We start from the raw sequence: 72,089 nt of genomic DNA on the forward strand, positions 1-72,089 counted from the left end.
GGCAGTACCTGTGTCCCTATGAGCCTATCACCTGCCATGTGACACTTCCACATTTCAAGTTCTTATTGGACTCTAAGAGTCTTATTTAGTCTCCTTGTCTTTTTTGCACTGGGACTGCCAGACAATTTGTTCTCTTGGCAACTCATCATTCCTTGTTTATTCCTTTGCTATGCAATTTCTAGAAGTAGTCACATCCTAAAACTCTCCTCAGTTGAATAATCTTGGGTAATATTGTTTCCATGCAAGTCCACAAGTGATACGTAGACATTCTTTTCCCTAGCTGTGGGATTTCACTCAGTACTATAGAAAAACGTACTGAATTATAGATTGTTGACATCTAATCTTATATTTTTAGACCAGAATTATCCCCTGAGTTCTAGGCATGCTATTTCTGCATAGAGTTCAAGTAAATATCTAAAATTTAATACATGGCAAAGAGAGCTCTTAATATGCTCTATGGTACATTATTAATTGTGTGGTATGTACAGAATGTACCACAAGGACAACATGAGTTTGATTCCAATTGATTTCAAAATGCAATGGGCCTTGAAAGGAAAGGAGAGGAGTAGCTGTTGAGTGGCACTTATCTTGTGTGCAATAGGTGGTCAGCCTCAGAAACCAAAAGAGGTGTCTGAGTGTATGCAGGGCTCAGCTCAAATTTATGGCTGAATTCTAACTACAGTGAATAGGCTGAGCTGAAAGCTAACATAAACAGCTCTTCTCAAAGTACAATAAAACTAATTCAAAATACAATAAAATTAATTTTAGAACCATATCAATAGGAATCACTTTATTTTTAATTTAACAAACTTTTCCAGCATTCACAAAAACTTGCAGAAGTTATTTGCATTTTCAGTGACATATACAATCAAGAAGAAATATATTTTCCATCATAAAGTTATTTTTATATGGGCAGTAATTTCCAAATATATCATATTAAAATGTATAGCTATTTCAGAGTTTTCGGTAAGCCATTTAGAGGTCACTTATGTCTTTAAAACTGTATAAAATTCTAAAATTAAAACTTTAGGTCATTAAGATCATACAAGGGTAAGCAATTGCAAACTTTAGTAGATATGTTAAATTAATGACAATCTGAATAAATATAAATATTTCCCTTAGTTTAGAGCTTTACATTTATAAATTATACCATTTTCTCAGTCAAGCAGGTCATCCAACATCTTATATCCTAAGCAAAACAGATGATTAATTGATGAATTTATTCTTGTAAATAAAGGGACTGGAAAACAATATAATGATCTCATTTTCAGAGTAAATATTTCTTCCTTTCTCACAGAAAAACTATACTTTTGATTACATATATGGTGATAAGAGAGATTATGAATAGTAGTGATTTTTAAATCTAATGTCAACACTTAACTCTAAGTTTTTCAATTGTATTGTTGATTAAAAGATTCAAAAAATCAGTAAAATATTTTTATATGTTTTTATAGTTTTTTCTCCCAAAATGATATGTTCACCTTTAAAAAAATTGATAATATTCTATCCTTGAGAAAAATTAATGACATTCATTCCCTCTATTGTTTGAAAGCAGTGCCAAGAACTGTCCATTGCATACAGAGGGCAGACGAGAACATTTGTTGTCTATAGGCAGAAACTTAGGCCATGATATTCGAGAAGAGCTTTATTGAAATATCAAGAATCTTTCCTAGTGTGATGCCCTGTCACATTGATTATCAATCTATACTCTAATCCCAGTAGAATGTGGCAAGCAGAAAGGCTTGTTTTAATTGAAAAAAATTATTAATTTTCTCATAGCAAACTAAAGTTCTATGATGTGTCCCTGATTTGGGTGGTGTAAGAGAACTTGTGAATTTTACTCTTCTGAGTTCCCTGCATCCACTGAATTTAGCTCACAGGTTGTGCCCCCTAATGGTCAGCATATTGCTAGTTGGTATATCACTTAAGGTTAAAAAATGAAGATATTGATTTTAGAACATATTAGATGTTCTAATAGAATATATTATCATTATTAGTACCCCTGTGTCAAGACAGTGGAAAGAAGATGGTAAAGTATCCTGGAAAAGACAAAGGAAGAATGGGACACACTCACTACTTAATGTCAAGGTCTTGGCCTTGCCACTAGGCTAAAGTAGTGGAACAGGAATTGGAAAAGAAGGAGGCAAAAAGTTCTCAATAAGCTTGTTGTGACTAGAATAAGTAGGTTTGCTCCACTTAGGCATCTGCTGAAATGGAAGGATCTAGTCCCTCTTTCTCTTCTTTCCATTTTTACCAAATTTTTGATAAGAGAACACACAGCATTTTGTGACCAAGAATATAGCAGTTGCCACACAGGCCAGCAGGAACCCAATGACATCCAGAGAGTGGTACTGGAACCAGGTGAGGTCGTGCGCAGCTGGCCTGAGGTGCTTCGCTCCTTTGTGGCGCATAACAAACTCGATCCAGAAGACTGCTCGGTCCAGGGGCTTCACAGGCTGGTCATGGTGGATCCTTGATAACCTCATAGCATTCTCTTTATAACTGGAAGGCAAATACACACAGAGAAATGAAGGTCTTTTTTTTTCCATTAAAGTTATGTATGTGGTATATGTTATAGAAGTTATTAAAGACATAGGCTACAGAAATATTGAGAAAAAGATTAGTTCTTGCTCTCATGTGTACTTTGCTTGTTGCATTGGTTTTTACCTCATGCAAAGGGGGAGAAGGGGAAGAAATATATTCTTAACAGAGTGTAGGAAGTTGCAGGCAGAAAAAAATGGAATAAGTTGTTTTAGAATGTGTAGCCTAATTTTTTGAAAAAGAACTTGTGACAGTTTTCCAACACCAGAATGGTTACAGACTCAAGAGTGTGAAGAAAGATCAATTAAAAAGTCGATAATCATACCCTGTAATGTCTGGCTAGTTGATGACGGCTGGCAAAAGAAATCGCCCATCAATATTAGTGAGTCATTTTCTCAGTCTCTGAGATTCTGGCTCTGAGATAGTACTTCATTTGTATTCAAAGGATACTTGTGATTGAAAGGATAGTTTGCCTCTTTTGACTGTGCTAACATAGGATGCAGATAAAAATCTAATTTAAGAGGATGCATATCTGAGTGCATGGATTTTGAGTTTTGAAATTAAGTAGACATGTCTTGCTAGAATGAGGTCCTCTAATAACAATGGGGAATCACAGGAGCAATAGTGATACAGTTAATATCACTAACGGTTTCTCAACATTGGGCAGATGTCTGTGTATTTGAAAGGCAAGCCACACTTTCTCTTGAAGTTTTTTGGTAACTGACCCAAAATTAGTAGGTTCTACTCTGGTTTGGGTGGGAAGTAAAAGTTCTACCCTAAAGACATGAAGAATAGGGAAGAGAAGTGTTTCCCTATTAGAGTGTGTAAGATTCCTATTTGGAATGATGGAAGTGCTTTGGTAATGGATGGTGGTGATGGCAGCACAACATTTTGAATATAGTTAACAGCACTGAAATATGCATCTGAATGTGATTAAAAGGGGAAATGTTAGATTGTATATATAGTAATTGAATAAAAAATATTTAAAAATCCATGTATCTACACTGCACAGTGAACTCTAAGTTAAATCATGGACTATAGTAGTTAATAGTACAGTTATTAAAATATGCTATCATCAGTTGTAATAAATGCTCCAACCAATGCAAGGTGTGAATAATAGGGTGGTACATGGGAGTCCTGTATTTTATGCATGATTGTTCTGTAAATCCACAACTTCTCTAATAAAGAAAAATAAATTAATAAAGAGCATTCTATAGAATAAAGTGAAGTGAAAAAGATCACACAACTTACAGTGCTAATGTTTTATAAAATAAATAAAGCCATCAGCATCTAACAATGCAAGGAATAGAAATAGCTTAATATATTAGAGATCGATACCAACATTTCTAAGAAACAAAAGATCATAGTAAGACTTAAGACTTTTCCAACTCTTTAATTAATGATTTCTAAAGTTATGACATATATCTATATAGTAATATGTGTCAAATGAGTGGAATGCAGGGTGAGAGAAATGAACAAACAGGACTGACTCTTCATGATGAATCCAAGTCAAGTGTTAGGGAAGTCTGCCTTGTTGGAAAGAATGCAATGACTCCTTGACCTCATAAGGGCATTTAACAGATGTTTTTTCTGGTTCCACTCATAAAAGCTTCACAAAATTCCAGCTGAGCTCACCTTCTCCCCTACCTCTTGAATTTCAGCATTCTGAAAGTATATGGAATATTATATAATCCCTTCAACTTTTGACTTTGAATAAAAATAATTGATTGTGAGATAATGTGGAAAGAAGTTTAAATATAATGCACCCCTCAGAGAAACTACTTAGAGAGCAAGATAAAAAAGCAGCCTGGAAGCCACATCCACATTAGCACAGGAAAAAAAAAAATAATAATGACAGATAAAGAATGCAGTTAGCTATAATATATCACCGAAAAGAAGAGAAAAATTGAAGTATAATATGTATGTATGGTTAATAAAATAAGAAATGAAAAATCCTTTTATAAAATAAATAGGAGATGGTAAAGGAGAACTGGTGAGCTATTGAAATAAATGAGTAAAAATAACACTTTGCAGATTTAAAAGAGAAATTAGAAAGAGCAAGCCCTGCTCATAGTGGGAAAAAAGTCAATTTATTAAATTTGAGGAATTATTTGACACAATTGCAGTGAATTAGGAAGAGTAGAAACTGATTAGAGTAATTAAAGATATAATAATAGTGTGGCAACCCATGGCCTGAGCAAAACAGGCCTGCAGATCTTTGGTGCATGGCAGTCTGTGTGACCTAGGCAGCTAAATGTTTAACCTATTGTCTTCCTAAGCCAGTAAAGAGAAAAAGGGTCAACTGACCCTTAAAATGTAACTTTATAGGAAGCAGGCAGGAAGTGAGAGGCTCTTAATGTCACAAAAAGAGCAATTGTTCAAGTGTTATTCTAATCCTTCCTATACCACGCCTCAGGTCAGAGTGACCTGTTCCTGCATCCATGCTCCCCCCACCCTTAGGAATGTCTTTGTCTTAAACCCTTATAAAAGGCTTTCTGTCCTCTTTGCATCATGCTGTCACTTCCTTGCGAATGTGATGCCCACCTGACCTGAGAGAGCTGTCATGATCTCTTCACAACTTGTCCCTGAGAGAGCCGTCATGATCTCTCCACGACTTCTCACCCTGTAAGTAAGCCCTGAATAAAAGTTCATGTATTAATGCTCATTGTCTTCTTTGGCCTTTGGACTGGCATGGCCCTCTTGGGCTGTGACAAATAGAGAAGTAAAACAAACCAAAATATCTCAAAGGGTAAACTGAAGCCTGAGGATCCCAATGTAGAGATAAAAAAAAAATGGGAGAAAAAGGACATTCTTATACATAACAACTAAAAATAAGTACTGGAAAGAAAAGCTAAATTTTTATCCTGGATTTATAGTATTGTAAGGATATACTATAAACAAGGGGGAAATAAATAAAATAATTGATATAAGAACATATCATAATTAATATTCTGAATTAAAGAACAAAGATACTTTCCATCTGAAAAAAAAAAAACTTTTAAAAAATAAAACAACCAGACAGTCCTCAGAAATTCTACCACAACATTGCAAGCCAGAAGTCTATAAGCATTATTAAACTTTAGATATATATATTTATACTCAAGTTTTTCTCTAAAATATTTCACTAAAATAGCTAATATGGTATATTTACTAAGTACTGAAGGAAAGAAAGTGAGACCTAAGTGCATCATACTCAGACAGTGGTCATTTCCACATAAAGGCAATGAGCAAAAATTGTTAAACATCATCACAGGAGTTTAATACTCATGAATCTTTATTGAAAAAAATTGAATATACTATAATCAGCCAAGAAATTAATCCAAAAACACTTTGGAATAAAAGAATCTCTGCTTGAAAAGACTGATGGTGAACATGGAATCCCTTCAAATATAGAAAAAAAAAGACTTTAGAAAGGTGAAGATAATAAATTTTTTAATATTGATAAAAGTATCATATACGTAATAAAAATTGGGAATATTACTTCTACAGCAGCAATTTAAATGATAAAGACTAAATTTAAAACATATAGGAAAGAATAGTGAACCAAAACTTTGTATATGTGTGTATATGTGTGTGTGTGTGGGTGTGTGTGTGTGGGTGGGTGTATACACATATACCATATTAGCTATTTTAGTGAAATATTTCAGAGAAAAAAATGAGTATAAATATATATGTCTAAAGTTTAATAAGGCTTATAGTTTCATTTCAAACTATTTCAACTAAATTAAAATATACTAAAATTTTATTTTAGAAATCCACACATAGTGCCAATAATATTTATAAAATTATTAACTACTCAGCATCTCTCTTCTCTGTGTGTATGCATATACTGATTAATGGTATACACTGAGTGTTGTTGATAATATCTGAATATTAAGATTGGATGAATTATCACCCTTATTTCTGTCCTTACTGAATGGCTTATAATTTGTAACTGTGTGTTTGTGTATACATACATATATATATAATGTTTACAAAACTAAGAAGGTCATCCAGAAAAAAACTATGAGAATTTATATATCTATTAAGTTTGAAAAATATTTTGATATTCTATTTGAAGTCATCATGTTTTATTTCAATTTCAGTAAAGCACTTAATCAGTTTGGGAAAGTTATTTTTATAATTGTCATGTTTTGGTGGTTATTTGGAAAAAAACAATTCAAAAGACATGACATTGGACATTTTCTATTCTGATGGATATCACACCCATGGTGACCCTTTAGAAAGCAGTAGCACTTACGAGGGTTCGTTAATGACTGTTCTCAAAGCTCTGAGCAAATCTTCACTTGTCATTGTGTTCATGTTCACGTCCACAGCTGCTCCTTTGGCCTTCATGTGTGCGATGTTATCAGGCTGATCAGCAAACATGGGAACTCCCACCATAGGGACCCCATGATAAATAGCTTCATAGATCCCATTCGTTCCACCATGAGTGATAAAAGCTTTTGTTTTGGGGTGACCTGGTTTAGGGGGGTGGGTGAGAAGTAGTGGAAAATTTCTTTACAGTATGTTAGCACAATTTCAGAGACAGATGGGGGGAAAGCAGGATTAATCATTCAGGACGGAAGCATTTTCTATACAAGCTAAGCACATGGAGCATTCCTAGCAAAGAAAATTGCAACCTGACGAATGGTTGAATTGACATGCTTTGCATTCTCTGGGAGGGCATTACTGGAGAGATGCTATCTGAACTGATCCTAAATTTAAAGAGTAATGAGAGTTTGTACTGAAGATAGTCTTAAGTCAACCATTACAAGCATGATTCTATAAAATTAGTGACAATTATTTAATTATGTCTGCATTAAAACATGAAGCAAAACGTGAAATTTAACAAGTATTAGTTGTGTCTTGAATTTCTTGACTGCTAAACAGTTACTCAACTTGTCCCTCTTGCAACTCTGTAGCTTCTCCTTCCCACAGCCTTACCAAGAAGATCATTCTGGGGTATCCAGTCATAGAGTCGAGTATTGGCTCCTAATGTAGCTGGTTCTTTGCCTTTGTATCTCCATAAAACCTGTGGGAGAAAACGCAATTATTTCACAAGTAAGAACACAGAATGATGTCTCTAAAACTACAGAATTGTTTGGAAATCACATATCCTATCCTTCTTAAGCTGATGCAAGGTATATAAGAGGAAATTTGCAAATGATGCAAGTAGAAATCTTTAAAACACCCTTTTTGTACAGGCTTGTACAAATAGTCTATTAATTATAATATTATCATTTTGATAGTTGCCACTTAAGAGATTTGGGTAAGGAGATTGTAAGAGAAAAGTCAGAAAAGAAACATTTAATCAATCAAAGTTGGGAGTTAAAATCTTTGACTGACAATATAACTTCTGTGTAAATTTAAGTCACTTGGACATTCTAACTCTCCTGTTTCAAATTTAATGTTTTTCATAAATATAATTTGCTGTAGATTTTGTGAGTTTCTTGTTGGATGATTGGCTTCCTTTTGTCCTCCCTTCTTTATTTTCTCTTTTCCTTCCTTCCTTCCTTCCTTTCTTTTTCCTTCCTTTTCTTCCTTCCTTCTTTCATTCTTTTTTAATGTTTAAAATTTTTCTTCAGATTAAATGAGAGAACAGGTTTGCTTATAGTCCATTGTTCAATGAAGTAGCTCATTAGGATTTGAACCTTTTATATATATTTGTCTGTAAGACAAATTTTAGATAAAATAATAAAGGGTGGCATAAATGTTCCATACCATTTAACTAAGAAGTTTAAAAACAAAAATCCAAGTTTTAACATATTCAATTAACTTACTTACTTTCATGGAATTTTATGGACTTAAACAAAATATAGAAATACTTGGATATTTCATGAATAGGAGTACGTATAGAGTTGAAATGTAGTGACAACAAAGTTAAAATTAATTCAGTATCATAAATTAGAATATGCACATTGCTAACAATACTCTTAGGAATTTCAGTTATTTTTAAACTGCAGAAAATTCTATGTAGATGATTAAATGAATATAGGCTTCTATTTCTAACCCAACTATGCTTGGGTAGAGTCCTAAGTACACCTACAGACATGGAATATATTCTTGACTATAATTCCTCTCCATTCCTTGTCATTTCAGCCTTCCCCTTTTGGGATTTTGGAGCTAAAACACTTCAGAACTTTGGGGTAATAGTCCGAGCAGGACTTAAACTTTTAAATAGCAAAAGGTCAATGAGGAGAGCTTATGCTTCCATTTCAATTTCATTAAAAGCAAATGACTACAGAGAGATATTTCTACAGTAATGCAAGGTTGAATAGAAAAATGATCAAACGTAAATAAACTATTTTAATGTTTTATTACTTTTTCCTTAATGCTACGGCAGTTATACTAATTCTACAAGTTTTCAATTTCATCTTGAAGGAGACCTAGTAGCCACATTCTTTTGCAATTGATAAAGTAGGTGCAGATGGGATAAGAGGTTGTACTGACCTTCTGTGGAATCTGGCTAAGGGCTAACGCGATGAGATTGGCCTTTTCTTCTGTGAGGTTTTTGACCATTGACCCCAGAGAAAACACCACAATGCCATCTTCACCTGAGCTCTGGACAAATTCTTCCATTTCCTGCAAAAAAAAAAAAAAAAAAAAAAAAAAAAAAAAAAAAAAATTTGTTGTATGGTGAAGATACAATATCTCAGGTAAAAAAGAAAAGTTTGCCTACATTTCTTAATTTTGAATATTCAGGCACAGTGTAAAAGTGATTGTTAGACTGACTTTGTATATAACAAGAAATAGTTAATCAGTTTAGGAGAAAATATTTGTCTGAAACCTGTAGTTTAATATATAATCAGTGATTTCTAGGTAAGGCATTAAATCAAACATATAAAAAGAATAAATGGTAAGGTGTCAGTTCTTTTCTTAATTGATGGACACTATTATTCCCAGATTTAATTTTACCAAACAACTGAGTAGTTTGCAAACTTGTAAAAGTATTCCTTGGAAGGAAGAGTCCTGAATTAGGCTTCTGTAATTAATAGCAAGCTAGTTTTCATCCAATAAGTTATTATTGATCTAACTTCCTTTTAGACAAGGATTTCAGGAAATTTCCCTATATTTATACCTTCCCTGCTAAATTGTGCTAAGAAAATCTTTGCCAGAAATTGGATATTTAGCAACATAATTTAAAAGGAGATATCATGATTAAAGTGCTGCTATAATCATAAATCACATTCATGAGATAGTGCTTCTCTGTCATCTCCCCAAAGACATGGTAATTGAATGAAATACACACAATATACTTGCATGTGTGCACACATATATATAAAAACACGCACACATACGACTTTGATTTGGGGTCTTTATTTGACTCTCTCTCATTGTTGTATTTTTTTTTTTACTCTGCATATCCAATGACTGAGATAATTCATTCAGAAGAGTTATAAACCATAATTGGTAGTCATATTGCCCAAACTTATGTATCAATAGGTAAGTTGAATTTGGAAGGGAACAATTTTCTCCTTCTTGTGTCACTTATCTGAGATGTTTTGCTGAAGTCATGAGATTTTATGTGGTGTTTTTGTCTGTGGGGGGAAGGAGGTGGGTGGGTGGAGAATGGAGATGGAAGGACAAGCATGGTAGTATGTAATGAAAGATTATCTAGCGAGCTATGGATAATAATGTCACATCTCCTTCTCTATCCTAGTTAGAAATTGGTTCATGATCTCCTACAATACCAACTCTCAATAGAGCTTCATTTGCAGCTATAACTTCACTAGTAAGAAAAGTTAATTCAGAATCCTGAAATGAAATTTAATATGTCAATACACCTATGATCATAAAAAGAAATCAAGACCTCTCCTGGGAACAGCATTTACCCTGATACATTCCTAAAGTTGTTTGGCTCATTTTCCCACAACTCAAGTAAATGTAATTTTCACTCTCTATTTAAAAGTTAAATACAGCCTCTTGTGCTTCTCTATTACTCTCTTTTGAGCTTCAATACTGTTACCTTCCAACATTCCTGGCACTCTACATTTATGCTTTGGTATATGATACAAAATTTTCTTTTTCACTACAAAAAAGTTGCACTGATAAAGAACCAATCCTACATTTGAGTCTCTCATTTCTGTGAATTTTACTTTATGCTGATGAATCTCAATGTATTTCTATTGCTGTCTGCTGAGACTGATATCTTGTACTACCCAAATGATTCCTAGAAAACTCCACCTGAGTATCCCATTGTCTCCTCATAGTGATTACGTCCATATTTGAAGTCTTCATTTCTCATCTCAAAGAAGTTTTTCTTCTAAGTGTTTCAAAACTCAGTAAAACTTGCCAGTATCAAAATAAACCTCCACAATGGAAAACCAGGAGTCCCCCTTGAATCCATCTTTTTTTTTCAATATTTACTTTTTCATACACATCAAAGATTCTGGAGTTTATCACAAAGTTCTTATGAAAGCCACTTTACCTTTTGCTTATCAAAGTAAATACCCTTGTTTAGATTTCCATCATGCTTGTTAGGATTAATAAGTAGCCTTCTCAGTGATCTAAGAGACTCCAGATTCTCTCCCCACCAATCCACTATATAAATGATAGCCAAAATGCCATTTTTAAAGTGTGACTTCAATCATGTCATTCTTCTGCTTAAAATTTCAATATAAAGTCCCAAAGACTTAATATTATTCATTAGGACACCCATGACTTAGGAAATAGATCTGGAGTAGTAAATCGAATATATCTAGCATATGTGGCTTTTATTGAGGTTGTTATCTTTAAAGGAAATCAGGACCAGGTATCATGTCGTAAGATATGTAAAATCCTACAATTTAATAGACCTACCTTAGGTAAAGGTTTGGCAGGCTTACAGTGCAATCCTCCAACAAATTCAAAATTAGGTAAGTATGGACGAGGAAATTCAAAGTCCCAATATGTTCGCATTAGCCAAATTTCAGCTTTCCCCATAGTCTCACATAATGTAGTGGGTCTTCCTGGAGGAAAAGAAGAAAGGTAGGTGGAGGGAATTAGCATATATATATTTAACGGGAAAACTGTGCCATTAATTTTCCAAAAATCTATGAAAAGAAAAATAGATTTATGCCCTCCAGAATAGTTATGAGTTCTAGAAGTTAAAAGGAAAGGAGTACTAAAGTAATAGAAAGGAAGGAAGGGAGGAAGGGAGGAAGGGAAGAAGGAAGGAAGGAAGGAAGGAAGGAAGGAAGAAAAGGGAGGACGGAGAGAGGGAGAGAGGAAGGAAGGAAGGAAAAGAAGGAAGGAGAGGGAAGAGTGGAGCATGGTAAGAGAGGAGACAGGGAGAGAGGAAGTTTGGGTAGAGAAAGAATAGTTATACATAAGTATAGTGTCACCACAATAAATTCCTCCAAAAATTAACCACAACACCAAACGATTTATTACTCATTATTTCTCTCCTATTAAATTACAGAGGATAGGTTGGCCATACCATATCTATAACAACTCTTTCTTTCCATGGCTTTCCAGTCTCTAATCAGGAATGTATTCCTGCCTATAGCTTGTTACAGACTCCAGTTCACTCATATAGGTCAGTGATCCAACCAATATTGGTCTATCTTATCCTCCTAAGTCAAATCCCATTTCTCTTGATGAACCTCCATTTTCTTAGTAAGCAGTTCTCAAAAAATTCACACCCATGGCCACCTCCTTTGGGGATGTAATGTATACACATGCATATCATATTTACTTTAGTTTTGCCTTTATGATTTTTTTTATGGGAGACCAATTCTGTACATTAATCTTGGGATTTTGTTAAAAAAAAAAAAAAAAAAAAAAAAACTATTTGCAAATGTCCAGGCAAACCATTTCAATAAACAGAAACATGTTTTTCAACTGAACTAAAAAAAAAAAAAAAAAAAAACTCAGGGGTCTTAAAAACTCTAGATAGATCACCCCTTTTAGAGTCTTCAGGTTTTATTGTTTGAAGTTATGTGTAAGGTTGTATAACCAATGCCTTAATTTGGTAACGAAGATGCTTTGCCCAAGGAAACTAAGCTTGAAATTGTCAGACATTGGATGAGAATCCCACCTCCCAGTTTCAGGGTCAATGTGTTTTTTGTCCTCTAGATGTCTTCATCCCTGTATCTGACATTCTGTCTTGAGATCAAACCCCTAGTTGATCTTGATATGCATGATGATTAGACTGCGTTTTAAGAAAGACTGGGCTTCAAGTATTTTCAAAAGTTCTATATTTAAAGCAGCAATTCACAATATCAAATATACAGAGGTTCAAAAAAGAGAAAAGAAACTGAACACAATATAATAATTATTTATAAGTATTTCATAAGACATTTGAAAAGGGACACATGAGTAATTATGGAACAAAACTACTTAATTAAAATTGATCAGAAAACCTTTTCCCATAATTATATTATTCATGTAAAATTTAATTATGAAAGCAATAGATAATTATATAAATAATATATAATTTATCAATAGGTAATTAAATTTGAGTTCTCACATAAATAATGAATCTATTGGGTGAAACTATTGCTTTAAACATATCTTCTGAGTCAAAAGAGATGGCTTTTAATTGAAAAAAAAAAAAAGCCTTTAATGCAGCCTTAATGCATGGCCAAATGGATGAGGCAGTGAGTGATAATGACCCCTCTTAAAAGTAAGCCATGTCATCTTGTTGGATACAGAGAGATATAATCTTGGGGTCTCTAGATTGATAAGATCTTGCCAAAGGCATGTAATGAGACTAATATGTACAATTTCTGGTTTACATCTTTCAAAAGGGATGGTGGTGTTCTTCTTGCAGGGTAGAATACAGGTGTCCTTGCCCAGTTATATATAACTATATGGAACAGGAAAGTGTCAAGAATAATCAGTAGTTGCTTCAGAAAAGAGATTCCAGAAAGGTGGGTAATTTCCTATTAGAAAATGAGAATTTATGAAAAGAAATAGTTAAGTTACTGAATAAATGCAAATCCACACATATAATGAAATTTCTAAATTACAAAACAAGTATTTATAGGTAAATAGGAAAAGGACTCTTCAATAAATAGTAATTGGAGAATTCCTTATCCCAGCATAAAGGAAAGAAGGAAGAAGGGGAGAAAGGCAAAGATGTAGGAAAGAAGGAAGACAGGAAAGGGCGGGAAGAAAACAGAAAAGAAAAGAAATTGTCCCTACCCTACAATTAAAAAAAAAAAATTCAAGTACAATAAAATCTTCAAATTCAAAGCAAAACCATAGCTTTTTGAGGACAATATAAAAAGAATTCTTTATGATTGGAGTTAGGAAAGGATTTCTTTAGGAACATAAAGGAAAAACCAAAAGGGAAATGATATATTAATTCAACAAAATTACATTTAAAATTGCATTTCAACTTGTGATATCAGAGAGTGAGAAGACATCATAAACTGGGAGCAAGTATCTGTAATACATAAAACAAAGAATTATCTTAAATATATAAAGATTTATATAACTCTTACATTTTATACATTCTTTGAAGGTATAATATTTTTCAAAATCTGAAATGTATAACATTTAAAAGATGTTTAAAATATTTTAAGTGTGTATCAATTTTTTAAACATTCAAAAGTTAACTGACAGATTGGAAAAAATATTTGTAATGCACATCAAGAAAAAAGGCTTATATTCCTTAAAATGCCAGAGTAATTATAGTTCAATAGGATAAACAGCCCAACAGAAACCTGAACAAATGAATCCCACCCTTCATAAAGGTCTGAGGATAAATCACAAATGGTTCAACAATTTTGGAAGGCAACATGGCGGGGATATACATAAAGGTTCAAGGCAATATTTTATGTAAAAACAGAGTTGGATAAACCAAGCAGCTCCTAGAACCAGACTAGTTCATTGATTTTTTGTATCCATACAAGGGGATATTGAGTCAATAAAAATGATGATGCAGATGTTTAAATGTTAATGCAGAAAGATTTTCAAATCTATACTAGGTTAAAAAAAAGGGGTAGAAATATTTAGTCATTGCTCCTATTAGGTAAGAAATAAAATACATAAATACACTTACCAAGGTTTAATAATTCACAGAACATACCTTGATGTGGAAACATGAAAAGTAAATAGTGCAAACTTACAGGAAAAGGAGATGAAATTATCTTTTCATTTTATATATACCTTTGGTTCATTTTAATTTTTTAACCCTGTATTTTAACTTCCTAGCTAAAACAAATACCATACAATGGGTTGGCTTAACAACAGAAATTTATGCTTCCTTCTCAGGTAGATATCTTCTAGCTGGCCGGTAATCCTTGGGCTTCCTTGGCTTCTCCACCACATGGCAATGCCCTTGGTCCTGTATTCTCCTTTCTCTTCTGGGTTCCAGTGACTTCCAGCTTCTGGCTGCCCCCTGTGGCTCTTTTCTTTCAGTGTCCAATTTCCTTTGCTTAATAGGACTTCAGCCATATTGAATTAAGGCCCACCCTCATTCAGTTAGCGCACACCTTAACTAATAACATCTTCAAAGGTCCTATTTACAAATAGGTTCACACCCACAGGACCAGGTATTGGGATATGAATATGCCTTTCTGGGGGGCTATAATTCAATCCCCCAAAATCATGTATATTTATTTGTTTGTTTGTTTTATGATATAAAGGGTGAAATTATACTTGTAGGGCATTCAGATTTGCCTAATGAAGAAGGTGAGAAAAAAAAAAAAAAGAATGAAAACAAGTGAGATTACTTGCAGCAAAAGAAAATCTGCTAAAGATGATAGAGTTAAAAAAAATTTCCAGAAAGCCTCAGGACTACATTTAGCCCACAGTATTTATACAAAAGCCTACACATTTCTTCTATATATGCATAAAATGACAAATCCATTCAGTCCTTTGTCCTAGTAAGCTATTTTTTGGAGCCAGAGAAGTAGCTCTAATTTTCTAAATAAAGAGAAAATAGCTATTTTAGAAAAGATATACTGTTTCTTTAAACTTTCTATTCTTTGGTGATCTTAACACCTATTATAAAGCCAATCACTATAGCAATAGCACAACAAATCTCAATCTTTCTTATTTGCTTAATATTTTTCATAACAATGATATCACATTCTTTGATTATCAATGAATCGAGAGCCATGGGTATGTCAAAGAGCAAACTTCAGTTCTAAAAATTAAGCCAGAAAGCTTAAAAATGGATTGATATACCAAGGCCAGAATTACATATACAATTTTGAGCAAGATGCACTGAGTTCCTGCCCATGTTGCATTAAAGAGGCCCACCACGGAATCAATGGCAATTGTATAGTCATGACAAAAACCTTGGTCAAAAACATGCCATTCTATGAGTCCACCATGGAAACTTTAAATCCAACTAATACAGCATGTTTGGGATCCTTAATTTGACTTATGAAATCTATAAAGAAAAAAATCACCCCACATATTTTGGTGTGTAGAAATAGGTAGGGCACAAGAAGAAAGAAACTGTTTGGAATTCAATTAATGAACAAAGAAAAACTGTTTTCTAAGAGGTGTGGCATTGTTTCCATTAAAGATCACCTAATAGAAATCAAAGTAGATGAAGAAGAAAAAATCCCTGAAAGTTTTCAAGTTTTTAAAATATGCTTTCTGCCACTAAAATATGGATCTCCTTTTTAATGGAGCAGCTTGATGTCTTCTTAGATATATAAAAATATTCCTGGTATTTCCTTTGAGGCAGTGGCTACAGAGGCCTCAATTTCATACGCCGGAAATTTATTGTGCAATGGAACCCAGGTAAAAGAAAGAATGCCCCACAACATAGGTGACAGAGGTCAATAGGGAATAAAGGACCATTATAAAACCTGATGTGTGTAGTCCAAAGATGTTTAGAAACAGGTTTGCTTTCTATTTTATTTTAAAGTATTCTCTGTTCCCTACTTTGATGTAATAAAGTATCATTTATTACCTGTGAATTAAAGATGTCTTTAGATCTTAGAGACATTAGCAATGAGGTTCTGTAGTTTTTATAGAAAGAATAATATATTACCTCAGTCTAATTAAAAGTGAAGGATTAGGTAGAAGAAGAAAGATAAAAATTAGGAAACCAGAAGTAGCAAATAAAGGGTATTAAAGATATGAGACTGATTGGAGACCATGGTGAAAAGATAGGGTCAGTAAGTGGCCTTAAGCCAGTAATACTGCATTACTGAGGAAATGAAGCCACCCCCATCTTTTCATCAGCCAATATGGCCAATCTTTGTAATAATAACAGAGTCCTGGCAACACAAGGATGGCTGTCACTGTCAATACACACTTTTGCTTATTGATAGATGCCTTTTCCTCAATCTTCCCTTCTGATAATGTTTGTTTCCTCTTGCAATAAACTTACGGCCTCCTAGAGGGCTTTATTCATAACCCTGTTACACCAAAGGATTCATAGTGATAAATTTATAATTCTGTCTCTTCCATTTATCTCTGAGGATAGAGTTGAGTACAAGATCCCTGCCTTATTTACCTTAAATCCTAGATCCTAATATATTATCCAAAGGCAGGTAGTATGTACTGAATGTTAAATTATTTACTGTGAAATCAGTGCAGCGTAAATTCAACTCATGTCTAAAACTAAGGATTTTTAAAGTGGGTTCCTTTGAACATTAGTTCCGTGAAATTATATCTTTTGGAAAATCAAGTTAAATTAGTTAGTATTTTTAGTGTCTAATATGATCCTTTGCTTGATAGCTCATGTCTCTGCATAATTCCCAAAGTTAGGGTGGAAGCTTACCTGAGTTGATAGATTCAGATGACAAGGGGTATATGAAAATTCCAAAGCAAAACCAATCTTTAGTATAAATGACTTGCAATTAAAAATAGGTAAAATCACTGTAAATCACTGAAGTAAAACATCTATCTTTTAGCAACTCAAGACACAAAGTTATTTAGAGTTGTCTATTTAATTTTTCCAGTTCCTATGTAGCACTCACCCAAGAAGTATAAAAACATTTAGGGAATTTTCAGTATGACCCGCCAAAATGAGACAATGCACATACGACTGAAATTTCATCCCAAATTTATGATAGGATTTAGAATGTAGATAACTTGGTCTAAGAGAAATGGGTTCAAAATTGTGAGTAATTATAAGTAGTTCTCAAAATTTTGTGGAGCAAAGTTTGGGCAAAGTAAAGAATGCACCATATCAGATTTCATTGTTAGTTTGATCACATTTCAGTTTATTACTGGTGCCAGACAGGGAGGTTATCTTACTCTCACAGCAAACAATACAATCTCTTTACAAATAAGAAGTAGAACCTTACTCAATATATAAACTCAGTGTCACAGTTTGTTCACAATTACCTACATTTGACAAACAAAACTACTTTCATTGGATTCAAATTTATTTGCTTGTTTTACATTTTGTTTTGTTTTGATAAATTGTTAAGTATTAAGGTCTCTTACAGAAATTGTTAAATGACTGTAAAGAAGGAGTAAACATGGCAAAGGATTTCTTGCCTCCCTGCCCCTTTAGTTATTGACAATCAGTTAAGTGATATCGCCTGTAGAGGTATATCTGGAGGACATACTTTTAAAAATATATTCTTTTCATTTACTTCACTTCATAGACTTCACTTGAATCATTCTAAGTTTCTTTTTTGATAACTAGTTTAGAATGAAGCAGAGGCTCCTACTAATGCTTCATTAAAATTGGTCCCAAAAACTGCAAGTCATAGTGCTGGAGCCAGAAGTCAAAGAAAAATGCAAACATATTTTTTACCCTTTCCACAAAGGTCTTCCAGTCTGTTAGCCTCCCTATGTGAACAGGGACTTAGGAAGATGTGACTGGAGGTTTCCTGCAGTATTTCTCCATTGTGTCATCCATAGAAGACCTCCGTAGGTGCACAAAAGGGACTGCAAGCAATTTAGCTGTCCGCTCTTCACAGGGCATCACAGGGTCCGTCATCATTGCATTGTAGATAAGTGATTATACACTATGCAGTCACACAGAAGTTTCATGTAGACTGTTGTTTGAAGAAAGATTTCTTGCAGTTTTATTGTTGATTGTTAGGATAAGTTTGGCATGACATTGACAATTAAATCCAATAATTCATAAACCATCTTCTCAGGAGTCTCTCTGTCAAGTGGCCCAGGTACAAACTCGAAGTTCAGTGTGCAAAGTTTGCTGTGGTCAATGAGGAAAGTGTAGGAAGGGGCCAGCACTGTCCTCTACTCCATGAGTTCCTCCAGAATGATTTTTACGTTGAGCCAATGACTCATGTCACAGGGCCACACCAGGACCTTCCAACACAATCCACAGTCAACACAACAAGCTACAGAGCAGAAGAGCTTTGGCTCTCAGTCACCATAACAGTTCCCTCACACACCCCTCTGGAGGGGTTTCACTACTGCTGAGTAAACGGATGTGATATGGAAGTTAATCAAAGAATAAGTTAAATATTAAATTCTAGATATAGGAAAGGGCATTTATACACACAGAAGTTTGTTCAGTATTGTTGACTTGGCACAGCACAGTATGACATTTGTTCCAAAGGGGAGAGGAAATATTTTTAAATTAGGAGGGAAAAGGTTCTAGCATTCTATGATTTGTGGTTTAAATATTTTAAAATACAGAAGTGGTGTTCAATCTGATAATTTTTAAATACAATAGGAGAACCCATTTGGGTTAAATGAGTATGTTAAATAGTGTGGTTTATCTTATGCAACATGATGATTGATAATTTGAAGAAACATAAAAATATAGGTCTTGCCATCGGTTTGGACATAGGTAAGTATGTGGAGAAGACATACAATTCACGTAAGAGGATGAATATGTCAAATATTATAGATGGTGTACACTGCTTCAGAATCCTAGAGTAGGAAGCTGTCATTCCTATATGAAGAGAATCAGAAAAAGTTTCTTGAATGGAAGAGGCAGTTGAACTTAGCATAAAAGCAAAGGTAGCAGTAGGTGGGTACTTAAGGTGAATGGAAGACCAGGGGAAGAAGAGTCATGAGATGCAAATCATAGTCACATAAGTAGACAGTTATGAGTTCAGTAAGCATGGAGCAGAGAGTGAAACAAAACACTATAGAAAAAGAAAATATTAGTTAAAATGGGAGATTTTGGAGAGCCTTGAATGTTATGCTCTGGGTTTAATTTTAATCTCCATAGAAAGATGCTCACTCAAGTTTTCAAACGAGTTTCAGGAAACGGTAATACTTGTCCTTTAATAAAACTATTCTGGCATTTAAATAGGATTTCAGTTGCAGAGAAAATAGAATAAAGCTAGGGTTATGGGTTAAAATATGTATAAAATATAGAGTTTTTGTCAATAAAATTAATTTTAAAAATCTGGTAGGAGAAAAAAAGGATATAGAGCCAAGAATTTTCTATTTAGATTGCTTCCACAGTCAAAGGTCCACTTCAAACCTATATTGTCATTAAACAAATTAATTTTACAGTGAGGCATGACTAGTGCAGACTCACCATTATCTCTGTAGGCTGGTATTTTATTTACAAGTTGCATACAGTTTAGAGGTGAATAGTATGAACTATGCAGTCAGACAGACCTGGACCCAAGTTTGAGTCACAGATAAATGGCAAGGATCTTAGTCACTTTTATCTTCGATTTATCAAACTATGCAATAGGCCTCAGAGAGGTATTGGGAAGCATAAATAAACCAATCTGTATACAAATGTTTAATGGAGTGCCTGACACCCAATAGGTGCTTGACACAAATTAACTATGATGATTCATTCATTCCTTCATTTATTCATGCTTTCAACAAATATCAGTGCTAAGAATACAGAGTGAAGACAAGAGGTAAAAATCCTTATTTTTATAAGCTTCAAATCTAGTAGTAAACATAATAAAAACCATTTATAAATAAAATACGTGACATATTTCTGAAATGGTAGGAAGAAAACATAAATCTGGGAAGGAGGATTGAAAGGTGTTGCAGTGGTAGTGATTATCTTTTTAAATTGTTGATCAGAGAAGGATTCATTATGAAGGCAATGACCGCAACTAATCATTACAACATTTCAAATTCCCTTTTTCTAACTGAGATTGTATATAAAAATTAAAAATTCATAGTGTATATATGTACATATAAGTATGTCTATATATATAGATATAGTTACAGATACATACTTATTTCAACAAGATTTGATGAAAGGGTCAGCTAGTATATAATGTCAGTTTGTGAATGGAAAGCATAGAATGAGAGCTCTTTTAACTGATTAGATTTGAAAGATGAGAAATAATTAAAAAAAAAAAGGGAAGTTCTTTGGTATCTAATTTGAAAACCAAAGTATGATAATGACTCTAAAAAAGACATGAAACACAAAATAAGAAGTAGCTAAGGGAAGATTTTTTTTGTCCTATAGTATGTGATTGGGCATGTATGTGGAGATAAATATTTATTTGGCCCATGAACACTTGAATCTTCGGGTGGGAATAAGATTTAGAAATATAGATTTGGTGTCCAGTCATCCATCCATTTTTCAATCCAATTCAAATTCCTTTCTAAACCTTTACTGCTTCACACCTTTAACAAACAAGTTTTAGCACTTACTATATGACAGTTTCTATACCAGTCACAGGACATAAAGAGACAATTAAGACAAAAGTCCAATTCAAAATGAGTTCCCAGGTTATGGCAGAAAATAAGACAGTTAACCAACTCTTATTCTCCAAACAAGGGAGACTGTCTCAGAAAATAGGGAAGAATTGAGGGGAAGAAAAGTCTATGAAGTAGGTTGCTTCGTGGAGGAAGGAAATGATGAAATAATGATTTAAGTAAGTCTTTAAAAATAGGTATTTTAGCACGTTGAAAGTATCATTTGAAAGTTAAAGAGATTATTGAGGATTCATGTTGACATATCAAGGATTATATTCGGTCACAAATTTGGTAAAAGAAACATACTATTGAAATTTCAAATCCCTTGACAGTTTTTGTTTTGCTAAAAGGACTCATAGTATATTTGTTTAGAAGGAACATAGAGAAATCTAGGGTCAAGGATTGGTAAGCAATAATATATTGCATCATTAGACTGTATAATTTCTGGCAGTAACTCATAGAAAGCAGGGGCATAGTAAAAAAAGTCAGGAACAGGAAGTTAGGACAGGGCTATAAAAACACTAGAAGAAATAAAAATAAAGTTATACTCTTAGAGTTTAAATGAGTTTTTATACAGGATAAATAACCCAGAAGTTATAAGGAAAAAGACTGATAAATTTCCTTGCAGATTGCTACAAGTTTCATGACATGGTGTAAAAGTCTTTAAACAAACCAAAGGTCAAAAGACAGATTACAAAAATACAGTTGCAACACATATGACAGAACAAGGAATAATTTGCTTTATTTTCATTGACCACATAAAAGTTTACAAAGCTTACAATTTATTAAATTCAATTCAAAACAAGATATTTTCTGCCTATCCAAGTAGCAAAACTTACAGCTAGAATGAATGTGTATTAACAGGTACTGATGAACAATGTTGGTTTTGTAGTATTCTCCAAAATAAAAGATACCCTTTTTAAAGAAAACTCTTTGAAAAAACTATTTGAAAATACACTCCATCCAAATAAGGGAGAAAACCCACAAAGAAAAGTCATTTGACCGAGGAGACCAAGGAAATTGAGGGATCTATTAAAGAGAGTGACAAAGTTTAAATCACACATTGAATTTCTGTTTCAGCTTTAGGTAGCACAACCTCAAAACAGAGCAGATATTTGGAGGCATCAAAAAAGAAAGTCTTGGGAAAATAAGATTTGATGGAATAGATATGCTTTAGCATTTTGGAAAAAATAAATATATTTAGTGTGTGTAATAGACATACAAATACATACATATATTTATATATATATATGTAAGTGTTTGTATTTGTGTGTGTATATATATGTTTGATTATACACACATACACACACACAAGTATGATTAGTGTGATTTGAATAGTCTCCAAGTATATCCCTACAAGAAAATTATTAATTAAAAAGATGAAAAGAGTAACTTTATACTGGAGAAATCTGGCAGACATCACCTTAACCAAGTGATTAAAGTTAATGTCTTAGTAATAAGCTATCTATGTCATATCATATATCTCCTGATATGCTGTATTGAGGACTCAAGATCTCTTCTGTATTATTTGTACAAAAATGCATAATCTCAGTCTAATTATAAGAAAATAACAGAGAAATCTAAGAGCACACTGGTTGGGAAACCAAATAAGCTCTCAGTTTTATAAAGCTTTCTCTTTTTGACTGGTTTTAATTGGTACAAATTATTTGGTACTCTCCAAATTTTTTTAATTGGTACAAATTATTTGGTACTCTCCGAATTTTTTTTCCCTATATTTATTGTCTTCCTTCTAAATGTAGGAAAATATGTTAGTCTAAGACACCACTATGCATTAGAGTGTTCCAGGCTTGTGTTTTATAAATAAAATTTAATATATTAAGATGCTTCAAAAAATCACAAATACATTTATGCAGATGACATCAATTATTGACATCAAGAAAGAAAATATAACTGACTTAGAACTGCCATTTCAAAGCACAGGAAACACAATTGCTCCAAGGGTGTTTATTTGTACGAGTGTTAGCAAGTGGACCTTGGACCCAGTCATTTGAAATCAGGACTCTGACTTCCAAAACCTTCAGTCCTTTAGTTTTTTGACCCTTATGCTGAAGAGCTGCCATCTTCAAAAAACTCTTTTTCTTTTCTTTTTTTTTAAAAAACTCTACGCATGCATAGGTAAGTGTGCACAACATAAATGGAGAATTATCTCTGACACGGGACTCATTTTAGATTATCATCTGTCTCAGAAATAGCAATGTGAATGACATCTAATTTAAAACGGACTGCCTTTGTGTATACAAGGTTTGAAAACTATGAAAAGTTTGAAACATACCGTGGAGAAAACATAGTAGTTAACAAACTTGAATAGTGCTTAAAGAATTATTTTAAGCCATTTGATTCTCAACAGGAATCTGCCAGTACCCTTGAGGGTGAGGTAAACAAGTCAAGGAAATAAGACCGATTCTAGAATGAGTTAAATCCAGAGCTGCCTGGGGACACAGAAGTATAGAGTAGAAGAATGAGGGCACAGCTCAGCCTTTCAATACTTTTAAAGTGTTCTAAAAGATGAGGAAGAAATGGAAGAGGAAGGGGTAAAAAAGTTTCCCTGTCATGAAGTAGGATAAAATGTCAACAGAAATGAATATTGTCATGTCATAAAATCATATCATAAAATACAGCCATTTATTTCATGGAATTGCTTTAATTTTTTTCCTTTTTGTTTTTATGTGTGTGTAGTTCCTTCTTTGACTGTATTATAGTTTCTTTTTTATTTAAGATAATTGTATTGATAATTGGATATGTCTTCCAGAATATTACTTTTGAACAACAAATTATTTTACTATTTGGAACACTTAATTTAATTCTATAATTTCCTTCTCTTCATTTTATCAAAATTATTGTTAATACCTACAAAATTTTATTTACAGATATATTCACTGATATATTTATGAAGTATGAAAAAATAGCTAATAAAGCAACAATGAGAATAAATGACCTCATTATTTCTACCATTGTTTGGGAGTATTCTAATTCATAGCATGGAGAAATTACTGCTTAAATATTAGATGTGATCCACAATAAAGTAAATAAAGTGTGTTCATCATCACCTTCTTAATGTTGAGAGTTGACTGCTTATTTTTTTGTTTGTTTTCTTATCCATAGAATTTTCCAACATCTTCCTGATGTTGCTGATTACAGAGTTGTGGATTTTGCTTACTTGCTGCTTCCTCTCTCACTTCTTTTAACTTGCATCTTGGTCCTTTCTTTCACGGAATTTACCAGACACACAACTAAGGCCTAGTTTATGTTCACCATTCTAAGTCTCCATTAAATACAAAATCCTTAAATCGCCATATATCCAGCATCAGCAAACCACTTCTCCTATCTGCCAGTTTTTATCCTAGTTGTTCTTTATACATCTTTATTGCTTACTCTCCTTTTAATCAATTCCTGGAAATTATGTATGTTTGACAAGAAAATTGTATCTTCAACAAATAAGTAATGTTTTTGTTTCCTAGGGTTTCGTCACTTTCAGCTTCTTGCTTCCATGGCTTTCTCTCTCTCTTTCTCTGTATTCATTCTGTTTATAAAGGATTCCAGTAAGAGGACTAAAACCCATTCTGAATGAGGTGGGTCACACTTTAACTGAAGTAGCCTCATCAAAAAGTACTACTTATAATGGGTCCAAACCCACAGGAATGGATTAGATTTAAGAACATATTTTTCTGGGGTGCATACAACCTCAAACCACCAAAAGTAATAAGAAATAAATTTAAACTTACCTAAGTTTTGTATATATGAGTATGAGATAATAGATGCAAACTGCCTAGAAAGAAATAAGTCTTTAATAATGTCAATCTGTTTTTCTTGTATCATTAATATATGAATATGGTGTCTTTTAGAGGAATACTAGAATTTTTTTTTTTTTTTTTTTTTTTTTTTTACTTTTTCAAAGTAAAATCTGCTAGGAAAGCACACTAGTAGTAAAATGAAATTATTTTAGTGATACTTAAATATCAGGAATAAGCATTACTTGGTGAAAAAGATCTCACTTTTTTTTTATGGAGCCACAATTTGAGACTAAATATACTCTGTTATTATAAGTACATTGTGGCAAATGAAATACTCTTCACAGGCAGCAAGAAATTAACAAACATACAAATACATTTCATTTAGGAAAGTGCCATATCAAAAGCTGTTACTTGTTTTTTTTTTTTTGCTTGTTTGTTTGTTTGCTCGTTTCTTTTGCAATAATGCAAAAGTATCACTACTGTTGAATTTACCTCCTTGGCTTTATAAAACATAATTTCCACAAAGTGAAAAGTTTCTGTTCATCCAGAATATAAATGAGGCAAAATAAAAATTTTGGAGATTTACCTAAAATTTTACTGTAGTATTAATTCCAAATTCACCTGTAGGAATGAACTATATATTCTTGCAGAGCATAAGAATGATATTTGTAAACTTTTTACCAAATGTCATATGGTCAGTGACTCTAACAAGGCTGCAGGTATGTTGGAGGCAGGTCCTGGGATTTTCTCACCATATTTTTCCATAGTTAAAGCTAGAGAGAACCTCAAGTGTACAAAATATAATTCCTAATGCAGAGCATCTAGGGCACAACCAAATACTCCTAGGTCTGCTACCAGCACTTTGAAACCATCTTTCTGAAATCTTGACATCAAATCTGGGTTATTTAATAATGCTTTTGATATTCTTTTTTCTTCAGGGCAGTAAGGACTACCACAGAGTTCACACATAATTCAGGAAAGGAGTCAATGGATACATTTGCTGATGGAACCAGAACTGTTGCACTGTAATTTCTTTCAATCAATTCTTTCAACATGCTTTTCATATTTAACCAGTGCCTAACTTCTGCAGGCCAAACTAGTACATTCCTTCTGTACACATTGGGTATAAATGTTTTAGCAGCTTCTCCCATCTCCAGATAAAGCTATGACGTTGACTGTGTTCTACTGCATGTAACCCATATATTGTGTGGGATGGTTGGGCTTATGTGTTAACTTGGCCTGATAATGGTGCTCAGTTGTGTAGTCAAGCAAACACTGGCCTAACTGTCACTGTGAGAACATTTCGTGGACTTAAATAATCAGTAAGTTGATTGTATCTATGGTTGATTACATTTAAAATCAACTGAGAAGATTCAGCAGTGAGAGATGTTTCATTCAATCAGTTGAAGGTTTTAAAAGAAGATATGATGACTTCAGCAGTCAGAAGAGAGAATTTTCATCTCTACTTCACCTGGCCAGCTTCTCGTGGGGAATTTGGTGAAAACCTTCACCAGAGTTCCCAGCTTACAGCCTGCCTGCAAAATTTGGGCTCATTAATCTCCACAGTTGCATGAGATGATTTTATAAAACCTCACAATATTTCCAGTTATCTTCTGCAAGTTCTCTTTCCCTAGAGAACCTGGCTAATATAGAATGAATTGTTTTTCTTAGCCTTCCATAAAAATATAAAAGGTATTTCTCATATTACTGATTACTGACTGATTGAATTTTGCCTTCCTGATATCTCTTATCTCATGCATATCTTAATATTTTATTTTGCCTATTTTCACATATGACCCTATTCTACGTTTGAAAATTTAGATTTGTATTTTCCTTCCACTGTCATTCACAATAATAGTAATATCACCAAAGCTCAACCTCTAGTTTACTATCAGCTTTATTGACCTTTTTTATACTCAACTTTTTCAAAACATTCACAGAACAGCAATTAATTCAAAAGGTGAAATTGAAGTGCTATTTTCACATCTGTAGAAATTTGTAAGTTCCCAAACTTTGTATAAGGAATGTATGATAATATACAAACTGCATGGTACTGATTCTAGAAAATTGTTAATCATTATTATAACCATCTTCCCTATTATTGTACCCCATGAGGAACTACAGTATTCGTATTCTTTTTTTCCAAATGTGACATGATGATAATCCATAGTTGTAGTCAAATGAAATTATTTGAATACTATGAAAACTTCAGCATTAACTTTAGCTGTTAATAACCTGGTTCCTACCTCTTTTTCCAAAGCTGCTATGCCAGGCTAATTAGTCTTTCCCTAAAATGGGTGTTGAGAAAATAAAACTGAATGGTTTATAGCTATTACAGAAGAAACACTAAACAGATTAGCTCAATGCAAAATCCTACAGAACCTCATAGAAGAAAAAAAGTAATGAATAACTATTGAGAATGTGTCAAAATAATGGAATGAACAGAGGTATATGAAGCAAATTAAAAAAATAAAGAAAATGGGATGATGACTTTAATATCTGATAAGGTGTCATTCAGGTAAAAAAGCATTAAATGAGCAAATAGCACACACTTTAAAATAGTAAAGACACAATTTATAATGAACTTATATCAAATATTAATATTTGTATCCCAAATGACATTGTAACAACTTTCACATAATGGAAACTACAGGAGATGAGAGCAACCAGAGATATACAATAAAAGTCATTAATTTTAACAAATGTTTTCATATCAATATAATCTGAATGCATACAAATTAGCAAAGAAATTAACATCTAAGCAATGTAATTGATAGAATAGACCTTAAAATATATCAGAACTAGCATATCAAAATGGAAAATACACTTTATTTAAAAGTGAATACGAGAGAGTGGGACGTTTGGCTTCCCGGGGGACCTCTGTGTCATGCACAATGAAACAGCAAATTCAAAATGGGTGATGTTGAGAGGGGCAAGAAGATTTTTGTTCAGATGTGTGCCCAGTACCACACTGCGGAAAAGGGAGATAAACACAAGACTGGGCCAAATCTGCATGTTCTGTTAGGGCAGAAGACAGGTCAGGCCCCTGGATTCTCTTATACAGATGCCAACAAGAACAAAGGAATCACTTGGGACAACAAGACATGATGGAGTATTTGGAGAATCCCAAGAAGTCCATCCCTGGAACAAAAATTATCTTTGCTGGCATTAAGAAAACAGAAGGGGAAGACTTGATAGCTTATCTCAAAAAAGCTACTAATGAGTAATAGTTGGCCACTGTATTATTTATTACAAAACAGAAATGTCTTGTGACTTTTCTACAGGTACCGTATTTAAACTGATCTCATACACCAAAATTCAGATCATGAATGGCATCATTTTTGTTGGACAGTCCTAAGTTAAATAAGATTAGCTTATAGTTAAATGAATATTATCAAGCTTTTCAAATTTTGATAGTATCAAATTTTGATAGTAATCAAAATTGATAGCAAGGGCTGTCACTATTTTCCCCTTCTAAAAGTTTAGTTGGATTTGAGGCTAGGTTGAATTAGTAATGTTCACCTTTTCACAAAGATGGTGAAAGTCAACTCACAACCTATAGGAGATTGGTTTTATATTTAGATTTATAGAACTGGTTTTATGAATATATTTAAATACTAAGGAAATCCCTTCACTGTCTCATAGAACAGAGCAAGACTCACTTGGTTTCAGCTAGTGTTCATTAGCCTGTTTAAAGGCAGGTGATGAAAATAAGCTAGCTAATGTCCACTTTATCTTTCTGGTTTTAACTGTGTAAATCTAATTAAAATTTCCTGTATCTGAAATGTTGCCTTTTAATTAACAAAAGACATTTTGGTGGGGTTTATGTATAATACCAAATAAAGAATGCTGAACACTTATATTTTATAGATAATCTATAAGACTGGATGTTTTTCAAAAGTCAGTGTGACAAGAAATATTTTGCTTTTAAATTCTTTACTACTTGGTCAGACTAAGAAGTAATTCAGGGTTCTCTTTAAACTGCTATTCAAAACCACATAAAATTGTAGAACTACTGAATTATGTGTGTTTGGTCATGATGCTTTTGCCAACCCATAAGGATTTAGGTGGATGAGAGAGATCATCAGCACAAGTTTGTAAATTTTTTTTATCATAAGGCTTAAGATGATTGAAAAACACAGACCATGAAAAAAAAAGTGAATATGAAACATTCAAAAATGTTTTCATGTTTTCAGTCACAAAGCCTCTAGAAAAATTTCAAATTAAAAAAATTAACAAAAATATTACTCTCTGAGTACAAGTGAATAAAATTAGAAATTATTGTTTAAAAAAAAGGTCCATTCCTTGGAAAATTTTTAAACTTTCCTTTAACAGCACTTACATACAAGGGGTTATATGAAAGGAAACTGAAATATTTAAACAAAATAAAATTAATAAAAATATGACATATCAGAACCTATATTATAGAGCTTGAGTAATGCTGAAAGAACAGTTCTACTATTAAAAATAGATACTAAAAAAAGAAAAAAATTAAAATAAATGAAGTGAACTCAAATTCATAAAGCTAGAAAAAAAGCAATGAAATAAGCACTAGCACACAGAAAGGAAAATAATCATAAAAAAAGCATAAATTTGAACAGCAAACTGAAAAAGAGTAGAAAAAAAATTCAATTCAAAAAGCTAACTTTTAAAAAAATTAGCACATTAGCTAGTCGAACAAACTTCAAAAAGAGGAGTGGGTGAAAGTATATTATTCACATTAAAGCCTAAAAAGGCAACAGAAAAATAGTTATCTAAAAGGAGTACATATAGAAGCACTCAAAAGGCTATTTTCCATTTTTAGGAAAATATATTTGTAAACCTAGATAAAAATGGATAACATATTTGGAAACCTAGATAAAAAATGGATAACAGATCCCTGGTGTAGATTTATCATTTAACCAAAACTGGCACAAGTAGGTGGAGAATCTTCTAATATTTTGGAATAAAAAATTATCAAGAGCTCCCCTGCAATGAATTTCCAACCCTAAAATGAATCATAGGAAATTATACCAAAGAAAGCTCCTTAAACTATTCAAAGCATGGGAAAAAGATGGAAAATTTCACACTACTTTTCATGAAATAGTTATAAAAGGAGTCCAAAAACTTACAGAGATTGCACAAAAATAGAATATTGAACACTAATTCTACCTATACCAAAGAACATATATCCAGTGAAATATCAGCAATATATTTTTAAAACATGGCAAAAATATACCAAAGTTAAGTGGAGTACATTTTAGAAACTATGCAATGATAGGAAATCCATTTGTACAATTAATTTATTAAGACCTAATGAAAAGATCCATAATTACCACCATAGATGGCAAGAAAGCAGTTGACAGAGTTTAACAATTCTGATTTACAAAAGAAAATGCTTAGGAAAAAAGAAAATAGTTGTTATTTTCTTAACATGGCTCATAAACCAACAGGTTAATTTATGAAGAAACTTTAGTTATTTCCAGTGAGTCAAAAATTAAGAAATAAAATCTATTATCTTCATTACTATTAAACATGTCTTTGGATATATCAAAACTAAAATTAGGCAAGTGACAATAACTAGAGACATAAGAATTGAAAAACAAGAATAAACTACCCCTAGTTGTAGTTCATATGAAGGTGTGTCTGGAAAACTGCAAAGCACAAAAGAATATTAAAAAAACCAACAGGATGTAAAGTTAAAATTGAGAGATAAGATGTTATATATATAAACTATAATCAGTATATAATACCAACAAAATGGATAAAATAACTAAGAATAAATTTAATGAGATACATGCAAAACCAAAAAGAAAAAAAATTGTAAACACTCCAGAAAGACAAAAAAAGATGATATTTAAAATAGAAAAAAAAAAAATTCTTTGAAAGGGGGATTCAACATACATGTCACTGTGAAAAATTAATATTTGGTTACCAAGAAAAATGACAATAGCTATTTTCCTCTTCTGCAGTTTAAGATTATTTCAAAATAGTTGTGACAAAATAAGCAGGAATAGCCAAGGAGCATCAGAAAAGGAGCTGCCCTGTAGTGTGGGAAACTGAGTCTTCCATGTTGCCTGAGGCATATCTAGGGTGCTGACTTGGAATGCTGAGCCGCAGGCCTGCATAGAATGCCATGCAGGCCTGCCCTGTAAAGAGGTGTGTCTTGTGACTACCATTATCTTAAACCTAGATTGGATACACCTGATGGGCTCTCCCCCACCTGAGCACCTTTAGCATATACACCTAATCTTCTGAAATAAATAGCTGGAGCAAGGCTGCATTGTTGTCCACTTAGCACGAGATGCAAGTGGGCCCCCTGCTCCCTTAATTCTTAGCTTTGTGTCCGTGTCTCATTCCTGCATTGCCCTGTCAGCAATACTGTAGGCCACCCCCCAGGATGTGGCTGTGTACAGGGCAGAGCCAAATTACACACACCCCAGGACCATGCTTTCCTCTGTGACATGTGCGACAAAACAGGCTGTGCTAGCACCAACTATTCAAAGATCTTTCACCTGCAAAAAAAAACTAACTTTGTTAAATTAAATTTTTGTTACATTCTGTCTTCAGGCAAGTTGGGCAAGAGGATGTTCATAGGAAACACCAGGATCACCAGACAAAGATGGGAGCTGGGAGATTTGACACTGGGGAAAATGAATCATAAAGCACCAGGAAAGGGGGGACAGAACAGACCCATTTCCATTTCAAACAAAGATGCAGTAAATTTAAGCCACTAAACCCAGTTTCCTCAGAGAAAATTAAACAGGCCTGTTTTTATCGAGGGTTACCAGGATATCAAGTGTGGGCAAATCAAAGAGGAGTTATTGAGAGAGATCAAGATTTAGGGTTTGGGGATGAGGTTTAGCCTCCAAAGGATGAGCTGGTGGGAACACAGACAAAACAGAACACAAAGAGCCATCACGGTTGCGCCACATCGAGACAGGTTTTTTACTGTTCCATCTCCATTGCTTATATGCATAACATATAAAATTAGTGTAGATTATTACTCACAAATGTCTAGAAGTCAGGATATTTTGTCTATATTCATACTTAACAACTAAAATCCTTTAACCATATGGGAATCCATGCAGTGTGATATTTCTGTGCTAAAAGGAAGAATATAGCAGATTCTGACAACCAGGAGCTGACCAGGTCCTATCAGCTTGGCCTGATGCTCACAGCTAGACTATAGTATTCACCTGTGGAATAAGGGCATTCCCCAGTAACTTCAAACGCTCCTGGGAGAATACACCAGTAATAAAATGAAATTATTTTAGATACACTTTAAATTTCAGAAATAAATTAGACATTCTTAATATAGTGCCATTTTTTTTAATGGAATTGCAATATCAGGCTAAGTATACTAAGTCCTCTATAAATAGTTGAGTGCAAATAAAATGCACACTAAACCGGAAACAAAGAATAAACAATCAAACACACAATTTCCATTAAAGCAAGCATAATATAAAAAGCAATACCAGAGTGTCAGCATTTTTTTGCTGGTTCCTTGAGTCCCAATTCCCACTGATTGTTGCAAAAAGACCCAGGTGATACCCGTATATGACAATGGGTTGTGCTACAGGACAGGAACCCTGAGCTTAGGGAACCTAACTCATTTATAATGGGCAAAAGCATGCCTGTTCTTTGCTCCAGAGGAAATCACTCTCTCTATCTTACAACAAGATCTTATACACAAGCATCCTTGAAAAGATTTTCCAGAACAAATGAAGTCAGTGCCTCCACTCACAAGATGTACAGAAATATGAAAGACTCATGGAAAATTGTGTCCCAACAAACAGTACACTGAATTTAAAATACATATATAAATGTGACTGTCTATATAGCAACTATGCTAGAAGTGCTCTTTTCTTTACCCCCCATATGCTTACCAGAACTACCAACCGCTAGCACCCACCAGAATAAAGTGAACCCACATACCAAGTCAAGGAAAAAAAAAAAAGCAATGCTACTATTTTCTTCTTGCGTTAACCTAAAAATTTGTCTCTTGAATTTAGTACCTCAGCTTTACGAAAAGCACTCCCATAGATTGAAAAATTCCCATTCATCCAGAATATCAATGTAAAGAAATAAAAATTTAGGGGTTTATCTAGAGCTTTGCTGTAGTAAGGATTCCATTCTTCTCGATAGGAATGAAGCACAAGTCTTGAAATAGATAAGATGAGGTATTTTTTAACCTTTTCAAACCAAAGTTCGTATGGTCAGTGAGCTCAGACAAGGCTGCTAGTACCTAAGAGGCGGGTTCTGAGATTTTCTGCAGATGACCCTCCAAGGCTGAGCCTGGAGAGAACCTCAAAACGTACAAAAATGGAATCCCTCATTTCAGAACATCCAAGGCACTGAGAATGTTATTGAGCCTGATAACTATGCTTAAAAAACATCTCTCTGAAATCCTGCCACAAATCTGGATTGTTAAAATTTGATTGCAAATGTTCATATTAAATCTAAAGTTTTTCCATTAACTTTCCATAGTTCCTTGTATCTTGTCCCTATTGTGAAAATATGTGGTCTGTGCTTCTTCTGCAATATTATCAAATCATTCATTGAGGATTCTATACCTTTCATCATATTGGCAATAGGTCTTACCACAGAACTCACACTTATTTCAGAAGAGGAGTCTAGGAATAAATTTGCTGATGGAACTGGTACAACTACATTTAATTTCTTTCAATCAGTTCTTTCAGCATGCTCTTCATATTTAACCAACGACTACCTTCTAAAGGCCAAATTATCACATTGCCATTAAGAACAATTCCTATGAGTATCCAATTTAAAACCAGTATCAGGACAAACTTCCTTAACATGATGGTATTCAGTAACAAAACTTTATTATTCTAAATATTTTAAGATTAGAAACAAGACTTTTGAATAATATCAGATCTATTTCCATTTTGCACAAGAAAAATGTTTCTGAGAGTTAAAACTTATTCCTCAAAATTATTAGATCTCCTCACTAATTTAAAAATAAAAGTGCAAGTTTCTATACGCATTTATAATTTCAACAATTAATTTTGGTCCTTGGTAAAGAAAATATAAGCTCTAATAAATCATTGGCATGGAATCTCTATATTCCATACTGCAACTAATTTTCAGAATACCTCCTTTCATTGTAATGCATATTTTCCAAAAATTAATTTTATAAAGAAATTTAAATTCATTACTGACAAAAAAATTAAAATTTGAGGACTAAATTTACAAAGCCTCTCACATACCTGGTCTCATTGAATCCTTTCAATAGTATCTGTGGGAAGATATTTTTTCCATTTTATAGATCTTGAACCTAATCATCATGTCAGATGTTTTACCAAAGAATATTTGACTAAATAGCAGATTTAATAATATTACCTAAATGCTATTAAAAACTCCCTTCTGTTCTTCTGGGGAAGAATAACCTCTCTTAACATAGGGAAATCTGTTGATTCACAAATGAACATTGATGTCCCTTCTCTTTCAGTCACATTTGAGAAATTACATAAATGAACAAAATAACAAGGTCACTTAAGAGTAGGGATGAACATATCTCTAAGCATAAGACAAAATAATGATATTTTCCTCTTCTTAAAAACTGAGTGTTACCCACCTCATTATTGAATGATTTCCTTCCTTTGCCTTTGACCTTCTGTTGAAGAAGGGAGAAAGGTTTATCTAGCTAGAATCACAGGGATCACTATAAGGTGTGTAATGAAATTAGTTAAGTGGACTTCAAAGCCAAATGGACCTATGTTCATATCTTGTTCAAAAGAACTTATGTAATTCAGAAAGTTATGTACGTTTTCTGTGATTTTATGTTTTTTTTTCTATAAAAGTATTGCTCAGAAAGAAAGTGGGCTATCTACAGAATGTGTGACTAGACATTTATATATATATAGAAATAGACTAGAGACCCTACAGTTCCCAAAACTGAACAACAGTGAGAAGGTGATTATGGTATTTTGAAATTTAACATGATAGTGGGCTTTTAAAAAGTGGAAGACTAAACAAATACAGCACACATGATGGAAATTTGGAATTAGAGAAAAAAATAATGTTATTTATTTAACTGGCTGAGTTTGAAAAACTAAGGAGTAAAAATGTGAAGAATGTGTAGAGTTTAGAGAATGAAATAAATAGCAAATGATTTGTAAAAGTAACAATTCTCACTATCCAATGAGTGTTAGAATTTGCACTAGAGAAACTGTTTCATTGTGATTAGCAATGCCTTGAAGAGTAAGAAATATAGTCAATGCTAAAAAACACTATTAAGTTAATATTAATAGTTAATATTCTGTGAATGAAAATAATACTATCCATTTCCTATGGTTGTCTGAAAAATAAAATTTATGACAATAGGGATAGAATACCTAGCATGCCACCTGACACACACTAGGGTCTCAATAACTGGTGTGGAAAGGCTAGTTGAGTGAGCTCTAGAGAGTATGATGCCCATCATAAAACAATGCTACCAGGCATGGGTGGAAGCCTCCTGACAAATGCACAAAATCTCATGATTCAAGGGAGCATGACCTCTACAGATTGGTGTGTGTTCCAACCCATCAATGCAGAAGAGTGTAGGATGAGTACTGATGAATGTCCTATAAGATATTAGATACTTTGAGTCTGTAAATGAGGACAAGTGTAGAACTGGAACTCCAAGATTGGTTGAGGGATCTGAGTGTTGTCATGCTGCTAGGATACACTTGTGTTGGGATATCATAATTGGACTAATCGAATTCCTAATATAAGAAAAATGGTTCATATTATCTTCAGTGGGCAACTTTATTGGGAAAAGAGATAACGCCAAAAAACAGTAACTTCAAAATATGATTGTTAAAAGGACAACTTGCTTGCTAAGATGGTGGCATAGAGAGGAGTGAAAGCTAAGTAGTCCCCCTGGAATGACTAAGAAAAAAACAGAAAGAACTAGTAAATAATCTGAAATAACTGCAGGGGGACAAACGTGACCATACACTTATCATACACCAATCTGAATTGGGAGGAATGCCCAAGATCACAGCATAAAATCTGTAGGTAAAAACTGTGGATCCAAATCAGGAGACCCCCCACCCCCAGCCTGAGCTGCAAAGCCTCATGGTGCCAGAGAGAAGCTTTCTCCCAGCAAGCAAATATAGCTCAGCTGAGCTCCAACTGGGATTTTAATTAGCGAGTGTGAACTGCTCACTATGAGGTATGAATCCCCAAGAAGCAGGCAGAGGCTTTGGGTGACGACTGACCTTGGAGAGCCAGAGGGTTGCCTCAGACTAGCTCTGAAGAGGACTCTCTGTTCCTTTTTCAGCTCAGTGGAGAAAGCCTCAGCCATTTCAGTTCCCAGTTCTGTGACCCAGACAAGGGTATAGCACAGGCAGAGAGAGACCATTGAAATGCTAATGACTTCCGTGTAGGGGGTCTATCTTCTCTAAGAGGAAAGGGGTGGGGTTCAGCTCTACTAACTGCCTTCCATTCAGAACTTACACCAGCCAAGAATTACAGGTTAACAGGTGCCACTGGGCAGAAAAGCACAGTGACCAGAGGCATCAGACGGTGTACCAATTTTCCAAGACACACCCTCAGGGAAACCAGATACTGAATATTTCTTTCTTCTGGGACCTTAGCCCATTCTGGTCTGGGGAGGCCTGATTGAGGTAACCAAGGAAACCATGCCTAGACAACAGAAAACTACAACCTACACCAAGAAAAATGAGGTTATGGCCTGGTCTTGGGAAGAAACTTGCACTTCAGCTGTGATACAGAAATTGAAACAGCTAATAATAAGTCAATTCAGAAAGTTTAGGGAAGATATGGCAAAACAGCTGAACCGTATAATGAAAACACAGGACGTATATAAGGTAGAAATTGAAAGTTCAAAAAATCAACTAGTGGACTCTATGGAAATGAAAGACACAACACAAGAGATGAAAGACACACTGGAAACATACTATAGCAGATCTCAAGAGGGAGAAGAAAACACTCAGGAATGGGAGAACAAGGCAACTGAAAGCCTATACACAAAAGAACAGATAGAGAAAAGAATGGAAAAATACTAGCAATGTCTCTGGGAACTTAAGGACAAAACAAAAAGCAAGAATTTACATGTCATTGGTGTCCCAGAAGGAGAAGAGAAGAGAAAAGGGGCAGAAGCAGTAGTAGAGGAAATAATCAATGAAAATTTCCCATCTCTTATGAAAGACATAAAAATTACGGATCCAATAAGCGCAGCGTACCCCAAACAGAATAGATCTGAATAGGCCTACTCCAAGAAACTTAATAATCAGATTATCAAAAGTCAAAGATAAAGAGAGAATCCTGAAAGCAGCAAGAGAAAAGTGATTTATCACATACAAAGGAAGCTTGATAAGACTACATGTGGATTTCTCAATAGAAACCATGGAGGCAAGAAGGAAGTGGGGTGATATATTTAAGATACTGAAAGAGAAAAGCCACCAACCAAGAATCCTATATCCAGCAAAACTATTCTTCAGATATGAGGGAAAGCTTAAAATATTCTCTGACAAACAGACAATGACCGAGTTTGTGAACAAGATACCTGCTCTACAGGGAACACTAAAGGAAGCACTGCAGACAGAAAGGAAAAGACAGGAGTGAGAGGTTTGGAAAACAATTTTGGGAGGTAGTAGCACAGCAATGTAAGTACACTGAACAAAGATGACTGTGAATATGGTTGAAAGAGGAAGGTTGGGATCATGTGGGACACCAGATCAAAAGATGAATGATAGAGACTGGGACTGTGTAACTCAGGGAAACCTAGGGTGCTCAACAATTGTAATAAAAGGTACAAATATGTTTTTACATGAGGTAGAACAAATGAATGTCAACATTGCAAGGTATTAAAAATAGGGTAGGATTGGGGGGAGAATACAATCAATGCAAACTAGAGGCTAGAATTAACAGAAACATTGTATTATGCTTCCTTTAATGTGACAAAAGCAATATACCAAAGCTAAATGCATATGGGCGGGGTGGGGAATAAGGGAAGGGTATGGGACTCCTGGCATTGGTGATGTTATCTGACTCTATTCTACTTTAGGTTAATGCTATCTTTCCTTTTGTCGCTTTCCAGCTATCAAGTTTTTTTGTTTGTTTGTTTTTCTCTCCTTCTCTTGCCTTTTTCTTTTGCCTCTCTGCCTTCTTTGACTCTTCCTCCATCTTTGTGGAAGAAATGTCCATATATAAAGAGTGGCAATGGTGCTCAATACATATTTATGTATTTACGTGACTATAAGGGTCACGTAAATTTTGTTTGCTTAGGACAGAATATATAGTGTTTGAACAAAACCATCTTAAAAGAAATGGGTTGATGAAGAAACCTTGAGAGCACTATATTGAGTGAAATAAGACAGACACATAAAGGCAAATATTGCAGGGTCTCACTGATATGAACTAATTATAATATGTAAACTCATAGACATGAAATATAAGTTACCAGGATACAGAATGAGGCTAAAGAATGGGGAGCGGTTGCTTATTATGAGCAGAATGTTCAACTACGGTGAACTTAAAAGTTTGGAAATGGACAGTAGTGATGGTAGCATGTAATGAGAATAACTGACAGTGCTAAAAGGTATGTGAATGTGGTGGAAAGGGTAAATTCAGAGTCACATATGTCACCAGAAGGAAAGTTGGAGGTTAAAAGATGGGAATGTATAAAGCAGTGAATCTTGTGGTGGACAATGTCCATGATTAATTATACAAATATTAGAAATCTCTCTCACGAACTAGAACAAATGTATATCAATATAACTAGAGGTTAATAATAGAGAGGCAGATAGGGAAAAAATATATACGTATTGCCAAGTGTACACTACAGTTAGTAGTATTTTAGCATTCTTTCATCAACAGTAACAAACGTACTATACCAAAACTATGAATCAATAATGGAGGGGGTGGTTAGGGGTATGTGAGGATTTGAGTTTCCTTTTTTCATCTTTCTTTCTTTTCTGGAGTAATGAAAATGTTCTAAAAATTGAAAAAAAATTAATTGTGGTGATGGATGCACAGCTGTATGATGGTACCCATGGGCAATTGATTGGACACTTTGGATCATTGGATAGTTTGGTATGTGAACAATATCTATAATATATATATATATATATATATATAATAAGTATATGAATAAATAAATTTGGGTTTATCTTAAGAAAACATTAGATGCCTGCAGGGTATATACACCTTCAATCTATGTGCTCTGTGTTAATATCTATAATCCAGAAAATCTCTCTTCAATTGAACACATCTATCTCAATACCAAATGTGAAAAAAAAAAAGTTATATATATTCCTTACTTCTAATAATTTATCTTCCATGTGTAGGTCTGTGTTTCCAAAGCACTTCTGCATACATTGTCCTGTTGAACATTTTCAAGTCTTTTGTAAAAAAAAAAAGGTTTTCCCCCCAAATTGTTTCTGCACAAAACATGATTCAGTGTCTGAATCAGGACACTAAAGCAAATGTTAGCTCAATTCTATTTCTCTATGAAATACATCCTTACCTCTCTGTGTAAATAATGAAATTTGCCAGTATGTAATAAATATTGATATTACTTCCTCATTTCCTCATCTTTCACATTTAGGAAGATTAAATGAAAAACAAAAACACTTTTACTTAAGGACCATGCAATATTTCAAATCTTTCAAGTTGTTTTAGATAAACTAGGTTATAGAGGTAAGTACTCCAAATAAGATGCAATAATTTTCTTCCCCAGTAAAGCAAATCATTGTGTGTCTTGGTTGACTATTTAAATCAAAATCCAGGGAGATATGGCATAACTTATTCCTGGGACCCTTTATAGAGAGGTTTCATTATACAAAACATTAAGTGGATTAAATATATTTAGATTCTTATCTTGTTCCATTATATATGTTGTGAGCTCAGCAAAGTTACTTAACTTTCTGAGTTTCCATTTCTTCATGTGTAAAAGAAAATGGCTGTTCTATTGTGTGAATTATCAATAATATTAGCAATATACCTAAGAAGCTAAGTACCAAGTAGGTGTTTAGTAAGAGTAGCTATTTAATAACAAAGATGCCACAATATGCAAGGGCATTAATGCAGAATCAACAAATAGAGAACTAGACCAGAATTTCTTTATGGATCACTAACTGAACATTTGTGACAATGTAATCATGTGAACATTAATTCTAATGTTTACATGATCAGAGGATGCATTAAAAATCAAAGCAAAAAAAAAGAAAAGAAAACAGATGCAAATAGAAATTGAGAATGAAAACTAGAAACTAGGTGATGGGAGTTATTTAGCCTAAGGAGAGAAGTGAGTCCATTTCCCAGCCACCCCTTCCCCACTTCCTCTCCTTTCTGTGTTGTTTTTGAATTGTGTACTTTCAGATTCCCTTGCGATTGGAAGAGCCAGTATGGTGGAGCAAAAAGAAGGGGTGTGAGGAAGGGTGAAACAATGTCTTTTGTTATTATAGTTATGTCCTCGCAATTGTTATTAACCATTCTGTGATGTCAATATTCTTCAAATTGATCCTTAGATTCAATACAATCTCAGCAGAATTTTTGCAGAAACTAACAAACTGTTTCTAAAATTTATGTCGAAATAAAAAAGACCTATAACAGCAAAAATAATCTTGGAAAAAATAAAAATTGGTGGACTTATTTGATCTGATTTTAATAGTTATAAAGATATAATAATCAATATGTAGAAAAATGGAATAGAAAATAGACCAGAAACAATCCATATATAAATGATGAATTGATTTTCAATGAAGTTAGCAGATAATTCTTGTTTTAAGTTACAAGAGAAAGATGCTGGGAAACTGGATATCAACATGGAAATAAAAAAACTCACTCTCACTCCTCCCAAAATATACACAGAAGTATTTCAATATGGACCTTGGACCCAAATGTTAAAGGTAAAACTAATAAAAAGCTTCTAGAAGGAAATACATGGCAATATCTTCATGATCTTGAGATTGATGAATGTTTCTTACAGCATAAAAGGCAGTAATCATAATAGAAAATATTGATAAAGTTGGTTTTAATCAATTTTGAATTATTCTGGTCTTCACTATTTACTAAATGAAAAGGAAGCCACATACTGGGAGAGTATATTTGCATTGTATATATCTGATTTGTCTAGATATTTTCTATAGAAAAATATGCCTACAAAAAGCCTTGTACAAGAATGCTTACAGCAACTTTTTTCATAATAGTGATAGATTGCCAGCAACCTAAACATTCATCAACAGTTAAATGGAAAACAAACTATGGAATCCTCAAACATTGGGATACTATTGAATTAAAAGATGAATGAATCAATGATACTTGCAACATAATTGAATCTAACAAACATTACATTGAGCCAAAGAAATTAGTCACAAAATACTACATGCTTTATGATGGCATTTGTATGAAGCTCTAGAATGTTAGGTCTGGGCCCTGGGCCCCTCCTCCATCTCCCTGTTTTGCAAAACCTGGCTTCAGATAAGACCCTTTCCCCATTTTTGAGCCACTTTCTTTGTTCTCACCATCACTGCCCCTCCTCCCCTTCCTCACAAATTTATTCCCTCCCTCACTTCTCCTGTTAAAACACACAAATCAGGCATTGTCAAAGTTACAAGATAAACTATGTGTAACCCCCTATTGGACAAAGTTCATATACCGTATACCCTGTGACCTCCTGATTGGCAAAAAGCCCTATAAAAAGAAATCCCACCACCCTACTGCGTGCTTTCACCTCTGAGCAGCCTTTCGGCCTGCGGGGGCCGCCCTGAGGCTTCTCTCAAATAAAACTTTTCTTTAATACCCGCCCATTTGGCTTCATTGCCCATCTTTCGAATCAAACTACCTTACATAGAACAAACAAATATAATTTCTGTTAACAAAAATAGGTAAATGGTCAACTTTGGATGGAGAGAGGATGACTGGAAAGGAACAGTCTGGAGTAATGCAATCATCTTGATTGATATGCTGTTTACACAGGTATATAATTTGACAAAGCTCATCAAACTGTATACTTTACATACTTTTTATTGTATGTAAATTATCCCTTAATAACAAAAACAATGGGTTAACACTCCCCACCAACAAAATTGTTAAATTTTTTAAAAAGTAAAAAGAGCATACCAAGTGAAGTTGGGGGATAACTGAAACACTCATAAATGGCTGATGAGATTATCATTGGTACAAGCTCTTGGGAAATTGTTTAGCAGTTCCTATAACGCTGAATACATACATATGCTACGATCTATCAATTTCCCTCCTATATATAAATATACACAAGTATATGGCATACATATGTTCACCAAAAGACATGATCAAGAATGCTTATCCAAGTACTTATAAATAGGCAGTACCAAGACAGTAGGACGGTAGAATGGATAAATAATATGTGCTATAACGATTCAATGGCATCTACATAGTTATGAGAATGAACAGATTATACCTACATTTGTTGTTGTTATACAACAACTCGGATGAGTTTCAAAATCATAATGTTCAGCAAAAGGAGCAAGATACAAAAGAGTATATAATATGTGATTCCATTTATACAATCATAATTACAAAATCAGGCAAAATTAATCTATGGTAATAGAAATCAAGAAAGTAGTTACCCTTAGATGGGGATAGAAGGAACTGGTATTAGGAAGGAGGAAGAGTTATGGGTTGTAATAACATTCTACTTCTCGATTTGGGTGCTGGTTACATGGATGGCTTCACTTTGTGAAACTTCACTGAGTTGCAAAATTTATGATTTGTGTTTTGCTTCAAACAAAAGTTACATAAAATTTAAAACAACCCTACAGCATTGCCCAGAAATGGAACCATAGATAAAATGTGATTCATGTAGCCCAGTTCTAGGAAGTGGGGAGAAGTTAAAAAGCTTTTTTTTTTTCTTAAGTGCTGGAGGAAGATTGTCAGTTCTAGGAAATCCATCTAAAATGTGGCAGCAGGGGAAGGGGGACCAAAATGTAGCAGCAGGGGAAGGGGGATCAAAATGGTAATGACAAGTAAAAGCAAGCAGTACCAGCAAACTGGAGTATAGCTTAGTATTTGATTTTCCCCGCTCCTGGTCTGCAGAGCACTGGAAGGATGGAGGCAGCTTGGGACCCCAAAAGACGCAGGCAATATGTGACCAGGCAGTTTTACTATTTCCTCTACACTTGTCAAGGCCTTAGAATTCCTACAGTGCAGCAAAAGTTAGTCTCAACCCTACCCTTTTGAGAAACATTTATGCACTTTACAGCAGGTCTTTCAGAGGTTGGGGGTAGATATCAGACTTCATGCAATTTGTAGGGACTGTGCAGAACTCTTGGCCAGGGCAAGATTATTAAGAGATTGATTCATGGATGTGAACAAGAATGAATTTCATATCCTGTGATATCCTTGTTCCATTAGCTGTTGTAATTAATAATTATTTTTATTCATTTCACATGTAAATTTTATGATCTCTTCACTGATTTAGGAAATTTTTTAACCAGTGCAGTCAGATATTTTCTTGCTACTTACTTGTACCTCCTTCAAGATACTTGGCATTTGGGGGGGGTTTCTTTACCACAGTTCAAGATGTTATTTTTCTAGTGTATTTTTCCCACAGTGACCCAAAGGTCAACCATTGTAAAGGAAATTCCATAGAAATTCGACATGAGTTATTAAATTTCCTGTGTTCAAAGACAATAATATAACAAATAAGACTCCTACCCAATTTCAGTATCAATTTACAGTTACCAGGTGCTGCTAATACTTTAAGAATGCAATCACAAACAGAAGACTAATAGGATTTTATCAGTTCTTCTTGATAGTATACCACAATTTGAAATAAATACTCAAGGTAATTACTAGTGCTCAGATACGTCTAGTAACATAAGAAGCATAAAGGATTGAAGTAAATAAGATATTTAATTTCTTAAAAGGTAGGATTTCTGGAAGTAGATTATTGTAAAGATGAGACTTTGAGAACTTTTTGTTTCACAAAGGCTTTTTCACACATAATACAATTTGGTATGGCTTCCTTTAAGAAAGCAGATGTAATACACTCCAGAGGTCATTTATTTTCTGTTGATATTCACTGACTACTTGTATGTACAGAAACTCATGGTAATGGAATTAGTTCTCTATCACTGCAGAGTTCCTATGTAATTTGATGTAAATAATATTAAACATAAGTATAATTCTTTATAATTCACATAGCATATACACACATATGCTGTCATATGATCCTCCTAAAAAGTATATTGAAATTATTAACACCATTTTAAGGAGGAAGAAGCACTGTTATTCAAAGAATTAGATTACACAGCTAACAGATGGAACATGAACCCAGAAACTCATGTGCCAAGACCCTTCACCACCCTACATTTTGTAATCCCCTTATTTATGGAATGTAGACCATTACCTATTTAGTATATGCAATAGCCAGTATGTAATAAATATATAGGCACTTATTATTATCATAAAACACATTTTGAAATGTCTTGGAAATATTCACATGAATAATATCTAATTTTAAAGGAAAACATGCTTTTGAGGCATGTAAAAATTTGAGATCCACAAACAATAATGTATAGCTGTCACATTATAAAGAATAAAAAGTTTCATGTTCAAAATTCCAATTAATGTACCTTCAACTTCACAAACTGTAAATATTTTACATTTTATTTATATGTGTGATATGTTCAGTACTGTCTTTCTAGATCTAGTCTATGAGAAAGTCTAAGAATTTAAGTGTTGAAAAATTACATGAAGAATATTCCAACATCTAAGGAAGAAAAAAAATCTTACAAATTCTTCTTATGAAAGTTAAGATTAATATGGAGTTATAGTAAGAGTATTTCCCCACCTTTGGCTTATCACTGGCCTTTGCACTTGTTTTTTTCAAATGTCACCTTCCCTGGCTTTCCTATTTAAAAGTGGAAGCCCTCCCCTAGAACTATCTATGCCTTTTATTTTACTACATGTTATATATCACTGTCCAATGCCTTATATGTTTAATACATTTATTTTATTTATTTTATGTCTCCTCTTACTAGAATGTGAGCTCCATGAAGATAAAGTAGAAATTTGATCTGTTTGCTTACTGATGTAGTCCCAGTACCTAGAAAAATGGTAGGATCTGGGTTGCTATTCATGAAATAACTTCTGAATAAAGAAAGCAAGAAGAGGAGAAGTAAGAAAGGAAGTAAAGTGGGAAGGAAGGAAGGAAGGGAGGGAGGGAAGATAAAGGGACAATATTGTGCATATTACCTCAGTAAGCAAGTACCATTGGTAGCATCAACTGTTCATTCCTGCTAGTTTCATTTAATTATTGTGAATTAATGCCCCTGGGTACAAAGACAGATATGGAGGAAAAATCATTTAGAAGAGAAGAAAACAGGAAAATGAAGGAAAGATTTCTCACATAGATCAAAAAGGGAAATAATAGAGACAACCAACCAGAAGTGGTCTTGACAGCTTGCATTATTTTGTTTGATCTTCATAAATAATCTGTGAGGCAAGGAATCTAAGGCTTGCCAAAGGATACAGAGTAAATAAGTTGAGACACAGTGTTAACTCAAAAAGAACTCAGAGAAACTTAAGGATTGAGATAATAAGAGGCAGGGTAGGATTTAAAGTTGGGTTTTCTTATCCCCCATCCTATGCTTTTTAAGGTTGTCTGAAAACAAACAAAAGGATGAAAAACAAAGGGGAAAAGTAAATCATGTATCATCTAATGTTTACCAGGAACTGTCAATTTGTGTGTGTGTGTGTGTGTGTGTGTGTGTGTGTGTAAACATGCACAAGATTTATGAGGTTTTATTTCGGTGGTATCACAGTTTATTCTTTGAAAGGTAAATTCATTTATTTTCTACACATTGAAAAGCTAGTACCTAAATAGGCATGAAACAATTTGAGTTAAGAGATGTTAGCAGACATATAAATACCACCACATCATTTTTAGGAAGTGATCAACACAAAACATCAAGGAATGGTACAAAGATACAGTAAGAACATTTACTTCAGCTTAGTGTATGCAGTGGAATGGAAACATTTTGCTGTTAACAATAAGAATAATTAAGGTTTCTGGAGTCATTAAGAAGAGAAAATTGTGGAGACTTACCTAGAACTTGGCTGTAGTATGAATTCCATTCTCCCCAGTAGGATTGAAATATATAGTCTTGCAGAGAATAGGATAAGGTATTTTTAACCCTATCAGCAAAGGTCATTTGGTCAGTGAGCTCTGATAAGGCTGCAGGTACATAGGAGACAGGTGCTGGGATTTTTCCACAGTGTCTCTCCACTGTTGAGGCTGGAGAGAACCTCAAGGTGTATATAAATGGGATTCCTAATTTCAGAGCCACCAAGTCTCCACACATTGTTACTGGGTCTGCTACCAACACATCAAAACTGCCTTTCTGCAGTCTTGCCATTAGCTTGGAGTTGTTTAATACTCCATCACAGATCTGTATATTAATTCGAAAGAACACATCTAGGAGTTTTCCTAGTTCTTTGTAGAAAGTCCAAAGTGTGAGAGGAGTTGGTCTATGGTCTATCCACAGCATTATCATTTGTTCAATCAAGGAATCTATATGATTCTTCTTGTAGGAAACAGGAATCAATTCAAAATTGACATGAGAGTCAGGATTGGACTTGATGAATAGAGTTGCTGAGGATGCCAGTACAGTCACATTGTGATTTCTTTGAATTAATTCTTCTAGAATGATCTCAATATTTAACCAGTGGCTACCATCTGTAGGCCAAATTAGCACATTCCTACTTAGAACAATTTCAATCAGAGTCATGTTATAAACCAGCAGCTGGACAAACTTCTTAGGCATGGTGATATTCAATATGGAAACCATCCTACTGTTGATCTTTTAAGATGAAAAGGAAAATTCAAAGTACATTTAGGTAGATAATTATTTTTTCAAATAAAATAATATTTATATGCAATGGTTACACTCATTCATAGGGCAACTGATATCTAAATTAAAAAGAAGACAAAAAAAATCAAAGTCTTATATTCATTGGTAGTATTAATACAACAACACGAATGAAATCTGGTCTGATTTTAAAGACAAAGAAGCAGGTAAGTATAAGCTTGGTATCTATGTAGTCTGTGATAATAACTATCATTTATAAAATGTGTCATTAATATATCTTTCCCAACACCAGGTTAAAAGAAAAATAACAAATTTTTACTGCTAAAGTCACTTTTTCAAAACTTGTAGTATCTTCAGGTTAGATGTCTTTATTTACAAGTCATTTTTACATGTATTGTCTTATTCAATATTTTTAATAATAGAGTGTAGCAGAATTTACTTTCTCCATTTCATGGATATATAAACTAATGTTGTGTTGCATACCCAAAAACATATGACAAATGGTACAATTGGGAACTAACCATAATATTATTTGACTCAATGCTGGATTTCTATGGTATGATGCCTTACCTCTGTTAAGTTTAGAAACTTTGGCAAGGCACAAGGACCACCATAATTATCACTACCTCATGGCTCATATTTAGGGAGAAAAAAATTTAAAAGACAACCTTCATTTAAAGGAGACCCATTCAAACATTCAAGATGTTTTAATTAATTGCGTTATAGAGTGAACTACTTTACATTTGAAAGAGGGTATTGCTCTTCTCTGGTAAGGCAAAATAATCATTGTCTCTTACCCCCTTCTAACAAAAGTGTTTCACTCTCTTCCACATGCCATTTTAGACACAAATTAAGGAATTAGGGCCCGGAACCTCAAGGAAACATGGGCTTTTTTATTCAGAACTGGGTAGTGGGTTAAGTTAGATGGACTCTGGAGTTCAATAGCATTAGATTCACAAACTGTCCTTTTATAAGTTTTGTGATTTGGGAGTTGCCTAGTACCTCTCAGACTCAAGTGTCCTCATTGTAAGAGAGAGATAATGAAGTTAAATTATTATATTACTTTGCAGATTAGCAATAATATCTGCAAAGCTGCTTAGCAAACTGCTTGGTTCAGAGTAAGGGCTTAGTAATGTTAGCAGTTTAAGAAGTGGCCTAAAAATTGATAAGTAAATCAGTGGGCTCTCTACATAATAGCTGACTAGACATTGATTTCCTGATATCACATGGGATTCTCAGTGATTTCTAAACTAAACAGGAGTGGCTATGTAACAATTTTAGTTTAAAAGTTAAAATCATTGGAAGTTGCCATTAAAAAAAGCTGTGAAAATGGAATGAACACTAAGTACACTAACTACCTTGGTTTACCTGAGCTTCTGCTTTATCCAGGGAAGTATGAAGAAGAGAAAGAAGACACATGAGCTACGATGACATACCAATGATCCTTTGTGGAGGCAATAGAAGCCTCTTTCCCCAGGAAGAAGGGAAACTATAGCCAACAAGTCAAGGCCAGCTATAAAGAGCCTGCTGATAGTCCCCAGACGGCCCAGATCTTGCAGAAACAACCTATTCCTGCAGTATTCTGATTGACCCTTGCCTGCCCAAAGCCACTCCTGCTCTAATTAACCCATACAATCTCTCATTACCCCCTTCCCTTAAGGGGCCATATAAGCCACTTCCACAGCCCAACTTTTTGAGCAGAACCCACATTTGGTTGTGTTCAACATGCTTGCTGCTTTTGCTCGATAAAACCCATATTATTTTAGCAACAAAACCCTCTGGTGTTTTTCCTTTTAGAAAATTGGAACTTCAGTTCTTAAATCTTCAGCCACTTAAAGTTTAACATTTCAGATAACAAAGAGATATAGGAAACGGGAATTGAGGATGGAAATTAAAGGGTGGATTTGGAGACATCAACCCCTTTTCATTCCCTCTCTGAATTTTGTCCTCACACTAGATTGCCTTTGTGTTCTGAATTTCAGGCCCTTGAGTAATGAAAGGACCAGGAACATGGACAGAGGAAAAGAAGAGGAAGAGAGTGATACTTTTAGAATTACTGTATTCGTGACCTCTCACAACTGAGTCACCCCTCAGTTTGGATATAGTAGCAGCACTTTTTAAATTAATTAGACTTCAAAACAAATCAGCCAGAGAAGATTGTGAATACTCTCATCCTGATGGTCATTGAAATAGGCTTAGATAAGGGATTTTGATATAATATCTTCTTGAGGAAATCTGTTACTGCCATAATCTTCCAATTAAAAAAGATACTAAGACATACCAAGCATATCTAAATGCATATTTATGAAATATTTAGATTTGTCCAATTATTGAGGTCTATGTAAGTAGACCATAGCAATTAATTAGAGATTATACTAGCAAAAGCTATGACAGCACTTAAAATTTATAAAAACCAATCCCAAATTTCAAATACATACAGACACCTCTAATTTACCCTGGAAAAAAAAAATGAAGATTTCAAGGTTTCAAGGTTTTGCCACTGCAGGACAATAAAGCAATTACCTAATTTAGTGAAAAGCCACAGGAGATAATATAACAGATCAATAACTGATAAATATGTTTTTGTTTTCAAGTTATATTTGGATGTTAAAAACTAATTTCATTGGCAGCAACATAGGTATTTGTTATATTTATTCTCCAATTTCCTGCATGTCTGAAATGTCTCATAATTGCAAATTTTAAAATTATTAAAAAATGAAAAATAAAATATATTTGGGGACATATGTAGGTATAATCCAAGATTTAAATTCCCATAAATGGAAAAAATAATGACTCCTGCCAAATATGCCAATTTCATAACATAAAGTTCATTAACTTAATATTAGCACATATTTATTTACTTCGTGTGTTTACAGTAGCTATCCTAAATAACAGCATAATGAAACTGTCATTCTAGAGGGAGCCTGGGTCCAGCATGTCCACCCATATCTTATTTTATGAGTAAAAAAGTAAGTCAAGAGAGGTTTAAATGACTTCCCTAAAGTCACAATCTGGTAGGTGGCAGATTGGATTAAAAAATGAATACTTCTATATTTCCTTTCTGAATCCAATAGTTGAGAAACAATTTATGAATAAAAAATTAGAAAAAAAATCATTTCACAATTGTGAATTTTTCTTGGTATGCAATTTTAAACAAAACTAAAGAACCAGAAAATAACAATTTTTAAAAAAGCATTCATTGAAGCATCAATACATAAGCACACTAAGTTAAAAATAATTCAGCCATATAAAATTTGCACCAATTAGAATATCATCCTTGTAATTTGAATCAAGTTCTCATTTTCATTCCAATCTTTGTTTACTTTGAAAGGGAGGCCTCCAATAGGTAATGCAATAGGGATTAAGTTTTCAAAGAACCTTTACTAGGTTTTTGGGTATAATATATAATACTTATTATGTATAACACGATGGAGAACATTTAGTTCATCTGCATAAAATCAAATTAGAATTAAATCTTCTGAAAATGTGTATAATGCTATTCATTCGAATTGTGAATCCTTAAACAACATTTTTGTACAGATGTCCTCCCTTGCATTTTTCCCCTCACTAGACATTCCCTGACCTGAAGATTTCCATTTTCCGTGCTCTCTCAACATTGCAACAGCTGCCTAGAATTTAACTGTGCTGATTCTGTTTTCATTGTTTCCCAGGTTTGGAGGTGGCCCCAGAGGCCAGAAAAGCTTGGAAACTAGCCTTCACACTAAGTGATCAATTGCTCAGTCACTTTAAAATTCCAGTCTCACATCAATGTTTCAGCTTAACTTGAGTTTCTTGATTCATATTTAATTAATTCCTTCCAAAGCTTAAATTTAGATGTACTATATTTTTTCCCTTTGTTTTGTCGTATAGAATCTAAGCATCTTCTAGAGCTCTCTTTTTTAGCCTACAGTCTGGCATCCAATGGTTCACCACTTCCTTCATTGTAACCTCAGGCAACCTACTCAGCCTCTTCATATGCAGCATGAGGAGAATGGTGGGACTTAATTCCTAGAATAGTTGTGAGGACTGAATGAAACAGTACATATAAATTATTCAGAACAACATCTGTGCTCAGTAAATGTTAGTGAAATATGATACCTTAGGGAGAGAATCTTATTTTAAAATGTTCAAATTAATGAGATCTCACCACCTTCATCACCCACTTCTCCCATCCTCCAACAATGGCAGACTGGAGCACTGGGCAAGCACTGTGAGTTCCTCACCAGACTCAGTCATTCTCATGCTTGAGGCATGTGGCAAATGATCTGCTACTTGTAATGTACCTGGTACCAGAATTCACCCTAAAAATTATCACCTCCTCTCCCTTTCATTCAATACTCTTTCATGAGTGGGAGCAATAGAGAGACTGATAGCTAGCTGTCTCTGGGAATTCTGCATTTCCCACAGCCAATCCCCTGTGGACTATATTCCTCCATGTCATGGCTGTGGCTGACATCTGGCATGTGGGTTACTTTGGAAAAAAGGAATGCTACCAGAAGGTCACTGGAGAGATTCTAGCCAATCGAGATTAATTTGAATTTTAAAATAGAGGAAGGAAGGAAAGAAAGGAGAAAGGGGGGGAAGCAAGGACAAGATTAGAAAGAAAGAAAAATAAAGATCCAAATCAAAATGTATTATTCTCCAAGGAACAAGACTCTAATATGTTTTTTCTTTCAAAATGATTTCTGGAAACCAAACACAGTGGAGATATACACTCTACACTCTCAAATGTACTTCATTGCTAGCACTTTACACTAATGTAATTACCAGTGCCTCGTAGGCACCTCATTCATGCAAGGAACTAAATATTCTTATCATTCTTTTTGAAGATCTATTGTTTTGCCTATTTAATATATTTGCAACATAGTCTATTTTTATTCTAGATAGCATCAGTTCTCAGACATTATTCACCATCCTTTTATTTTTAAAGTGTCAAGAGTAAGACTCTGTTGATAATAATGTGTACTGTTAATGTAATAAAAATATTTTTATTGATATTATAAGGCTACAGTATCTTTTCCTTAAATGTGTCCATAATTAGAGTAGCTTTTCTGTTGCTATTACAAAAATAAAAATTAAATTTACCTGCTTCAGTTTCAAACAAACATTTTGAAATCTGAGGAAGCTTTTTTCTTACTTTCAATAGAGACTGCTTATGGAGCTCTCTGATGTAAGGACAGAAAGAGATTCTCAGGCAACCTGCTCAAGAAAACAGAGTCACATGGTGACCTATGCCTTAAGGAATAGCAAGTTACCTGGTGATAACATGGCCCAATTTAACCTCATTCAGCCAATTAAAAAATAGCAAGAAATAGAAATGCAGATTTCAAAGGCTTTAGTATATGGAAAGGCAGAAGAAAAGTACCCAAGGAAGTTAAAACTAAAATCTCCTCAATAACTGAGGATTTCCTTCTGAAATTTTAAAAGGACAGAAAAATAACTTCTAGAACTGGGGAATATGGCATAGAAACTTTGCCATCATAGGACTTTAGTTTAAAAACTAGTTTCACACACTAGCAGCTATATGATTTTGCTTTAACATATATTGCTCAATCTTTTCAAACCTCACTACCCTCATCTGTAAAGTGGTGATAGTTTTTACTTCAGAAATTCATTTCAGGGATTTAGAGAAATAATATATTTGAAGCACTTACCATGGTGTCTAGTGCATAGGAAAAGATCAATGAATGGTAACTGCTATTACTAATATGATATCGGTGACTTTGAACCAAATACATATGACCTGAAATAAAATAGTAATTTCAACAAAATATATCTAATACCTAGCAATTAGCAGAGATTAAGAATGCACACTGAGGTACTTATTGCATTCCACTGCAGAAAAGTAATCTTACAAATAGTTGTCCTATTCATTTACTCAAGTGTGACAATTTGAAACCTGAGGGGAATGGTTATATGGATTGGTCACAATCACTTTTATTAGAACACATAAGCAAAACTAGTAGAAGATAAATTTAAATTGCAAATTGTAAAGAAATTGTAATTACCAGTCAGTTCCATTTATCATTCTCATGTATCATTCTAAATCTAGAAAGTCTTCTATACAAAATGAATTTCTCTGTCATGTCAGTACATTTACTTCTTACCTGGTCTTTTGACTATGATTGTTCATGTCCCAGGACATCAACAAGAACATCATGTTTTACACAGACAAACTTAAATAGTCATTCTGAGTCTGTAGAGTGCAATTTGATAAGAAACATGATATTGCCAGACTCAGAAGCTAAAAACATCTTTAGAAATCCTCACTACTTTCTCATGAACAAATTGTTAAGAAAGATTAGTCTCGTTTCTTAACACTGGAAGAATAGTGTGATTTTATTACCAGCATTAACTTCCAAACAAAAAACAATGGAACACATGATCCTGAGATGGCAAACATGAGGAAGGGAAAGGGGAGGTGTGGTGTCACCATTATTGTAATCATTAAAGGAACATTATAATCATGAAAATTATTATTCCAAGATTGAGGGGGATGACCTCCTGATGAAAGCATACATGATGAGACCAAAATGTAAACATACATTGTGACAAACGACCCCTCCATATATATTTTGCTATTACATTAACGAAGGTGCTATGCATATTCAAATGGCACTTTTATTTTAGTATATGCACAAGGAGATGAAAAGAATTTTTGCTGATCTTGACAGCTTCATTGCCTCTTAAAGTTGCTCTTTGTTCCTCCTCTTTCTTCATTTGTATTAATATTCAGTTTTAGCCTTATGATGTTGCCCCATTCACTTATGTCTTCCAAGGATACCTTCAGATTCACCTGTAATATTCATGACTGTGGATCTTCTCCCTGGAAGACAGAACAACTAGGTCTTCCTATGTTCCAGGAGATAAACATCTATTTTTGAGTTTTGGAGCAACTAGTTAAGATACCTTGAGGAGATGACTTTTGCTGATTATCAGTGTTAATTTCAATTGGCTCACCTGCTTTTGGTCATATAGGCATACCTTGGAGATAAAGTGGGTTTGGTTCCAGACCACCAAAATAAAGCGAATACCACAATAAAGTGAGTCACATTAATATTTTGTTCTCCAGTGCATATAAAAGTTATGTTTATACTATACTGTAGTCTGTTAAGTGTACAATAGACATATGTCTAAAAAAACAACATACATGCCTTAATTAAAAATACTTTATTGCTAAAATAATTCTAACCATCATCTGAGTATTTACAGAGTTGTAATCTTTTTGCTGTTGGAGGGTCTTGTCTTGATGTCAATGGCTGCTGACTGATCACGATGGTGGTTGCTGAAGGTTGTAGTGGCTGTGGCAATTTCTTAAAATAAGACAACAATGAAGTTTGCCACTTCATGACAACAACTGACTCTTCCTTTCATGAATAATTTCCCTGTAGCATGTGTAGCACTTATTTCAAAATTGGAGTTAATCCTCTCAAACCCTGCTGCTGGTTTATCAACTAAGTTGATGTGATATTCTAAATCCTTTGTTGCCAGTTCAACAATGTTCACAACATCTTCACTATGAGTGGATTCCACCTCAGGAAACCACTCTCTTTGCTCATACATAAGAAGCAACTGCTCACCTGTTAAAGTTTATCATGAAATTACAGCAATTCAGTCACATCTTTAGACTACACTTCTAATTCTAATTCTCTTGCTATTTTCACCACATCTGCAGTTACCTCCTCCACTGAAGTCTTGAACCTGTCAAAAGCATCCATAAGAGTTGGAATCAATTTCTTCCAAACTCTGTTAATGTTGATCTTCTGATCTCTTCCATGAATCACAGATGTTCTTAATGGCATCTAGAATGGTGAAGCCTTTCCAGAAGGTTTTTAATTTGCTTTGCAGTGCTCCATCAGAGGAATCACTATCTATGGCAGCTGGAGCCTTATGAAATGTGTTTCTTAAATCATAAGACTTGAAAGTCAAAATGAATCTTTGATCCATAGGCTTCAGAATGGATATGGTGTTAGCAAGCATGAAAATAACATTCATTTCATTGCACATCTCCTTCAGAGCTCCTGGGTGACTGCATACATTTTCAATGAGCAGTTCAATTTTGAAAGGAATCTTTTTTTCTGAGCAGTAGGTCTCAAATTGAGTTTAAAGTATTCAGTGAACCATGCTGTAAACAGATGTGCTGCCATCCAGGTTTTCTTGATCCATTTATAGAGCACAAGCAGAGTAGATTTAACATAATTCTTAAGGGCCCTAGGATTATCGAAATGGTAAATAAGCATTGGCTTCAACTTAAAATCACCAGCTGCATTAGCTCCTAACAAGAGAATCAATCTGTCTTTGAAACCTTGAAGCCAGGCATTGATTTCCCCTCTCTAGCTAGGAAATCTACATGGGATTGTCTTCCAATAGAAGGATGTTTCATCTACATTGAAAATCCATTGTTTAGTATAGCTGCCTTTATCAATTGTCTTAACTAGATCTGAATAACTTGCTGCAGCTCCTACATTAGCACTTGCTGCTTCACCTTGTGTTTTGATGTTATGAGATGGCTTCTTGCCTTAAACGTCATGAACCAACCTTTGTTAACTTCCAACTTTTCTTCTGTGGCTTCCTCATCCCCCTCAGCCTTCATAAAATTGAAGAGAGTTAGGGCTTTGCTCTGGATTAGGCTTTGGTTGAAGGGAATGTTGTGGCTGGTTTGATCTTCTATCTAGACCACTAAAACTTTCTCCAAATGAGCAATAAATCTCTTTCACTTTCTTATCATTTGTGTGTTCACTTTAGTTTCCTTCAAGAACTTTTCCTTTGCATTCACAACTTGGCTGCTTGGCGCAAGAGGTCTAGATTTTGGCCTATCTCAGTGTTTGACATGCCTTCAGCACCAATCTTAATCATTTCTAGCTTTTGATTTAAAGTGAGAGATATGTGACTCTTCTGGCCACTTTGAATACTTAGAGGGGCATTGCAGGGTTATTAACTGGCTTAATTTCAATATTGTAGTGTCTTAGGGAATAGGGAGGCCCAAGGAAAGGGGGAGAGACAGAGAAAGAGAAGGCTGGTGGATGGAGCAGTCAGAACACACAGAACATTTATCAATTAAGCTTGCCATATTATATGGGCATGGTTCATGGCACCCCAAAATATCAAAGATCACTGACCACAGATCACCATAATAGATATGATAATAATGGAAAATTTTGAGATATTGTGAGAATTACCAAAATGTGACACAGAGACACAAAGTGAGCACGTGCTGTTTGAAAAAAAATGGTACCAATAGACTTGCTCAAAGCAGGATTGCCACAAAACTTCAATTTGTAAAAAGTGCAATATCTGTGAAATGCAATAAAGTGAAGTGCAACAAAACAAGATATGCCTGTACTTATCCACCATTAGAAATCCACAGTCTCATCCATACACTAAAGCTACACATATCTATTTTATTGATATGAATCATATTTTACAATTATTTTCTAAGAGAAGTTTGTATTAAAGAAGGCAGTGTGTCAATAGCTGTAACTACAGAGGATTCTCAAATTTCTCTTCTCAACATTAATGTAATCCACTCTTTTGCACATTGAATGTTGTCATATCTAAATAATTTTTAATGCCATTTAGAAGTTTCATTCACCAACTGATGACCATCTGTATGACTCTCAAACTCGGCCTAGAAGCATACATTGCAATTTCTGCAGCAATGTACAACAAAGTATGATTCTTTAAATATTATTTGAAACTTGGCTTATTATTTTGTTAAAAATGAGTAAAAGCACAAAAATCAATTTGTTGATGCTAATGATGAGAAGCTAAAGTCTCAAAACTTAATATCATTCTGAGAAATACAACTTTTCAAAAGTGGGAAATGTTCCATCTCCATCTCATTATCATTGGGTTTAAGTCTGTGCTTGTGAAGTCTATCATGTAAGCCATGGAAGATACTGAATACCTAACAACTAAGATAAGACTAAATACAGATTATGGGCTATAATTTTGCTTTGTGAAATAATTTTACATGGGAAGATAATCACATTTGCACATGTAAATTTATTGCTAGATCTTAAATTATTTGATTTTGAGAATTTCAGGAATATGCTATGTATTGAAAGCAGAAAAATAGCAAACAGCCTGCACATACCAGGAAACCATAAAACTTAGAAATAAGGTTACCAACAGAGAGGCAAAATTAGCTATCCCATCCCTGTATAGATAACTTTAAATCCCTCATGACACTCCTTCTGAGATCTCATTCCACATTTCCAACTGCTTACTGGACTTCTCCACAAGATATTCTCCAAAGCATCTCTATCTAAGAGAGTGCCTAGTAAATAGCAGGAACTCCATAATTATCAAAGAGTAAATAATAAAATTCAGAAACATGTGAAATGAACAAAGCCTGTTTGAAATTTAGACCAATATGTCCATAAACACAGCAGCATGATCAATATAGACTTTTTGATGCTAATAACCGTTATTTATATATTCATCCATTATATAAACACTCTACCATACTTAAATAATTCAAAGAAACTTAAAGTGAAAATCATTCTGAACAATGATGTTGTGGTTTCTCTTAAATTCACACCTTATAAATACATGTGATTAGTTTTTAATGTGTAAATGGATAAAGTTTTTATTGGCATTACTCTCTATTGATCAATCCTCAGAGATTACCTATTTATGTGTATATTTTTAAAACTATACACACATAAATGTCTATACTAAGAATGGGCTTGCAGAAAGCTTAATCTCTTCTGGTTCTCCCCACATACCACTGTAGTTTCTAGGCAAATTCTCTTTCCAATGTAATATCTAAATGACAATGTGTCATATTGTTAACCTAAGGTATGTTTCACTATACCTGTATAAGATATTTAAAAAAAAAAATTAGTTGGAATCTTCAGTTCCAGAAAATTAGAAATCAGCACACCAAAGTTTTGACGTATATTTTCTCTGATCTTCTTTTCCACTAGCAAGTGATAGTAATAGATAGGACATAAATATGTGGGATTAAAAAGGAATGAACATAGCAAAATAAAGAAGAGGTGGCACATAGCCTCTGTTCAAATTCAAATAATAAAACAAAAATTGTTACATACCCAAGGCTTTACTATAGTAGGAATCCCACGATTTCCAAAGAGTATCAAACATGTAGTCTTGTAGGTGGTAGGAGATGAAATTTCTTATTCTGTCAGTGAAAGACATCTGGTCAGTGAGTTCTGATAAAACAGCAGGGACATAGGAAGGAGGGTATGGAACTTTCCCACAGTGCTTCTCCACTGTTGATGCTGGAGAAAACCTCAAGGAGTAGACAAATGGAATTCCCAGTTTTAAAGCTACTATATCACCACAAGGAAATACTGGATCTGACACCAGGACTTCAAACTTGCTTTTCTTCATCTTTTCCATCAACTCTTGGTTTTGAAGAACACCATCACAGAGTGCTCTGGACACCATGTGGAAATCCTGGATGACTTTGGCCATTTCCTGATAGAATCTCCAGATGGTTGAAGGAGATGGTCTGTTTTCTAGCCACGTCAAAACAAAGTTCTTGATCACTCCTTCTATTCTTTCTTTGCCAAAGGGCACCTTATATGCTTCAAATATCAAAGATGAGTTATAGGTTGGTGTGATGAAAAGTGCACCAGAAGCAACTAAAACAGTAACATTGTGCTCTTTTTTAATCAGTTCATCTATAATTATCTTAATATTTAACCAATGACTACCTTCCATTGGCCAAATCAGAACATTTCCACCAAGAGTGCTTCCTAGGAGAGTTATCTGAAGAAACAGCAGCAGAATCTTCCTTTTTAACATGACGTAGCTTGAAGTAAAGATTTGATAAGATGTGAAACAAATGAGTTCCTCTGTTTTTCAAGGAAAAAAGGAAAAGCAAAATCATTTCTTGTTTTGATTCAAACCAGTTGATACCCTTGAGAACTTTCTCTTTACCAAAAGTATTAGTCATAGTGACTCCATATTTTATGGCAATTACAGGTTTAAAGGTAAAGTGTCTTGCCTCTCTAACTGTTGTTTTAGCTTTGTTTATCATTCTTGCCCTTGTTCCTTCTTTTGAACTGTATCCTTCAAACCTTCCTTTGATTCTCATATTTGTTTGCACCTACAGCCCCTACTGTTAAATTAGTACAGTTGAATTGATTGAAGCATTTGGATATCTCAACTCCACATGCAGGCCTTGGTCCTAAAATCTCAGCCAAGACCAGAATTCACTCAGAAATATAGTGATGCTAATGCTATAGGTTTTTCAACATCTAATATACAGTATGCATTGCTTTTATCAATTGTTGAACATTATTATAGTAGTCAATAGTTATTGAAGTAGAAAAGATTATTGCAAAGATAATATTTATGAAAATGTGAAATACAAATATAATAAATATAATATATTTATTGCTACTTTAATGATATGTTTAAATAAATATTATATGTTAATGAATCACAGAGAAAAAACTACAAGTAAATGAATAAAATATATACATGAAATATGTGCAAGAGGTCATGAGTAATTTACTAGCATAAATAGGAGCTATTTGAAGAGAATTGCTAATTCAAACATTTTTCTACTTAAATTACTGTTTAAAAGCTAGCTAGCCTCTGTGAATAATAACTAGTTTAGATCTAGACTCAGCCTTTAATATTGCTAATATTTATTAAGCCCTCAGACATTGTTCAAGGTGTTTTACAAATGTTAATATCATTTATTTCTCATTTAAAAAATCCAATGAGGCAGGTACTATAATTATCCCTGCATCAGAGAAGAGGGGACCACTGCTTAGGGAGGTTGAGCAACATGCCAAACTCATACAGCAAATAAAGATAGGGACTGATGGTGGTACCTTAAGGCTCTCTGGTTCCCAGAGCCTATTATATTTATAGCTAAAATAGATTGTCTCATTGGGGTGTTTCATAAACCCTAATCAACTGTAAAGCATCTAGAGGAACAGCAGATTGCCTGAAACATGCTGACACACATTAAAATGCAAATTATGAATTAGAGTATTTTACATTGGGTCATGTAGTTTCAAATCATCCAAATAAAATAATCTCTATGAAAATTATGCAAATATGTGCATATGGGCCTGTGAATAAGCAGAAATGACTCCTTTTTATGTTAATAAGTCTGCTGAAATTAGAAATTCTTTATTCTTGAATGATGTCTTTAACATTGCTTCATCTGAGATCTCAAATCACCAAAGATAAACTATTGTTAAATATTGAATATTTCATTAAAACAGTTACTAACTTTTACAAAGCACTACTCAAAGCTTTGCAGACTGGATCATAGAGTTCATGAGGATGGGTTTCAATTCAAGGATGTCTGCAGTAAGAGTTTAAGGTGTGAGCAAAATTACTGCCTACTGGTGACAGCGTGGTCTGGAATTAGTTATTAGTAGTCAGGATTTCTAGGATGGAAAATTGGTCAAAATCCACTTTTATCATTTTATTAATTTATTGACTAGCAGGTCATCAAATCCAGTTTCAGACAAACTACAATATTTCATTCAGTTACTACTGTTTATTGGTACCCAGTATTTACAGCACACCCCACTAGGTGAAAGAAGAATCAAAAAGATAGTTCTCATATAAAATTGACAGTCTACCAGTGCAAGATAATAAAAGTATATACATAACTGTAACAAAAATCAGAATAGTTTATTAGAGTCAGCATCAATTATGTAAAGAATTTAGATTTTAAAACAATGTAGACCAAAGAATCCTAGCTTAACCTTATGCAGATCAACATTTTTGAGACTCAGTTTCTTTATCTGTAAAACGGAAATTAAAAACAACTTAGAAGGTTTCTGTGAGTATAAAATAATCAAAATTAAAGAATATAATATTTTTGGCATATAGTAAATGAATAGCTAGGCAATAAATACTATACATTATATAATATATTAAATATAAGATAAATATATATTTAAAGAACTAAATAGAGTAATATTTGTTAAGGAACTAAACAAGTATAGAGTCTTTCTCTTTTTAATCCCTTCTCCTCTTAGCCAGAGAAAGTGACAAGTGTCTTCAGATGAAATAACACAGGTAAAATGTTTTCAGAGTTCTAGTGATTTCTTCCAGCTTTTTGTGGGGTGGAGAGGTGGTGAAAGGAGTGTAAGAAAGTCTTCATGAGACATGTGGTATTTGATGCCCATCCCACAGTCCAGAGTACCTGGACTTAAATGATGAATCCAGAGAGCACTCAAGAAGAGAGGCAGTGTACACAAAGGTAGCCAGTGTTATATCATAAAATCATAAATGAACTTTGGCTTTTTTAAACATCTCCTCAGAAATGTGACCAACATTAAGAAATTCCTCCTTGTAGATCAAATTATTAAGGTTCAATTTTAGATTGGGTTGTGTTGTTGATTTTAATATAAAACCAAAATGAAGAAATTCTATTAACCAAATAGGTTTAAAGAGGTAGTAAAAAATAATTTGCCAAAAGTGAAGGTCTGAATTTGTGATTTTCATTATTCTGATCTTAAAGTCACTAAAAAGCTAAACTACTTTTTCCAGAAAAATGTTGAGAGAAACTTTGACTAAATATATGATCAATATATTTCTAAAATAGGTGGGTTCAGAGAAAAATTTTACACATTTGAATAACATGCAAATACTTTACTGTAGATGATGAGAATAAAAAATGTGCTTATTTAATTGCACAAAAAAGAAGCAAGCATGGCATTAACATCACCACTATTGGTTTTATAAAAGGATAACAGGATTTTCTTTAGAAAAAGTTTCCTTTCTCTTTCTTTATGAATAAATTTTAGCTTTGCATAAAACTTGATATACATCAAATCATAGAATTTACAATATATAAATATAAATATGAAAAATATATTATATAATATAATGTATAAAAATACATTATTCAATATTTAAAAAGTAGAAGTCCCACCAAAGAATGACATCTTGCATCTTGATGCACATGCAATCTTAAAGATCATAGTGGGCACTTGTGAGAATTACACTTGCCCTCCAGGATACATCATACTTACACCGTCTTACCTGTTAATCCCTGTGTAGCCTAATGGAGGAGCAAATGTACTCTCCACTTATAATTATAGGAAACAGATGTACCTTTAAAGAGGCCAACAAGCTCACATTTAGATAAAGCTCTTAATTTACTCCTCTATAAAGTAGTTCTCCTCATTTCTATAAAATTATTCTGAAGGGCAAAATCTGGAGAAATCTCAAATTATTTCAAAATAGAACTGAAGTTTTTCAAGGGGAAGCAATGAAGGAACCAAAAGTTAACCCACAACCTTGTAATAAATTAATATTTCTTATAGAAGAAAATATAAAATTAATCCAGGTGTACATCAAATATTACTTGTCATGCAGAGTTTCAAATTTCTTACCTGAACTTTCCAGTAGGAACTTTTATAGCAGTTATTTGCCACCAGGGAGAAGTTGAACTTAAATAAATCTTAACTGGGAAAGAGTAATATGATAAGGAATATGGAATATGATCTTAAAGGAAGAAAAGATTATTTTGATTTGTTTACCCTTAACATTCTCTGCCCCATTTCATTATGCAGCAGATTAACGTTTCGTTAAAGGTGTATCCTTCCATTGGTTCCAGTGGCAATTATTTGCATCGAATATACCTTTGTTATCATGGTCTTCTCCCCACCTCTCCCAGTCCTCAGTATGTCTGTAAGTATCTGAAAAATGGCTAGTAATGATTGCTAATTTACCAATCTTGAGATATTATTAAGTTGTATCTAAAAGTAGCATCACTCAATCTCAAACAATATGATTAATATTACAAAAAGAAAATTTTTAAAAATTGAAGAGTCCTCTTTTTGCTGGGTCTTATGATGATGGGTGCAGGTATGTCAATTCAGAGGTGGGAGCTAGGGCAAAGCTGAATTGCTCTGTAGAGTGAAGACGAGATATTTGAAACATGGCTGGAAAAATCCTGCTGGTTTGATTAACCTTTGCCATTTATAAAAAGATATAGTAACTTAGATCATTAAATAAAGTGTTTCAAAGCTGCATGCCTTCATTGTGTAATATCCTAGGCAATGAAAATTACCATTACTCTCTTTATGTGCAATCTTTATGAAGGGGAATATAATTTTTTAAATAAAAATTTAGTATGTCTATTGGCATAGGGTTGAAAACATATCATGTTTAGTAATAACTAAGTGATGGGATAGAACAGCATCATTTGTTGTTTTAAATGATAAATGTAGCAATATACAATACAAATACTGTAGCAATATACAAATATGTATATACATATACAATACAAATAATGTAGCAATATACAAATATTCCTTGTAAATAAGGAAAAGTCCCTCAGAGATGATTTGGTGTGATGACAATGGAGAGAGAGCAAAGCAAACAGTGGAGACATCACAGGGCTTCACTGTGCTGCACATACCTGACTACAAATATTTTTTATCAATTCATGGATTTCAAGTTCAATCTAGATAAAATAAAAACAGTGCATGTTTTAAGCATGATTTCTTCTTGAATTGATAATATAATTCACCTATCAGCTAAATGAAATAAGTCTTCAAGTAAAACTTTCAGGATGAGCCCTGAGATTAAAAAAAAAAAACTTTTCTTAGTCTTTATATACTAATGACTATAACTTCTGTCTTCACAAATGGAAGGCAACATGAATGATAACTAATTTTTTGATCCCCACATTTTCCACTACAACTCCATTAGACCATGCTCTATTGTCTTTTAAACTTTCCAGTATAAAAGATAATATTGAGGTTAAAAACTTACTTTCTTCCCAAATGCCTGTGTGTATGAATATGTGTATGTGTTTGATATACATTATTCCTGTAAATTATTTGGCACAATGTGTTAAGGTAATGCACTCTTTCAATATATACATGTCTTTATAACCCAAGAAATTTTCTTCGATAGCTGATGAAAAGAAAAGTTTCTTGTTTTTGTTGAATCTCAGTATTGTGAATTCATTGTTAAGAAAACATGTGTTTTAATCATTTTTACCCTGAGTTCTGTTTTTCTCATATGTATGTTATATAGTGAAACAAATCACCCTAAAATTTACTAGCTTCAAATAATAATCATTTTGTTTGCTACCAATACTGGGGGTCAGCAGTTTGGGCCGTGCTGAGTTGGGCAGATCTGCTGATCTTGCTGGTTTCCTTCATGTAGTTATAGTCATCTGGTGGCTCCACTTGGCTTGATCTTTTAAGACATACTCACCCAGTGGTTCATGCTGACTATTTGTTGCTTGGTTCCAGGGCCGGCTAGCTGTAGCTTCTTTACATGACAGCCTCAGAGCAGTGTTCTGAGAAAGAAGGCAAAAGCAGCTGGGCTTCTTGAGGCCTATGCTTGGAAGTCACATTTTAGTTCTGTAGAATTCTATTGGTCAAAGCAAGTTACCTGGCTAACCCTAGAGTCAGAGTCAGAGGGAAATTATGACAGCCATGTTGCAAAATGTCTACCACACCTAGTTCTCAGAGAGCTTCTCAAATTTAACCTCCTCATTAATGATTCTCTTTTCCTTGTGATCAATTTTATACTTTACTAATTTCAGTATGCATTTTGTTCTCTTATTGTATTTTCAATTTTATGTAATTTAACATTGTTGGGACTTACAATGTACTAGGTAATTTATATATACTAAATATTTTAATTCTCACAACAATATTTTGATGTGCTGTGTTCATTTACTGGCTGTTAGCATAAACAAAGGTTTAACAATTGATAGCTTAAACAAAGGGAATTTATTGGGTCACAGTTTTGAGGTTCCTAGCCAAGGAGCCAAGAAGTCCAAAATTGAGGTGACAGCCACCAGACACATTTCCACATTGATGTTTATGGTAGCATTATTTACAAGTTGCAATGGCTAGAGAGGACCTGAGGGTGCATCAATGGATGAATGGAAGGGGAAACATGGTGTATACATACAATGGAGTATTGGGAGGCTACAAGAAAGAATGAAGTTGTAAGGCATGCAACCAGGTGAAAGAAACTTGAGGACATTATCTTGAGTGAAATAAGCCAGAAATGAAAGGACAAATACTGTGTGGTTTCACTAATATAAACTAACTATAGTGCACAAATGCTGAGAATTGAATTTGACAGCATAGGTTATCAGCAAATAGAACATGGGCAAAGATAGGGCAATCAATGATTTAGGAATGCAGAATGTTCAATAAGCCTCATTGTTAAAGTTCCTAGGTTGTAAACTCTTAACAGCAGCCACATCTATTTCTGAGTTTTACTGTGATTTCTAAATTCTAGGTGTTGAGCTCTATGGGTATAGCCTCATAGTTCACTGGAATTTGGGGCATCTGAGTGATACCTGAGACCCAGAGATAGAGTTCTGCAGCTCTGAATGGAAGCATTACTCCATACAACAACTGTTAAAGAAGCTGAAAAAGAAATCAGACTTGAATTAGAAATGAAACAGACTTGCTTAGTACTAAAGTAAATCAGAATACAAGGTAAAGTATGGTATTGACCACATTTTAAGACTTCAACTTCTGCATGACACAAAAGGAAGAAATGTTTATTTGGTTAAAAATAAATAAATTTTCTGCAGCACACTATCTCATTTAGCTCATATAGTCAGTTTATTTAAACAACATAATTACATGGAACCTAGAATAGAGAATGAGATTCTGTTATTCTGTAGAGGTTAATGTAATGCCCTGATATATTCTAGAGTATTTGGGGCAGGAAATAAAAAAGTATTTGCAGAGTCCCCTTGAGGGACTTGGGAAAAATCTGGAACTATTAATTAAATCACTGGAGTCCCAGAAGAACTCACAGACAGAAGGAGCTCAGTGCTGCAGCTGAGAGATATTTTGGAGATGGCTGTTGAAAGCAAACTTTTGCTAGCCCAGAGTTTGCCTGGGAGAAACTAAGAGAACAACCCCAGATGTTTAGAGAGAAATTTCTTATAGAAAAAAAAAAAAATACCACACTGGACAAAATTATTTCTCATAGCTTAATGGCTTCCATCAGTGTGGAGGGGGATCACATACCATTTGTTTTTCTGGCTACTCATAAGTGATATAGAAAGTGCTGCTCAATATAAAATAAAGCATCACAAGAAAATACTTTTTTATCATTTTACTTTTAAGTCCCCCAGAATATTTAGCTGCAAAAAAAAAAAAAAAAAAGATTTAGTTTGCAAATTTTTTTAAGAAAGATCCTGATGCTTTTTTTTCCAATAATTCAATTTTTAAGAAATTTCTTCTGCTCTTGAAAGTTATGACAATTACGTACTATGTGATAATATTAAATGTTATTTCAAAATGGTTATCTGCTTTCTGTGGATATTTTAATTAAAAAAAAAATGAACTTCAACCAGAAACAACCCTGTAATACAGACTTCACAAGGAAAAATATATAATTTGATTGGGCAATGCAATTTGATAGACAATATAGTCTGATATTGCAGTATATAGTCTTCTAAAATAGAATAGAGGTTTGCTATAAAATAGCTCAACTGCTCTCTAGAATTAAAACATTTTTCCATGATAAAAGATAAACTATTATTTGAACTGTAAAAAATATAAGCGAATGTAACTTGAGAATGATGACAAGCATATCCAGTGCTTGATTTACAGGAGAGTTGCATGAAATTATAACAAAATGCCTCAACTGGAGTAAACAAAATTATGAGGAACCAAAAAGAATTGATCAAGTTTATTTTTTTCTGATAAATAAAAGATTTTGCTTCTATAATGAGTTTCTTAAAATAAAAAAAAAATCTCTAATAATAATGAGTCACTTGAAGTCTTTGGTTGAGTTCTAATATGCATATGCATGTGAAGATACTATTGAGACTGGAGGAAGAACCACCAGAAACAAGTAGGTGGTCCCAGAATAGTTCATATTGGCACTTGCCAGAGTGGGAAGATCTCCAAACAGCCTAACCAGACTTCTTAGATGTGTATTGTCTCAGTGGTAGAGTGAAATTTACCCTAGATTGAAAGCCATTATGTATTTGATGTAATAAATGTACAAGTAAGCATCTAATAGATAAAATTCCAAATATTTATTTACTAGAATAATTATCCCCAATATTTAACAGAACAGACACACACACACAAATCCAACAAGGTAAGGTTCACAATAAAAAGTTATAAGACACTCAAACAAAGCAAAAAAAAAAAATATGATTAATACCAGGAGAAATATCATTCAAAAAATGATCTCACAGTAATGACATAGATGATAGAATTAGCAAACAAGGACTTTAAAGCAGCTATTATAAATAGCTTTTGTTCAACAAGATACATGAAAGCATGAGAATGATGAGAAGAAGAATAAGATTTCAAAAGTGATTCACATTAAATTTATAGAGGCAAAGTTACAATATCTGAAAAGTATACATTGAGGATGAATTAACATAAGGTTAGAAACAGTATAGAAAAAAAACTAACAAACTTGAAGACATAATAATATAAACTATACCAAATGAAGCACACAGGGAAAAATAACCACTTTCCCAGAAAAAAATGAACATAAATGCCTAACTTGGCATTTATTAGAGTCTCTGAAAGAGAGATCATAAGAGGAAAAAATATTGAAAGAAATAGTGACCAAAATTTTCCAAATTTGATGAGTCCCATACACAGAGATCCTAGAAGTTCAACTAATCTGAAAGAGAGAGAGAGAGAGAGAGTGAGAGAGAGAGAGAGAGAGAGAGAGAGAGATGAAGAAAGAAAGGAGAGAGAAAGAAGAAAGAAGAGAAAGAGAGAAAGAGAGATGAAAGAAAAGAGAGAGAGAGAGAGAAAAAAAGAAAGAGGATGGAAAGAAGGAAGGAAGGAGGGAGGGAGGGTGGGAAGAAGGAAGGAAATAAATAAATTACGCCTGGTTACACTATAATTGATACACTGTACACCAGCGATAAAGAGAAAATCTCATAAACAGAGGAAAGATATTAAACATATTATGTATGGAGGAATGAAAAAAAATGAACATCAGACTTCTCATGAACAATGAAAACCAGGAAACAGTGAAATGGCATATATAAAGTAGCCAAAGGAAAGTACAAAATGGCTACCTAAAAGTACATACCCAACAAATATATATATATTTTTTAAAATAAAGACTAAATAAAGACTTCACTCATACCTGCAAAAGTTAAGATAATTAATATTTTATAGATTAACACTTTTCCATTATGCAAAATATCAGAAATGGATTGGCTTTTATAAAGGCACTCAACAAAGCTACAGTCCTAGGGCCATAAAAGTGTCCAAACAAAGGCATCAACAATAGGGTATCTTCACTGAAGAACCATCAATGGCATCCAGAAAACCTCTGTTAGCTGGGAAGGCACATGGCTGGCATCTACTCTGGCGTCTGGTTTCAAAATGGCTTTCTCCCTGGACATTTCTAAGCATCTGTGTGTTCTCTTAGTTTCTCTCAGGCAAACTGGGCTAACAAAAGTCTGCTTTCAACAGCCACCTCCAAAATGTCTCTCTCAGCTGCAGCACTGAGCTCCTTCTGTCTATGAGCTCTTATAGGACTCCAGTGATTTAATTAAGACCCACATTGAATTGGTGGTCTTAATAAAAATGTTCCACCCAACAAGATTGGATTAAAATATTTTGGCTTTGTGGAGGACATAATATATCCAAACTGGCATGAATATTATATATGGGGGAATGAAAAAAAAAAAATGAACATCAGACTTCTCATTATAAGCAATGCAAACCAGATAGCAGTGGAATGGCATATAAAAAGTAGCCAAGGGAAAAATACAAAGACTGATAACTTAAAGTTCATATCCAACAAATATATTTTTAAAAAAACAAAGACTAAGTAAAGACTTCATTTGTACTTCAAAAGTTAAGATAATTAATCTTCTATGCACTAATACTTATAAAAATGTAAAAGAAGTCCCTAAAATAGAAGGAAAATATACCTGATGAAAATTTGCTTCTGCACAAATGGAGAGTACAGGAATGTTAAATATTGGGTTAACATGAAAGACATTTTTCATACTTGTTTAATATCTGTATAGTTTAAGTGATTGTTGAAATCCAAAATAATAATAATGCATTGTGAAGTTTATAAAGCATATAGAAGTAAAATATGTGACAACCATAGTTGAAAATATAGGAAGGGGAAAAGGAAGTATGTTGTTGTCAGTTTGTTATGCTAAAGGTATGTCTTAGAGTGCCAGAGCTGCTGTTAAAATTGTCATACAATGGGTTGGCTTAAACAACAAGAATTTATTGTTTCATAGTTTTGGAGAGTGAAAGTCCAAAATTAAGATGTTGGCAAGGCCATTCCTTCCTAAAATTGGCATTATTTCTGGTGATGGCAAGCCCTCCATCATATGGCAAGCTGCTTATTTCTCTCCTCCTGTGGCTTTCTTTGACTTCTGACTTCTATGGCTTCTGGCTTCTCTGACTGCACCTGAATTTCTTCTTTATACCACCCCCAGTAATATGGATTAAATCCACCTGGATTCAATTTGGACACACCTTAATTAATAACATTTCCAAAAGATCATATTTATAAATAGGTTCACACCCACAGGAACACAGATTAAGATTATGTCATTTGTGGCATACATAATTCAATCCCCAACAAGGTGAGATGGTATAATATTATTTGAAGGTTATGCCCATTTGGATATATTATCACACCCACAAAGCCATGATCTCTTTTTTTTTTTCCATTGTTTTATTGAGATTTTTCACATACCATACAATTATCCAAACATCAAAAGTATACAAACAATTGCCCATGGTACCATCATACAGCTGTGCATCCAACACCACAATTAATTTTTTTTTCAATTTCTAGAACAATTTCCTTATTCCAGAAAAGAAATAAAGACACATGAAAAAAGGAAACTCAAATCCTCCCAGACTCCTAACCACACCCTCCATTATTGATTCATAGTATCAGTATAGTACATTTTTTACTATTGATGAAATAATGTTAAAATACTACTAACTGTAGTATATACTTTGCAATAGGTATATATTGTTTTCCTATATGCCCCTCTATTATTAACTTCTAGTTATAGTGTCATACATTTGTTATAGTGCATGAGAGAGAATTCTAATATTTGTATAGTTAATCACAGACGTTGTCCACCAAAAGATTCACTGTTTTATACATTCCCATCTTTAACCTCCAACTTTCCTCCTGATGACATACATGACTCTGAGCTTCCTTTTTCCACCACCTTCACACACCATTCAGCACTGTTAGTTATTCTCACAATGTGCTAACATCACCGCTGTCCATTTCCAAATGTTTAAGTTCATCCTAGTTGAACATTCTGCTCACAATAAGCAACCACTCTCCATTCTTTAGCCTTGTTCTATATCCTGATAGCTTACATTTCATGTCTGAGTTTACATATTATAATTAGTTCATATCAGTGAGACCCTGCAATATTTGTCCTTATGGGTCTGTCTTATTTCACTCAGTATAGTGCCCTCAAAAGGTTTCTTCATCAACCCATTTTTTAAGATGGTTTGGTTCACACACCATACATTCCTTCCTAAGTAAACAATCAATGGTTCCCTGTATAATCATGTATTTATGTATTCACTGCCATCACCACTATCTGTATAAGGACATCTCCATTTCTTCCACAAAGGAGGAGGAAGAGTCAAAGAAGGTTGAGAGTCAGGAGAAAAAGAAAAAAAGAGAAGAAAAAAAAACATGACAACTAGGAAGCTAGAAAAGGAAAGATAGCATTAAACTAAAGTAGAATAAAGAGTCAGACAATATCACCAATGCCAAGATTCCCATACCCTTCCACTATGTCCCCCCATATGCATTTGGCTTTGGTATATTGCCTATATTATACTAAAGGAAGCATAATACAATGTTTCTCTTAACTGTAGTCTCTAGTTTGCATTGAATGTATTTTTCCCCCAATCCCACCCCATTTTTAACACCTTGCAATGTTGACATTCATTTGTTCTACCTCATGTAAAAACACATTTGTACCTTTTATCACAATTGTTGAGCACCCTAGGTTTCACTGAGTTATACAGTCACAGTATTTATCTTTCCTCTTTCATTCTGGTGTCCCACAGGCTCCTAACCTTCCTCTTTCAACCATGCTTACAGTCCTCTTTGTTCAGTGTACGTACATTGCTGTGGTACTGTCTCCCAAAATTGTGTTCCAAACTTCTTACTCCTGTCTTTTCCTTTCTGTCTGTAGTACTCCCTTTAGTGTTTCCTGTAGAGCAGGTATCCTGTTCACAAACCCTGTCATTGTCTGTTTGTCTGAGAATATTTTAAGTTCTCCCTCATATTTGAAGGACAGTTTTGCCAGATATAGGATTCCTGGTTGGTGGTTTTTCTCTTTCAGTATCTTAAACATATCACCCCACTTCCTTCTTGCCTTCATGGTTTCTATTGATAAATCTGCACATAGTCTTATCAAGCTTCCTTTGTATGTGATGGATTGCTTTCCTCTTGCTGCTTTCAGGATTCTCTTTTTTTCTTTGACATTTGATAATCTGATTATTAAGTGTCTTGCCATAGGCCTATTTGGATCTACTCTGTTTGGAGTATTCTGTGTTTCTTGGATCTGTAATTTTATGTCTTTCATAAGAGTTGGGAAATTTTCATTGATTATTTCCTCTATTATTGCTTCTGCCCTTTTTCCCTCCTCTTCTCTTTCTGAGACACCAGTGACACATACATTCCTGCATTTTGTTTTGTCCTTAAGTTCCCAGAGACATTACTCATATTTTTCTATGCTTTTCTGTATCTGTTCTTTTGTGTGTAGGCTTTCAGATGCCTTGTTCTCCAGTTCCTGAGTGTCTTCTTCTGCCTATCGAGATCTGCTGTTTTATGTCTCCATTGTGTCCTTCATCTCATATGTTAAGCCTTTCATATCCATAGATTCTGTCAATTGTTTTTTTGAACTTTTGATTTCTATGTTATGTATGCCCAGTGTTTTCATTATATGCTTCATCTCTTTTGCCATATAGTCCCTAAACTTTCTGAATTGATCCAGCACTAGTTGTTTAAATTCCTGTATCTCAGTTGAAGTTTAAGTTTGTTCCTTTGACTGGACCATAACTTCACCCCTCTTAGTGTAGGTTGTAGTTTTCTGTTGTCTAGGCATCTGGCCTCCTTGGTTACCCCAATCAGGTTTTCCTATACCAGAAAGGGCTCAGGTCTTGGAATGAGGCAATAGTTTCGGGTCTCCCTAAGGGTGTCTTAGAAGACTTATGCACATTGTGAGGCCTCAAGTCACTGTGTTTTCTGCCCAGAAGGTGGCACCTGTCAGCCTGTAGCTCCAGACTGGTGTAAGGAGGTGTGGCCCATGGCGGCTTTCCGCCAGGCCCTGGGGTCTGTTTCTGAATGGAAGGTGGGTAATAGAGCTTGGCACCACCTTTTTCCTCTTAGGGAGGATATACCCCTGAGGAGAGGTCATTTGCATTTGAATTGTCTCTGACTCTGCTATCTCCACCTTTGTCTGGGTCTGAGTGCTGGGAATTGAAAGTGGCAGAGGTTTTCTCCACTGAACTGAAAAAGGGACAGAAAAACCCCCTTCAGAGTCAGTCTG

General features: G+C 34.0%; 1 protein-coding gene across 3 annotated transcripts; it reads right to left on the reverse strand.

Annotated features, from left to right (window-relative positions):
- Positions 1-2,045: 2,045 nt before the first annotated feature.
- On the reverse strand, positions 2,046-58,366 carry LOC119528652 (UDP-glucuronosyltransferase 2A1). 3 transcript variants are annotated; one of them, XM_037828957.1, is made up of 6 exons: positions 57,649-58,366; positions 11,323-11,471; positions 8,974-9,105; positions 7,468-7,555; positions 6,782-7,001; positions 2,046-2,502 (listed from the first exon to the last, which is right to left on the reverse strand). In XM_037828957.1, exons 1-6 carry the CDS (start codon positions 58,364-58,366, stop codon positions 2,223-2,225), a joined length of 1,587 nt encoding a protein of 528 aa, XP_037684885.1. In that variant the 3' UTR covers positions 2,046-2,222. The 3 variants fall into 3 exon arrangements, with proteins under 3 accessions (XP_037684885.1, XP_037684884.1, XP_037684887.1); XM_037828956.1 differs by lacking the exon at positions 57,649-58,366 and adding an exon at positions 45,829-46,570; XM_037828959.1 differs by lacking the exons at positions 8,974-9,105; positions 57,649-58,366 and adding an exon at positions 45,829-46,570.
- Between the last annotated feature and the right edge of the window lie 13,723 nt (positions 58,367-72,089).

Source organism: Choloepus didactylus, chromosome 3, assembly GCF_015220235.1.
Source record: "Choloepus didactylus isolate mChoDid1 chromosome 3, mChoDid1.pri, whole genome shotgun sequence".
NCBI classification, from domain to species: Eukaryota; Metazoa; Chordata; class Mammalia; order Pilosa; family Megalonychidae; genus Choloepus; species Choloepus didactylus.

What these genes read in the sequence shown, in the direction of transcription:
- LOC119528652 (XM_037828956.1), bottom strand. Translation starts at nt 46,570, where the DNA reads ATGGTTTCCATATTGAATATCACCATGCCTAAGAAGTTTGTCCAGCTG. An exon ending in TTAGCCAGATTCCACAGAAG is followed by an intron (nt 7,556 to 8,973) that starts GTCAGTACAACC and finishes TTTCTCCCACAG; the next exon opens with GTTTTATGGAGATACAAAGG. An exon ending in ACAGTCATTAACGAACCCTC is followed by an intron (nt 2,503 to 6,781) that starts GTAAGTGCTACT and finishes TTTGCCTTCCAG; the next exon opens with TTATAAAGAGAATGCTATGA.